Here is a 72089-nt window from a genome sequence, read left to right on the forward strand (position 1 = left end):
GAATATATGCTGTTTGGATTAAGATAGAGACTAGTGTACTGTGTGTGTGTGTGTGTGTGTGTGTGTGTATAGAGTGATTCAATGATGTGCTCTTAAGTTATTATTTTTATTGGTAAAAGTTGATATGGTGCAGAAAAATGTTATTGGAAACATTGATATTTTTTTCTGGAAAGCATGTCTTCATGTGAAGTTCTTTCATTTTGTTTTGTTTTCTGAAAGGATGAAATAAAAATTAATGGGATTTTTTCATCTTTCTGCTAACATACACAGTCATGTGATTTAACTGACCTTGCTTTATTTTCTTTTTTCACAGATGTCATGTAAGTATATACAAAATTTCATTTATGTTTGGTGATTCATAAAGATAAATTATGTTGAATTGATAAAATAGAGATTGTAACTCCTTTGCGGCTGGCTATAATGGAACTTTAGATAAAGAGATTGACAATTAAAGAGACAGAGGTGTTACAGAAAGAAAACTTTAATAGCTTGAGGTTCAGGATATCTGCAGCTACTTTCCTGTGTAAACAATCATGAAGAACATCACAGGCTTTATATAAGATAGGAGCTTACAACTCTTTCTACTTGGACATGTACGAAAATAGACGTTTTCCGGAAACAACTCTGTCAAGATAATATTACAAGTGTTGTGGAAGAGTAACTGTTGTGCCCCGCTTCAGTGATATCCGGTTACAGCGAGACAAACAAAAACACGTTAAACCAGTTAAAACCAGCAATCACAGTGAATAACTGACTCCAATGTGTATGTTAGCAGTATATGACCTTATTTCTTTTGAAAATATACAGTAGATTAAATTACATATTACTTCCCCAAATCTCATAAATAGCAATTTACTTCCGTTAAGTGCTTAAACGTTGAACACGCTTCCCTGGTAACACAAGGGAAGCCACTCCCCTAAAGAAAAAATCACATAAACAGTCACTAGACCACGTGATACCTCAGGGTAGGCTCCCCTTATCGCCACGTGACACGCGGCCGCCATCTTCAATTCTCTTCTCTTCCAACGCCTGAGCTGCTCAGACGTGTTGGTTCACGCTCCGGCCTTTTGTGGCCGTTTCAGCTTTTTTGAAGCTGAGTTGTTCCCTGGTTTTCTCTACGTTCGGGTGAGACCTTTCTATTTCGTATTGTGGCTAGCGTTTTCTGTTGTAGAAATTGTTTGATACAACTTTTTCGGTCAACATGTCTGACAAAGAACATAAGAAACGTGCGTCTGCATCAAAAGAAGCGAGTTCAGATTCTTCTTCTAAGCGGTCAGCTAAGAAAACGAAAGCCAATCCTACTGTTCTTGTTACGGACCCTCTCAATGATACTTCATTTAGTGTTGTTATTGATCCTCCTGAGTCTCTTGTTGATTCTGCCGCTCCTGGACTTAGCGTTAATCCGGCAGACAAAGCTCCGTTAGACAAGGAGCAAATGATGGAGATTTTTCATTCCTTTGCTGGTCAGCTTAAAGACATTTTTGCTGAGGAAAGGAGAGTGTCTAGTCGTGGTACGTCCATTCTTCCTTCTAGGGTTGGTGGTGTGCAATCTTTGGCTAAATTGCGTACACCGTCAGCTACCGTTACGTCGGCCGACGTCTCGGTTGAGTCTCCGTCTTCCGGTCGGTACGAGTGGCCTTGCTCGTTTCCGGAACTGGCTTCAGGTGTCCCTCACCTTCAAGGTATGTCTGGTCAGGCACAGGAAGTCAGCTGTCGTTCCGCGACAGTGGGTGACCAGCGTGTCTTACAAGAGCGTCCAATAGCGGGTACACCTTCCTTTCTTGCGGACGTTTCTTGTGCCACCCCTCTGGGGGTGCGTCGCGAGCGTATATTACATAACGCTTCGTCGATAGCACAGGCATCTTCCGGTCCGCTTGAGGAACCGGAAGAGGACATTGGCCAGATGTCTCGAGAGGCGGTCACTTCCGGTGATCGACCTCGCTCGGTTCCGGTTACCGCTGCCAGTAATACTGAGTGTACTGAACGCGGTTTCTTACCGGAAGGAAGCGCTTTTGCGCAGGACTCTTCGTCTGTTTACGGAAGTGCTAATTCCGAACAGGATGAGGAAGTTTTCCGTTTACCGGCAAGGTTTATCCAGGCTCTTGCTCTTGCAGCAGAGGTGACCTCACGGTATTTTCCGGAAGGGGTGGTCGCAGGTGTAGACGCTTCTGCTCCTCCTAAATCAGCGGTTGACGATTTTTTACCATCGCAACCTGTCGCCTCGGGGTTTCGTTTCTCAGAATCTCCCTTGGTGGCTTATGAAATGGCGAAAGTTTTGGCTACTCACCCACCTCTGGGTAGTAACATTCCTCTTCGACCAGTGCCACTTCTGGTGGCGCATGGACCGGTTCCCCCTTCAGTGGATTCATGGCTGGCCACAGAGCAGCAGGCTTCTGTGTTTCGTCATGCCACACACAGGAAGTTAGTGTTGAAACATTCCAATCGCGGGTTGATTCAAACTTTTGCCCTACCTCGGGCTCCACTTCCGGTGACTCCAGCTGTTGACTTCCTGCGTTTTGAGCATTTCAAGAAGGATAAAGCTTTTCCTTACACTGAATCTTCTCTTCTGGGGTTAGAGGAAACAGGCAGATCTGCACTGGAACTTGCATCCCTCTCGGATACGCTGCTGCGGTCTTTGACGCGGGCGCTTACTTCTTCCCTAGAACCTTTTGAGTTCAGGCAAGATGCAAGCGAACAGGATGTGGCGGCACTTTTGTCGGCTTTGGCTAAAGTTTCGGCGCAACAAATGGCCTCGTCAGCACGGCTCTACGCTCATGCAGTTTTCACTCGAAGGGATAACTTCCTCTCCGAGTCTAGACTGCAGGATCGGAGAACTATTGACTCTTTGCGCACATCTCCTTTCACGGAGGAGGCGCTCTTTGGTCCTTTGGCTCTTGATGCTCTTCACAAAGAGACCCAAGAGGCAAAGGATTTGGAGTTTGCCAGATACAATCAACGCTCCGCTAGTCATACCAAACCATCCAGCTCTGCTACCTACATGGCCCCTGCGGCTAAAGGAAGCTTTAAGCAAAACTCTGGTTCCTCTCGAGGTCGTGGAAGGGGTGCTTCTTCTAGCAACAAGAAGCCTTCCTTTGGCAAGTCTCGGGGGTCTGGGCGAAAGCCCAACCCCCAATGATTCCCCCCCGATCTGATTATCTCTGCAGCCTCCATTCCCGTGATGGTGGGCGGTCCGTCTCGGGCGATCGAATTTTGGATGCAGAACGTATCCAACAATTGGATCGTAGGGATAGTCAGATCGGGGTTCCGGCTTCTCTGGAAAGAGGAAAAGGCTCCTCTTACCAGAGTTCTCCCTCACTTTTCTTTTCCGGCCAACAAGGAATCAGTCATGGTCATAGATGCCGAGATTCTGGCCCTTTTACGGAAGCAAGCGGTGGAGGTAGTATTAGATCATTCCTCCCCCGGCTTTTACAACCGGATTTTCGTGGTACCCAAGGCCTCAGGGGGGTGGCGCCCAGTTCTGGACCTTTCCTCCCTGAACGCCTACCTAAGGGACATACGCTTTACCATGGAAACACCAGCTACGGTCAGGGACGCCCTTCGCCCGGGCGATTGGGTCACCTCCATCGACCTCTCAGACGCGTATTTTCATCTTCTCATACATCCTTGCGACAGGAAGTGGTTGAGGTTTCGGTGGAGAAACAAGGCATACCAGTTTCGGGCCCTGCCCTTTGGCCTATCCCTAGCGCCATGGATCTTCACAATGGTTGTCCGACAGATTTGTGCTATTATCCGGCAGAAGGGGGTACGTCTTCGGGCGTACCTCGACGATTGGCTGATTCTGCATCAGGATCGAGGTCTTTGCCTTTCTCACACTCATGTCGTCCTGCGTCTCGCATTGGATATGGGATTTGCAGTCAATCAGACCAAGTCGGATCTCACTCCCGCTCAGGAGTTTTCTTACCTGGGTATGAGATTCGACACAGTAGCCTGGACCGTTCGGCCCTCTCTCAAGAGAGTGGACAAACTCCAAGACTTAATCAGAAATCTGAACAAGCAGCACAGTGCTCCTATGAGGATTCTGGCGTCCGTGTTAGGACAAATGGAATCAATGTCCAAACTTGTACCGCTGGGACGAGTGTTCAAGCGTCCTTTTCAGTCAGCTCTAGCAGCGGCTTGCGATCCGGCCTCTCAAGGCTGGGAGGTGTCTGTTCCCCTTCGGGACTGGTTTCGTCGCACAACCAATCAATGGTTGCAGACGGAATGGATTTTGCAGGGCGTTCCGATTGTCCTTCCGTCCTACAGTGCAGAGCTTTGCACAGATGCCTCCATGGTGGGATGGGGTGCTCATTTGGAACAGCACACGGCCTCAGGCCTCTGGGATGCTGTCCAAATGAAATCCCACATCAACAGACTCGAACTCGAAGCTGTGGCGCAGGGCCTTCTGGCTTTTCTGTCGCATCTGCAAGACAAACATGTGCGTGTCCTGACGGACAACACCACGGTTGCGGCTTATATCAACAACCAGGGCGGAGTTCGCTCTCCCTCCCTGTCGCTGAGAGCGTGTCAGATTCTGACCTGGTGCCAACAACAGCGGATCGTTCTGTCCGCGAAACATCTTCCGGGACGGTTGAACGTTGTGGCAGACGCTCTCAGCCGGTCTTCCCGTGTGATTCACACGGAGTGGACTATCACGCATCACGCACTCCAGCGGCTTTGGGTCCATTTCGACAAGCCACAGATAGATCTGTTCGCGACACGGTTTTCGAAGAGACTTCCTCTCTTCGTTTCCCCGTGTCCGGATCCAGAGGCAATGGCAGTGAACGCCATGGAACTGGATTGGTCGGGCCTGGTTGCGTACGCGTTTCCTCCACCATCCCTGCTCGGGAAAGTGTTACGAAAAGTGGAGATGGAGCGGCCCTCTCTGGTGTTAGTAGCTCCTTTGTGGACAAGCCAACACTGGTATCCGGACCTACTGCGCCTGTCTCGAGGCTCTCCCGTCCCTCTCAATCTAGTAAAGGGAGAGCTTCTACAACCAAGAACAGGCATTCCTCACGGAAATCCGCAGTCTCTGCGTCTTCACGGGTGGATGTTGTGAGAAATTCTCTTCTGCACGCAGGTGCTTCGGACATCACTGTTTCGTTGATTCAAAAAGCTCACAGAGCTTCCACAAGTTCGGTTTATACCTCACACTGGAAGGCTTGGAATACTTGGTGTCAGTTAAACAACGTCAACCCAGTAGCGCCTAGGTCCATGCAAGTCGCTAATCATTTGGCTTGGTTGTCTTCACAAGGTTGTTCTGCCTCCTCCCTTAAGGTTAGAAGATCAGCTATATCTTCAACATTACGACAATTAGGGCATGTTATCAATCTTGGCGGGCCAATAGCTTCAGTGCTGAAAGGCGCCTCGATTGCAGATATTAAAACCAAACAACCAGTACCGGCTTGGGATCTCTTTCTTGTCCTTGAATTTTTGAGATCGTCAGACTTTGAGCCTTTGCATGTGGCAAGCTTACAAAATCTAACCCGCAAGACATTAATGTTACTGCTGTTAGCTACGGCCAGACGCGGTAGCGAGGTACATTCTTTATCTGGCCTGCAGAAAGACATTTCGTTTCAAGCAGACGGTTCCGTCTCACTTAATTTTCGACCAGATTTTCTGGCAAAAAATCAGAGGCCAGATCAGCAATCACCAGTGATCACAGTTATGCCACTGTCTAATATCTTAGCTCCAAACGATCCAGATCTTATGAACTGTCCGGTTCGTGCGCTAACGACTTACTTATCTCGTACAAGCCCCATTCGGGCTAGTAGTCAGAAGCTGTTATTCATCTCCACGAACACAGCTAGACACAAAGACATTGCCAAAGTCACTTTAGCAAAATGGGCTTCCACTCTCATTAGACAAGCCTATGTGTGGTGGCAGCAGAATGATGGTGGACGGTCTTCTCAGTTCATCCTTCCTCTCTCCTCGGCGAGGACTCATGAGACCCGTGCTTGGGCCTCATCTCTCGCTGTCCTCAAATCCAGGCGTCTATCTGAGGTCTTGGGCGCCGCTTACTGGAGATCAGAAGACGTCTTCCTGAATTACTATTTGAGGGACGTCGCTGCCACTCGTCCTGATGGATGCAACGTCCTACCTGCGGTCGTGGTTGCCGGGCAGGCTCTACCCAGAAATTAGGGTGAGTTATCTGTCTGTTTATATTCATGTTTTATGATCCCACCTCCTTAAGTAGCAATCTGCTATTTATGAGATTTGGGGAAGTAATATGTAATTTAATCAAAAATTTTAGTGTAAATTTTCATTTGATTAATATACTTACCCAAATCTCATATCAAATGCCCTCCCACCTACCCCGCTTTCAGACTTGCTCAGGCTTGTCAAGAAGTGAATTGAAGATGGCGGCCGCGTGTCACGTGGCGATAAGGGGAGCCTACCCTGAGGTATCACGTGGTCTAGTGACTGTTTATGTGATTTTTTCTTTAGGGGAGTGGCTTCCCTTGTGTTACCAGGGAAGCGTGTTCAACGTTTAAGCACTTAACGGAAGTAAATTGCTATTTATGAGATTTGGGTAAGTATATTAATCAAATGAAAATTTACACTAAAATTTTTGATTATGATTTGTTGCGACAATGATCTTGCTTGCCTCGAGTGATAGCCAAGAATATGTTTTTTTGCCTGAGATGTCATGTGAACTTCGCTTGAGGTCTCGGAAGATTGGGAAACCTGCGTGGTCAAGTGATCACTGCAGGCCATCGATCGCCAGTGAATTGTGGTTCCAATGTGCACATTTTAGAAAGAATAATATCGAGCAGAGTAATGGCATATTGCACATACACATCGAAGTTAGTAATTCGCTGTGATTGCTGGTTTTAACTGGTCGACCACATGTTTTTGTTTGGGTCGCTGTAACCGAAAGCGAGGCACAAACTCTTTCATAACGCATGGAAATCCTAACAGCAGAACGTCACGCTCATAAGATAATTGCCTATGTCATTTTTTAGAGTTTTGAGAAAAACACAAAAAACTAATTTGGTTTCTGAACAATCTGCCCATCTCATTTTAGTTATATTAGTTCCAAACTGCCTATCTCGAGCGGTTGACAGCAGTATACCCGCGAGATAAAGAGCTGACAGCAACATTTTCAATCAACACAACTGCATAACCAACCCCGTAAAAGCATATCTTTTGCATACCTTCACATTCTCCAAACAAGTCTTAGTATCAAAACGGAAAAGTGCCTAACTCAGAAACGAGAACGGCAGTTTTGCTCACGTAACCGTGACAATGGTTTCCGATGGTCTGAGAGTTTATACTCTCTAACACATGACAGGTACCCTTTCAGTAGCTTCCCCTGTATAGTCACTGCAGAAATACGTAACACGTAAGTATTTTTGAGTCACTTGAGAAAATGTGACTCTATGTAATCGGTCAGTGTTAGTCTGTCCGGACGGCCGGCCGGACCGGCCGGCCGTCCGTCCGTAGACACCACCTTAACGTTGGACTTTTCTCGGAAACTATCAAAGCGATCCGGCTCATATTTTGTTTAGTCGTGACCTCCAATGACCTCTACACTTTAACGATGGTTTCGTTGACCTTTGACCTTTTTCAAGGTCACAGGTCAGCGTCAAAGGAAAAATTAGACATTTTATATCTTTGACAAAGTTCATCGGATGTGATTGAAACTTTGTAGGATTATTCTTTACATCAAAGTATTTACATCTGTAGCCTTTTACGAACGTTATCAGAAAAACAAGGGAGATAACTAGCCTTTTCTGTTCGGCAACACACAACTTAACGTTGGGCTTTTCTCGGAAACTATAAAAGTGACCGGGCTCAAATTTTATGTGAACGTGACTCCCAGTGACCTCTACACTTTGACGTCTGCTTTGGTGACCTTTGACCTTTTTCAAGGTCACAGGTATGTCTTGAAGGAAAAAAATTGAAATATCATATCTCTGAAACTATTCATCGGATTTGATTCAAACTTTATAGGATTATTCTTTACATCAAATTATTTACATCTGTATTGTGTTGTGAATAGCAATTTCTTCCTGTCCATCTGATGCCTCATATAATATTCAGAACTGCGAAAGTGACTCGATCGAGCGTTTGCTCTTCTTGTTCTTATGAGCGTGACGACAAGATAACAATAAAAATGTACTCACCAGAAAACAGCAAGAAGCACAAATGTGACCCTCCACCACGGAATGAGTCGCTTGTCACCAATGTATGATTTTTGTATTTTTACATTTTCAAAAGGATTTGTTTATGCTCTACCCAGTGGTGAAAACCGTTTTACAAAAGGAGCAAACACTTTTTGAGTTAAAGCCTGTGAATGAGGTGACCCTCAAAACGTCGGTTCTAATTAACAATTTTGACCTTACCCTGACCTTTTTCCTTAGCAACCAGCTCATTGGTCAAGTATGTTTGGTCTAACCAATAGAAACTACACAGTTTGAAAGTCGGAACAAAGACCTTACCATTCATGTGTGTATCGACGGGTCCATTTGAAGTTTTACAGGGCGATTGTTGGGTGAAAGTGCCATGGCTTTTTTCGGAGCACTAATCTAACAAAAAAAGCATGGGGAGGGTGCTTCAAATGCCTTTTATTTCAACTTGTAAAACATTTTTAGCTAAACAATTAGGTGTCAGTATATACACAGACCTGTTTACCAGTACGATTTGGGCGTATTTTGTACGCCAAATTATTATCGGTACGCAAATACGCGACACACGCACAAAATACGCATAAGAAAAAGTCTAGAATACGTTTTCCGGTGTTGGTGTGCTGATTACGGGATGGTAAAACTGATACCGGTTTCGGTCGAAGGGAGATAACCATGACAGCGAGTCTTCAGCTGTGGAAACCTTGTTCAGTTGTTGGCACGTGCGATCGTCTGGACAATTTTGGCAAAATGAAGCGGTAAAATGTGCCAGTTTCGGATGACTGTACCAAGTCTAAACAGCAGAAGCAGCAGATTTTCTTGGAGAAATATAAGAAAGAGCCAGGAATTGTGGAGTCTACTATGGGAAAAAGGCATGCACACTGCAAGTATTGTAAATCAGATTTCTCCGTTGCCCATGCTGGGAAATATGACATCGAACGACACTGCAGTTCCAAAACTCACCTGGACAAGGTTGCTGCAAAGAAATCCGCTGAAAGCTGCCAAGGAATTATGAAGTTCATTCCCGCAAAGCAAATCCTGCCAGAAGAAAAGGCTGTAGTCCGTGCTGAAGCAATGTTTTCTGAGATGATTGTAAAACTGAACTTGCCACTGTCAACCGCAGATGTTATTTCACGAACTTCATCTTTTCATTATCAATCTGTTTGGAAGACACTGGTTATCATGTTTGAATTCAGAAAAGACGATAGTATTTTTTCACGAGTAGTTTTTGGTTTTCAGTATTTAGAATTGTATATGAATTATAATAAAACATTTAATGAAGCCGAACAAATATTTAAGTGATAATGCTTGGATTATTGAAAAGATGTACAAAAAAATTAATGTCGGCATTAATGTTGGACTTGTTTGATAGGATGATGTGCCAATTTTATTGTGTGGATGCGAATAATGGTGCCTGAGTATGTTAAAGTCATCGTCAATTTGAAGTTGGGAAAGTCAACATCCAACCATATGGTTTATAGTGAAATTGGACAATTATTATCCATTGGAAATTCAGGCCAAAAACAGAATGTTGAATTTTTTATTTAAGTTGTTGAAATGTTAAATGTCAATGTAAGTTTTGCAGTACAATTTACTGTTTTCTTGTACCGTCTGTATGTACAGGATATTTATAAATCACCATATTTGAAGTGTATTAATTTTACTCGGAATAACCATTGTTTAAGTGGAATTTGCATAAATCAGTGGAATCTGAATTGGCATCCAGCAACTGGATTAAGTTAAAAACGTCACAATGTTAAAAAGACCAATATGTGCAGATGTGGGTTTCTTATTTAAACTCCTGTGCTGATTTGAATTACAATTAATGGCTTTTTTTAGAGTCCATGCAGTATTTTTGAAAAATACTTTAAGCTGTTGTCTCAAAATTTGGGATCATTTTTGTATTTTAGAACACTAAATCACAAGTAATTGCCTATAAATGTATAACAGAATTAAAGAGTGTGTATGAAATGTAATAATGGCGATATTCAAGGTGATGAATTTCATTATGTGTTTATAATTGCAGTTTCTTCAGTGAACTGAGAGATTTTTTTTTAAATTCCATTTAAGTATCATAAGAATCCAATTGTGATTAAGTGCTATCTTTTGTTTTCCAGAACAAAGTTTAATTTTTTTTTGTTAAGTTTAATTCGTTTCTAAAATGCATTATAAACAAAGTTTGAATTGATGTTGATATTTTAAAATGTGTAAGGCGAGTGAAAATTTTAGAACTTAAATGCTCATGCCTGTACTGCTTTTTTGGTACATGTAGTTCCTTTCTTCACTGGCGTGTGCTTTAAGTCCTGATAACTCTGTGGAGAAAAAAGATACCGGTCAATGGAAAAATGCACCTAATTAAATCTTGTTCTAAATCTTACAATGTTTTTAGTTTTGCTCGGAGAAGTTGTACAAAGAATCTCTCTGTCATGTTTTTGGTGTCATTGTCGCAAACAGGGTGACATACAGGTGTTGTGTATGTGACAAACCAGGTATTCTGCACACACAGACAACATACTAAAGAACCTGAAACATGTTTATGTACTTAAATTTTGTGAGGCTTTAATTTTATTTGATATAAATGTATTTAGTTTTGGGTCGTTATTAACATGTATTTTGTTGATCGAAATTGAAATTGACATGCGGTTAAGCTCTGTCCATTAGAGTTGTTGACTGATGCAGCTAGCTCTCCTGAAGATGTTTTGATGAGATATCTAAATCTCTATGGCTGGAATGTATAAATGGTCGTATCATCTGCGAAAAAATCTCACAGATTTGTGATGCGTAAATTGGTAAGTCATAAAAAGCTAAAAGTATCTCCATTTGCACACACCACTTGTTGTCATTTGCTTAAAGATTAGACTTGATGAGTACTGTTGTTTCTTTTAAAGGCAATACAGTGTGAGTTTTCTCAATAGCAGAGTGTGTGAGAGGGAGGAGATAGAGAGAGAAAGAAAGAAAGAAAGAAAGAAAGAAAGAGAAAGCGAGAGAGAGACAGAAAAGGGGAGAGAGAGAGAGAGAGGAAAGAGAGAGAAGGAGAGAGAGATCGAGAAACAGACAAGAGACAACAATACAGAGAGCGAGAGAGAAGATGGAGGGAGGGAGAGGTCACAAGAGACAGAAAAACAGACAGACTAAGAAAGAGAGAGACTGAAACTTAAACTGAACTGTATTGTTTTAAACCCGGCACTATATTCTGATCCCAAAAGTGGCTTGAAACACACATTTTTTGGGATGATTTTGGAAACAGTATCCATTACCATATTAACAGCATCATAAAAACCCACCATCTGGCAGGCAAGCATGACATAGAAGTAATGAACAAGTTCCCATCAACCTAGCTTGCATCTGCTTCATTCTGACCGGTCTTTACATGAGAAAAGCATCGAATGATCCTTTACAAGGTTTTGCAGTTCATTGTTTCAATGCATCTTCACACGTCACAAGCTTTTGACACTAAGCATTGATAAGCGTTTCCAAGATAGATAGCAATTCCCAAGTCTTCCCAAAAGGCGCAGAGAATTTTAAGGGAGGTAACGTACATGGGCAGTGCAGATGCCAAAAAAAGATTCCCGCCTAAATGTCTTGCATTTACAGTGACGACATGCTGTAGTGATAATAACATTTTGTGAATGTTTTAATTATTGTTGTCCTCGGAAACACGAATCCAAAGCCGCGAAGGTTCAAATCCACATATCAAATAAAGACTGAGCCTGATTGGCTTTTACTTTGACAATCCATGCACGTGCAGCTCAAGCCCATTCTCTACTTCGATTTGTCACATATGATCATTGTTTTTTGTTACCCAGCTGGTTTTGAATGAAAACTCCTGAAAATGATTACAAAAAGTCTTATTGTCTTGTCTTGTGTCTTTTTAGCACCACTACCACCTCCGCTTCCGCCACCGAAAGACCAAAAGAAACCAGAACCCAGGCTGCATCCTCAGCCTAAAGGTACTTCAACCTCAGTCACCAAGCTCCCTGGGGGCCCAGGGATGTTCATCAACCCCAACCAGCTGCTGGGTCAGAAGAAGAACCTTCGCAAGGTCAGCACCAAGGACAAGCCTGGTGAGAAGAACAACTCGGCTCATGAACCCAAGGAGTACGGGGATTGCTCACAAACTGTGTTTGAAGTTAAACGAAAACTGGAGGGAAAAGCTGACGGGAGGCCAGGTAGGAGCTCAAGTATCAGTAAACGGGAGGAGTTTCAGAAAAAAGGGATGGGTAACAAAAAAAAATTAAGGCAGGGAAATAATGTCATTTATGTATGTATTGCAAGGAGTTCGGGGAAAGAGAAGGGATTGGTGTAGGACCAGCCATGGAGAACTGCATGTCCATGATTTTCTGAGGAAGGCAACTGTTTTCCTGAGAGAAAAGAAATTTAACATGAGACAAAATATGCCCTTGAAGAGAACAGTCTTTTTGTGTTCTTATAACACTCTCTGTGTGTCCCAGCTGCTGTCAGAGAGGCTCTCTTAATTGCCTTTTAAACTGTAAAATGTTGTGTCCCCACCAGGGTATTTCCCCTGAATCCCACCAGTTTCAGAGATTTTTTTCTCCAGCCTGTCAAATACTCCCATAATAATGTGTACATGTACCTTCTTAGCATCCTGTCAGGAAAAGGTCAACTCTGTTTGGGGCGGGTCTTTGGGGTCAGCCTTCTATAAAAGGCCAGAGGTGGTAATTGTAGCACGTCATTTTATTCAAAAAGCGTGTTTTGGGTTTTCAGCATTTTTAGGTACTTTGAAAACCAAAGAATCATTGTGCAATGTAATTTTGTCATAGTACCTCTCTTCCTTGCAATAAATTGTTCATTTTCAAAGTGATTTATCACCATTTGACATCATTGGGAAAACTTTTGACGCTGTTTTCTCAGAATTGGTTCTTGAGCACCAGTACGTGCCCTAATTGGGAAATACTAATCTTGTAGACTTACTATTCAATCTTCCTTTTTGTGTGTATTTTCACCAGAAATGGTGTCTCTGTGCAATAACAGAGATACGTTCTATGAATCACAGAGGTTCATTTCGTACCATTTAAATACAGATGTTCATAATGACCTTAATAAAGGTCGTTCATAATGAAGGACGACTTTGCTTTTTTATTTTATTGGTCTAATGTTTTACTACTAATTAATACTCCCATCAAATCAGGCATGATTTAATCCACATTTTCAGGCATCAGTCTCAAACCAGTGCCCAAATCTGGTGGTGTTAACACATTTAGCAGCAAAGGCAACAATAGTACTGTCACCAATGGTAGCAGAACTCAGAACGCGCTGAAGCCCAACCATGCAGTCAGATCTCCACCTGTTTCGGGGCAGCAGAGCACTTCTGACGTGACTTTTCTGCCCAAAGCTAACAAAGACAAGGTTTCAACTCCTCCTCATTTCCATGCCATTGCTTAACCTTTCCTTCTTCTAACCTATGTATACTCTCTGCATTTATTCAGATGCTAGTGAACTTTCTGTATGACATTTGGGTTTGGGAATTGAGTTTCTGTTGAGAGCTGATGCAGTCAAACCTGATCTAGAGACAACATGATTATATATAACACCCACCACAGTCAAACCTGATCTAGAGACAACATGATTATATATAACACCCACCCCAGAGGATAACAGATTTTACTGCACCATGAAGCAACTAATAGCCCGACAGGACCATGTGCTTTTAGCGGAAGATCAGGCTCACCTTACCCCTCATAATAAAGTTTTAATTAAGTCCCTTGACATTGCTTGGAGGCTCAATTTATTTTTGTTTTACTTTGGGTTTCTTTGCCTTTCTTGTATATGTATCCTCTTTGGTCTTTATTTATGAAAAGTCATAAGTACACTCTTACAGCTACTTGTGGTCAGTGGCTTATAATCATCCTGAGCGGATTATGACTTTATTCAGTTATTCTGCTGAAAAACAGAAATGCTGCAGAAAAAGCAACATTTCTGAATAATGTCATCATTCGCAGAAGCATCATTGCAGTTTTTCCGCAGCATAATGTTTACATGTTTTTCTGCGGCATTATTGCGATTAACTTTTTATTTGGAATAATATGTGACCGTTTTTCTGCAGAAAACCAACGATCTTGTAAAGTAGCGTTTGTACCCGTTTCCCCACCCCAACCCCTCCTCCGGGATATGATAGCTTGCTCCACAGTGCACCAATCAGAAGGTGTGTGGTCATTCACTCCAATTCAACTGGCGGAAGCGAGAACAATTTTTGAAGCAAATCGAACACGAAGCCTAGTCCGTCTAGGCAAATGTGATAATATTGCAGACAGGTATAGTGTGTTACCAGCGTAATTTTGCAACCTTGAACTTCGGGCAACGAAGTCATTCGGCGCTCAGTGTTTTCTGGGTAATTTTGGATGAGTCCATCTCTCAACAGAGGAGGAACTCACGTGCCCCAATATTATAATGAGCAAGTACAGCATTCTTTATTTCAATTTTACTGCAGTAAAATGTTTTGCTGCGGAAAAAAAACAATGCTTCGGCGGATGATATTTCAGAAATGCTGCAGAAAAAACTTTTTTTCTTCAGCATTTCTGTTTTTCAGCAGAATAACTGAATAAAGTCATAATCCGCTAAGGATACTTAATTCCTACTGTTTGAGCTGCAAGGCTCGAAGTCTGACACCAGGCGCCAAAATTGGTAACAATTAGGACGCAGCTGCATTGTGTAATGAAAATAGCCGCTAGGGAGAGTAAAGCTAATGTTGAATAGAATGAACTTAAAAGTAGTGAGCATGCAGCAAGTAGCGAGCATGCAGAAACTGTTTTATTATTTGACTCGACCCCATCATGTTTGTGTCTCTTCTAATCTTCTTATAGTTTGCAGAATAGCAATTTGCTTATGAAAGAAAAGGTATATAGCTAGAATTGAAAGGTCAGAAACCGGTAGGAGAATGAATTACCTTTCTGGAAATATACTTGGTTTTAACATAACTGGCCGCATCACAAAGATCTACAGCTATGTGTAGAATAGTCATTAAAGACAGGTTTGACTGTGTCATCTTGGTGACTAATGCTCCTAGGGACAGGAGTTTTTTTGTTTACCTTATTCTCAGTGTTGTTGCCAGCCTAAGAAGACAATAGGTCATTTGGACCTCCCTAAAAAAAAACAATAGGTCCAAATGTCCTGGCTTTAAAAAAACAATAGGTCCAAATGGTACCGCCATACGTCCCTTTGATACATGCAATGCAAAATAACTTACAGTCCGGAGTTAAATCTATCTTTTTACGCAAAAATGACAATAAAGCCATTAAACAATGATAACACTTTATTATCTGATATGTCGCTTCCTAGTTTTAACTGTTCATAAACTTTGCGAGGAGAAAGAGCCTGACATTCCTGGCCTACCCTTTCCAATACAGTGCCCGGTGTGCGAATGTAGGGATCCTGCCTGATCTTCGCATTACCATGCCGTAGTATTATATTGATGAACTTTCCGCTGTTTGCGCCGTTTTCGGTAAATAGGTACACCGGCTGGATCGGGTATTTCCGTAAACGCAGCCTCGAGTGTCAATGACAAACACGGACTCGGCACCGAGTGCATTTTCACTCGTAGCGAACATGAGCATTTCGATCGGGGTTTGTTTTCTGACTTTGCAACTCCCATTCCATTCATTGCAGACCTTGTCCGCCTTGTACGAATATGTATCGGTCAGTTGACCACCAAAACGTAAAAACTATCGGTCCATCGACCGGACAAGGCTCAGGTCCAATGCGTCAAATCAGAAAGGAATGCGTCAGAGACCGAAGACCGAGTCCTGGCAACAACACTGTATTCTGTTTACTCACCCTGGCAATGTATGGCTCTGTACATTGTATCAATAAATATAACAGCACTGTCTGTGAATAGAATACCATAAGGGAGAGCTGTATTATTTGTCCGATGTATTGTGGCATGCTTTTAGATAAGATCAGCACCTGCTTTCGCATCTTAACTTTTATGTGACTGCATGTCTACTGAGATATTGCTTGTATAGCAGATAGTTAATCTATAGCATCTATTTGTAGTCTCGGTGATGACTGGTTTACAGTGTGGATCTTTTAGTTTCAGGCCGACATATTGACTAAATTTTCTTATATACTTCGCTTCACATGACTTGTTTCTACTGTCTTTTGTTCTCAATTGTTTAAAATCAAGCCCTCAATATTTTTGTTATTTCTTTCTTTTGAATCCTGCTGGCTGTACTGCATCGATCTCTTGCAGAGTGCATGTTACAAATGTATTTTGGGGTATATGAATGTAATTGACCTGCAGGCATGTAATTTGCTTGTATTCTAGAACCATGGAATCATTCAGTCAGCCTTGAAGCCGCGATCAGTAAGGATGAAACATTTGACTTGAAATTTCTGTATATCCATATTATTAGACAGTTACGCCTTTGTGAGAAACTGAATTTATATAGTAGCTCAGCCGTGCTAAATTTTCTTTCCGATTTTTGCCAAACCATTTAACTTGTCAATATCTGTCATAAGAGTGTTCTTCTAGGCATTCAACAGTAAACACCCTCATCGATTAAAGCTAAGCAAGTAGGTTTTGTCATCCCAGCCTTAAATAAACATTTAGACAGCTTCAGGCAAAGGATTATATTTGACTTGAAGTGAGATTTCTCAGGGAATCAGAAGAACAAAACCTATATTTCACATTATCCTTTAGGTGAAGTTAAATTCTGCACACACTTTGAAAAGAATTAAGAAAGGAAGCAAGGTAGATGTGCTCTGAGGAATATATTAAGATTTGCAATTCCAGTCTATGCACATTACTTGCAGAGGTAGGATGTTTATTATTTTGCTGAGCGAGATGGAGGGCGGGCTTCATTTTGAGCAGTACTTAAGTTTTTACATTTAGTCAAGTTATGACTAAATGTTTTAACAATTAGAGACGGGGAATCGAGACGATCGAGAGTCATGGTGTGTGTGTGTATAGATTGGTTCCGAGAAAACTACTGGACCGATCTTCCTGAAACTTAACATGAGAGTTCCTGAGTATAATATCCCCTGACGTTTTTTTCCTTTTTTTTGATGTGTCCTTCATGACGTCATATCCGGCTTTTTGTGAAAGTTGAGGCGGCGCACTGTCACGCTCTCATTTATGTTCAGCGAAAATTCAGCTTTCTTTGTCCACTTCGGCAGGATGATTGAGGGCTATTTTTAGCACTACCCAACATCCTTTGCAATACCCAACCCCAGAATACATCCGGGTTAACACAGAATAAAGTCGTCTGCTATTGTAGCAGACGCAAGGTAAAAAGTAACTGTACACATTGTGTCATGTGTCGCATAAATTCCCTTTTCCAACCAATTTTGTTGAAATTTTGGTCAAGCAATCTTTGACGAAGCCCGGACTTTGGTATTGTATTTCAGCTTGACGGCTTAAAAATTGATTAATGAGTTTGCTCATTAAAGTTGTCATTAAAATCAAATTTTTGCAAACAGATTCAAAATTGATTGCATCGTATTCTTCATCAAATTCTGAATCAGAAAATATATACATATGTCATGTTTACTCTTAAAATGTGATCACAATTGACGAAAATAGGTTAATTAATACTACTATTAAAAATTAGGAAATTGATCCAAAAATGATTTCATCTGATCCTTTATCATTTCCTGATTTCAAAAACATATATAAAGGATATAGAGAAAGACGGGCGCTGTGGCGGGGTGGTAAGACGTCGGCCTCTTAATCGGAAGGTCGAGGGTTCGAATCCCGGTCGCTGCCGCCTGGTGGTTTAAGTGTGGAGATTTTTCCGATCTCCCGGGTCAACTTATGTGCAGACCTGCTAGTGGCTTATCCCCCTTCGTGTGTACACGCAAGCACAAGATCAAAACCAAGTGCGCACGGAAAAGATCCTGTAATCCATGTCAGAGTTCGGTGGGTTATAGAAACACGAAAATATCCAGCATGCTTCCTCCGAAAGCGGCGTATGGCTGCCTTAATGGCGGGGTAAAAACGGTCATACACGTAAAAATCCACTCGTGCTGAAAACATGAGTGAACGTGGGAGTCTAAGCCCATGAACGAAGAAGAAGAAGAAGGATATAGAGAATACTACATGGCTTGCTGTGTCGTACCAGCTAGTGCACACACACAATCACAAGCGCGTGCGCTCATACAAATATATATATACACTCGCGCACACACACACACACAAATAAACACGCACTAAATAAAGCACACATATACACACACACACACTCTCTCACACACACACACACACACACACACACACACACACACTCACATACGCACAGGCAAACACACCCACACACTTCATTGCATGGAAATATGAAGGTTGGGGGGGGGGGGAGAGAGAGAGAGTGACAGAGAGAGACAAAGAGGGGGAGGGAGAAACAGAGAGAGAGAGGGGGAGACAGAGAGACAGACGAACATAAAGAATGTGTGTGTGTGTGTGTGTGTGTGTGAGAGAGAGAGAGAGGAGGGAGGGAAAAGAGAGCGAAAGAGAGAGAGGAGGGAGGAGAAAGAGAGAGAGGAGGGAGGAAAATGAGAGCGAAAGAGAGAGAGAGAAAGAGATAGAAAGAGAGCAAAAAAGATACGAGAGAGAGACTTTCAGACGGACACAAAGAGAGACAGACAGATATAGAGAGAGAGGTAAAAAGAAAGAGAAAGACATAGGAAAAGGGATATGGGGGGTGGTGGGGAGAGAAAGAATGAGAGAGACAGAGACGTAGACAGAGAGACAGGCACAGAGGGACAGAGAGAGCTTAATTGTTTTTTTCTTTGTTTTGCTTTTAGAGTTTATTGTCCCCAGCTTTAAAAGCCCTTTAGACAAGGGGATATAATTTACAGAAGAAATAAACATAACCATCTCTGCAAACACACACTCCTCTCTCTCTCTCTCTCTCTCTCTCTCTCTCTCTCTCTCTCTCTCTCTCTCTCTCTCTCTGCCACACACACAAACGTACGCTCGACAGAGAGAGAGACTGCGATAGAGAGAAAGGGAGAGAGAGATCTCCATTAAGCCCTGTTCACCTTGGGGAAACACAAATTAGACTAGCATCTCTCTCTGTTGGTTCTCAATCGATCCCTCTGTCTCACCGATACACATGCACAATACAATAGGGGAAGATTTTTCACGTGTGTATACTCATGTATGACAATTTGTCGTATATGTCTGTCGCTGTGTGAGTGTGTGTGTGTGTGTGACCTTCCACAAAGTTTTGGAGCCTTTCCAGACAACCTAGAATTGAACACGAAACCAACTAACTCCCTTCCAGAACGTTCTGGAGCGTTGGCGAAACACCTAGAATGAACGTACGTGACAAACGCAAACCTAAAAGCGTTTACGGTCATACTGACAATTCAAAAGAAAAGAAAGGAAGAGAAGAAAACAGTCGCGTGAAGCTATATCAAAACTATCACTTGGTCAATCTATCAGCCTTAAACTAAATAATCAACACGGGAAATTCAAAATCAATCATCAACAAGACTAGTAAGGCTTGGCTACCCGAAACCAGAAGATCGAGATGGGTTGCGCTGGTTTCCTCGAAGCATGCAAATGGTAGGACCACTTTTTTGTGTCAATTTGGAGCAAATGCATTTTCTGAGTAAACATGACATATCTATATATTTTTAGATTCAGGAAATGATTACAATTACTATGCATTAATTAAAGGCCCACTCCGCTTCCCGTAAACCATCAGTTTCTGGCCACAGACACTGTCAGGCTTTTACACACAGTACAAACACCCTTTAGTTTAAACACTTATCGCTAGAGAACATCCTAGGTGCCCTCTATAAAGAGCGAGCATTTTTCAAAAATATTATTTTTGCGTCCGTGCCGGCCAGTCGGATTTACTTTAAAACAAATCAGAAGCCTCGTTTTGGCGCTAGAACTATCATTTAAAATCTAAATAATAAATTGACAGCATGTGAAAGAAAAGAATTTTTTTTTTCATCAAGACAAGATCAGTACAATTCAAAGTTTTGAAAGTTTGAAAAAAGGGTGCCTGGAAGCAGGTCATGCAAGGTCGTGTTTGCCCAAGCAGACGAATTGCATAATTATTGGCGTTAATTGGGAAGAGGATGTAATTGTATGTTTATGTACAGATTGGATTGTTTTAAAGCATAGGAAGAAAGAAGGTTGCTTTCCACCAAAAAAAAAATGAACACAATTAAAGGCAAACACTGAAAAAGGGTTGAGGCAGCCGCTGCTTGCAATTTAAGGTCTAAAAAATACAATAAAACAAGTCGCGTAAGGCGAAAATACAACATTTAGTCAAGCTGTCGAACTCACAGAATGAAACTGAATGCAATGCAATTTTTCAGCAAGACCGTATACTCGTAGCATCGTCAGTCCACCGCTCGTGGCAATTAAGGCAGTGAAATTGACAAGAAGAGCGGGGTAGTAGTTGCGCTGAGAAGGATAGCACGCTTTTCTGTACCTCTCTTCGTTTTAACTTTCTGAGCGTGTTTTTAATCCAAACATATCATATCTATATGTTTTAGGAATCAGGAACCGACAAGGAATAAGATGAAAGTGTTTTGAAATTGACTTACTTGACTTATTCCTGATTTCGAAAATTTAATTTTGATCATAATTTTTATATTTTTAATTTTCAGAGCTTGTTTTTAATCCAAATATAACATATTTATATGTTTTTGAAATCAGAAAATGATGAAAAATAAGATGAACGTAAATTTGGATCGTTTTATAAAAAAAATTTTTTTTTACAATTTTCAGATTTTTAATGACCAAAGTCATTAATTAATTTTTAAGCCACCAAGCTGAAATGCAATACCGAAGTTCGGCCTTCGTCGAAGATTGCTTGGCCAAAATTTCAATCAATTTGATTGAAAAATGAGGGTGTGACAGTGCCGCCTCAACTTTTACAAAAAGCCGGATATGACGTCATCAAAAGTATTTATTGAAAAAAACGAAAAAAACGTCCAGGGACATCATTCCCAGGAACTCTCATGTAAAATTTCATAAAGATCGGTCCAGTAGTTTGGTCTGAATCGCTCTACACACACACACGCACAGACAGACACACACACACACATACACCACGACCCTCGTCTCGATTCCCCCTCTATGTTAAAACATTTAGTCAAAACTTGACTAAATGTAATGAATCGATGAAAAAATATGAAATTTCCAGGGAGATTAGAAATTAGCATGACAGTCGGAATACCTTTAACCACTACACTATGGTACTCATGTGAAGGTGAAAAGATTTATTGCGAGTTATTCAGTCGTGATAGTCCGAAAGCTCGCCCGCTTCACCGACTGACTCGAGTGAGTAATTGACCGAATTGTCGGTTCTTGAGCCACTCTGTTTCAAGCATTTCATCCTAATGAAACAAGAATGTCACAGTTCATGTCTATGGTACAATGTAAGCGATCATCTGTAGCCAAGTTACGACAGCTCTTGCTTGATTGACGCATTTAACGTCTTAATTGATATTGTGTCTCAGCTCATTGGGGAATGATCAGCTTCTTTTAAAAACGGAATGTCCTGCTATCGTTGTCTGCATTGGAGGTTTCCGATGGATGGGTAAGGACCCTTAAAATGCTATATCGTCGTGGGTGTTGATGACGACCCCGAAAACCGAAGAAATGCCCTGCCATTTTGCACAGAGAAACTTTGGAAGTAGCGTCGTGTGTACTCTTGGGCCTCGCTGTAGTAAATTTACCTTCAGTTACTTCCTCGTTTGCTTCCAAAGTAAGCCCCTTTTCCGACCCAGTGTGTGATAAAACTTAATGAGATTTTTGATTTCTTGGTTTAGTTTGTTTTGTTGTTGTATATTTTATTGTCCTAGAGATTTGTCTGCAGGTGCAGCGAAAGAGTCGCACTACCCAGTCATTGTTTTTCTGCATGCATTTATCTGTTATTTTCCAAGCCTTGAGACTTTTGCGATGAGCGGGGAATCTTTATCGTGCACATGCATGCATGTGGGAACACGGGAGTATTTGGACACCTGGAAGAGTTTGTACTTTGTTGGCTCTTGGAAACAAATTTCTCGCTGAGATTGGGGCCAAACCCACAGCAATGCAGGTGACAAACTGGTAATCAAACCAGTGTGCTACCTACTGAGCTACATCCCTGCCCCTTTTGCAAGAATTCCTTGCTTTGTTCTTTGGCCCATTCGTTTTTGAATAATGTTCAATATTTAAAGTAAATTCAATAAGACTTGCAAGATCCCTCCCCATCACCTATGGGTCTCTCTTTTCCTTTATAGAGATCCATTTAACGAAAGTGTTTGATGCTAGATGCTGTTAAAACTAAAAATTTAAAGCTTAATTAGAATAACCTAAGTGCTGCAGACTTGACCTTTTCTTGTTTATTTGTTGCTTTTACCTTTTTATGTAAGTGTGCAGCAATTTTATTATGCTGATTTCACAGACTTTCCGGTGAATGCATGCTGCTTGCACTGCTTGATTACTCACCACTTGATTATTGCACATACTACACTGCTGACTAACTTCGTCTCCACCTTGCTCTGACACATCTGAACAGAAACTGTTCAATATGTTACTTGCATACGTTCATATATCATGTGTAACTTGAGAACTTGCCAGCTTAGATGAAAATTTTGAGTAATGCCCGAGCAGAGCAGCTGAGTTGCTTATTTTGTGAGTTATTGTGCGAAATGTTTGCGAAGTGCATCATGTAAGCAACAGTTAGTTTGATGGCTGTGTTTTGTTTTCTTTTGTAACAAATATAGTAATTTGATCAGATAATTTTATAGTAATATAAACTTGGAAGGGTAAGATATTTTGGAAGCTGTTTGGTTGTTACAGGTTTTTACGTCACAAGCAAAACTGATATGTATTCATGAGATGATTTGCTGCTTGTAGATATGTAGCATATTCTTGACTGCTGTCACTGTCATTCATATAAAACATCTCGGATTTAAATTCTTGAGACATAATTGGATCTTTGTGAACAGAAAGAGTTGCCTAGTTACAGTTGCGGTACCACCAAACACCCAGCACAGCTATTACATTCTTACAAATATAAGTGGAGCGATCTCTTGGTACTGCTTTCTAACAGGAGTATCTCTGGCTGAGGTAACAGATCTGTTCTAAGATAGACTAGTAGACGCCAGACTTGCACACTGATTTTTCATGCTTCTGTGGCTTCAGTGGCTCTGTATCTCTATTGAGCTGGTGGCCTTCGTGACGTGTCTGTGCCAAGATGGAGGGGCCAATTAGACCAAGCTGAGCTATACTGCCCTCAAAAGTTGTACGATAATAAATTATTGTTCATCATGGAAGCAGCTGCTCTGTCAACATATTTCCTAATGCTGCTCTTACACTGTGCCGAATATCCTTGCGATTATGAAAATGTTGTATTCGGCACAAGAAAAGACGAATGGACAGAAAAAATATTGAAAATTTGAAGCCTTACGAATCCTTGCGAATGTCTTACAAATGGTTGCTAGTGCGTGCGAATTTCTTCTGATCATTGCTAATGCATACGAATTCATATACATATTTCTTGCGAATTTAGAATGAACATTGCGAGTAGCCTTGCGAGTGCTTGCAAACACTTTATGAATAAAGCGATTACGCAATTTGAATTGTTCGTAAGGAATTCGCAACCATTCGCAAGATGTTTGCAAGGACAAGACCTAACGAATGGTTTGCGAATGCCTTGCGAGCGCTACGAATACATTGCGATTATTACGAATGGCTTGGGAATACTAATACGAGCATGTTGCAAAGAAGTGAAGAATATGCCTTCCTTGCGAATATTAGGAGCATGTTGCTCCGTCGCGATATAACCTTGAACTGTTGAAAACGACGTTAAACACCAAATAAAGAAAGAAAGAAAGAAAGAAAGAAAGCATGTTGCTAATATTCGCAACAATGGACGAATGGTGGCAAATGAATAAGAACATTTACAAATGTCTTGCAACCATGTCCCGATAATTACAAATTATTGGCAAATTCTACTCGCAAGGGCAATTCGGCACAGTGTAAGAGCAACATAAGGGAATGGAAGGAATCAATGTTAATATAAATCCAGACAATAACATTAGTGGACCCTTGCCAATAGCTGGTGTCATTCCTGTTGGTGTTATTTATCAAGTCAAGAAACCATGTTATTAAGTAGTTTTAAAGAATGAACAAATCAGACTTCAAGTTAGTCAATGTCTATTACCGTTGACAAGGCCAAACAATTTAAGGGTCATTAAGTTGTTGTTTTTCTTTCTTTTTTTTTCTGTTGTTTGAAGATTTAAAAAACTTAATTTACACATATCACGTGGCTTTTCCTGGATGTCGGAGAAGAGCACCTTTCTCTGTGAAGTTTGAAAAATCAAGTTTTGCCATTTTTGATTAAAGTTTTGAAGGGTCAACAAAAGTTCTTGGGTAAGGGTTGGTCGTGGAATTTGAAACATCAAATTTTTTCTTGGCCTAATCACTGACCATCTTAACAAAATCAAGGTAAGGCACGATTTTGTGTCTGCTGGCTTTGAAAGGCAGTCTTACAAGGTAAATCTATGGTTGGAACAGAATTAATGGGCTGAACGCGGATTTTTCCACTAAAGTATGTACAGTAAATCCCATCAAATAAACTGTTTGATGTACTATTCATTAATTATTTCTGATCACTTTGTTCATGATTCAGAAAATAAGCAATTCAACTTCACGTATAGCTGCTTGGCATTTCATCTCTTTTACAAATTTCTACTCAGTTTAAGAGCAAAACAAATTACCTATTATACGCAACAATTTCGCATTGACGCATAGATGTACATGTGATACCGGAAATTGCGATGTATACATTGATTATAGCTCCAGGTTTACTGATGATATAAGAATAGCAAATTGGAGCGCCTCCATGTAGATCTTGCAACATCAATGCACAGAGCATCCTGAACTCAGGTCAAAATGAGTTCGGCTCATTCTCTCCCTGACAGGATGCCTTGAGTTTCCTTCGATTTTTTTTACATATTTAGAGCTTTTTGTAATGTATTATTGATATAAGCAGATTCGCGATCGTCGATAATGATTTTTCATGGTGTCGTGTAATTTTTAAATTACAAAGGAATTGATTTGTAAGACAGTTTCAAGGGAGCTATTTTTTCGCGGCTGTATTTACTGTGCAAACAACTCTAAATATGGCAAAAGTGTCACGTGATAATCAACCGTTTGGTTTTGGCGTTCGCTGAAGCAGACGATTTTTTCTGTAGTGATGCAACCATATATTACGGTCTCCTTCCGGCGGCAGTCCCAAAATTTCGACTTGTTTTGACCTTAGAACGATGTCTTTATCATAACTGTGAAGAACAGAATGGAGATCACTGTCGAAGTCGGCCAATCTGCAATCATTTTCGTCTCGCGAACACTGATCTCAAATTTAGATCAGTGCTCGCGAAAAACATATGGGAGATAACTCTGTATTCCTAGTTTTGATAGATTCGCACCCCCCGCGGGTTAGGGGGAAGAATTTACCCGATGCTCCCCAGCATGTCGTAAGAGGCGACTAACGGATTCTGTTTCTCCTTTTACCCTTGTTAAGTGTTTCTTGTATAGAATATAGTCAATGTTTGTAAAGATTTTAGTCAAGCAGTATGTAAGAAATGTTAAGTCCTTTGTACTGGAAACTTGCATTCTCCCAGTAAGGTAATATATTGTACTACGTTGCAAGCCCCTGGAGCAAATTTTTGATTAGTGCTTTTGTGAACAAGAAACAATTAACAAGTGGCTCTATCCCATCTCCCCCCCCTTTCCCCGTCGCGATATAACCTTCGTGGTTGAAAACGACGTTAAACACCAAATAAAGAAAGAAAGAAATGATAGATTCGCGTAGGACTGTCGCATCCGGTCAGGGAGAGAATGAGCCGAACTCATTTTGACCTGAGTTTAGGATGTGCACAGAGAGCGAAATTCTGGACCTGTTTTTTGTTTAAACCAGAATAAGGCTTATTATTTCTAATGATAATATATCATAATATACTCAGGAATTAAAAGATTTAAAAAAAAGAAGATATGAGCGCATTAGATATGTACTTTTAAAAAAAGAACATGTGGTTTTCATGGATGGTTCATCGATCAGCATTGTATTCACAAAAGAACTTCCACATTATAATACTTGTTTTTCTCTTTAGCTATGTTACTAAATAATGATATAACATGTACAAAATAATAATGATGATAATAATAGAAGTAATGAAAGCAAACAGAGGATTTTAAGCAACAAAGGTTTGCAAGCCATGATCTACGAATTCATTTAAAGGATGCTTTTGTACTGACTTAAACACAAAACTGATGTTGTCACTTCAGCATACAAATGTACCACTGCCACCGGTACCTGCACCTCATCAGCAACAGAAACCTGCAGTTTCCAAGTTTGAATTCAAGCCAGAAGTGGTGATGCCTCCTGATCCAGAGGAAATTTATGATGATGCCACTTCAGGGGTAAGTTGCAAAAGACATTTTAAGGGCAGAGATGGCACGGAAATTAAAATTTGGTTCTTTGGCAAGCTTTTCAATTTTTATTTTAAGGTTCTTAAAGTCTGTGTGAGACAAAACTTTAATCTGTTGGTCTTCTAGGAATGGACTTATTGTGGACATGTATCACTGTTGATCTCATGAGTGAATCTGGGTAATAGAGAAATTAATACTTGGCCACCTGTGTGATACCATGATGTTTACACCAATTTTGTTTTGCGAAGGCGAGCTTTTTCAACAACGAGCGATGATCATGTTGGCCAATTAGCCCTGCTTTGTTTTTACATGCACATTTGCTGGCGATATCGGAGAAGGAAACCAATGTCTCTTATTAACGTCATGGAGTTTGGGCATAACTCGTTTTAGACAGCTTTAATTTTCAGGAGAGGACCAAAACTGATTATTTTTATCACGAAATATTGTTTATATTTCATTGTTGTCCGATTAAAACTTTGAAACTGGATTTTTTGCGAAATCTATACTTTATATCAAATTAATATTCGATTTTTTTTCTTTATTTCACATTTAGTCAAGTTTTGATTAAATGATTTTGGTCAAGCAATCTTTGACAAAGTCCCGACTGTGGGATTGCATTTTATGAGTTTGGAACTTCACTTCCTCCGGTAGTTCATTTATATGGCACAGGAAAAGTAATTAACCTAACACTGTACCTTGAGGGATATGGAGTCGACGGTCACCTAGCTCTTCTGATGCCTCTCCCTCCAGTACCACTCTCATTTTCGTTGCGTGAGGAAGTTTTGAAGCCATTTATGGGTTGGGCCCCTCACACCGTAGTGGACAAGATAGACGACCACGTGGACGAGCCACTTACTCTCAAGATGATACACACACCTTCTACCCAAAACAACTCCGCTACAGCGAAGAAGTGTGATGCAGTGGACAGGAAAACACCATCCACAGGACATCCAAAAGCTCCAAGACACCAGTCGCCAAGCTCCCGGGCAGGAACGGCTGAGTGCACAGGGAAAGCACCAAAAAAACAGTATCATATAATGCTTATATAAAATAGCCGGCTACTACCATCCACAACCACACAACAATCATAATATCAATATACGGAAAAGTCATGTCCATATTGTTGCACATTTTTACAACAGACAAATTCACAATTAAGCTTCCCGCAGTGGGGCACTGCGGTTATGAAATTAAAGGCCCCTCCTGTTTTTGGAACCGCAGGAGCTTTCTAGTTTGCTGTTAGGTAGATTTTTGGTTCCTCTTTCCTGTCATGCTCTCTTTTTCTTCATGAATTCTTTTCTTTTTTCTGCCTTCTTGCTCATTCACCTGTATTTTTTCCAAAAATCTCTTCTCTTGCCGCTTGTCTCGCGATTCATGTATAGTTTAATCTGTTAGTGTTCTGATGTAAGTCCAGCAGTAGATAGGTTAAGCCTATTTTAACATACTGGAAACTGGTAATCTTCCAGTAGGTATTAATTTAGTTTTACTAAAGCCTGCTGGGACACAAGTAATGGGTTAGTGCATTTGTAAACAGGAATCGCTTGACAAGTGGCCCCCTTCATCCCCCCCTTCCTCGTCCTGATATGGCTCTGCGTAGTCGGCTGGACGTTAAGCAACAAATAAACAAACAAACAAACAATTAAGCTTGTAACAAAAATGGTGAGCTGTACATTGACAAAAAAACTGACAAGAACCAGGCATGGGAATTGAAAATTGTAAAAAAGGCTGAAAATTGATAACTGAAGACGCAAAGCGTCAAGTCGACGGCACAAAGCGCCTAGCCTTACTAGGGGGGTCCGGGGGCATGCTCCCCTGTAAAATATTTTCTCCAAAGAACCCAGATGGTGCAATCTGGTGTCATCTGAGCTCCAAGTTTGCCATTAAATTCTGTTTTTACAATCAGAGTTTTTAGTACAAAAATGTACCAATTTTTGCTTTTTTGAAGAAAAAAAATATATACATATATTATATGGTTTAAATTTGTTAAAAAATTGATCTGTTGAGACAAACAGGAAAATGTAACTTGTAACACAATCTGTGCAATCTGGTTTACTTTCAAACATAAAAGTTCAAGTAACTGAGGCGGGCGGTAGCAGTGCGTGAACAAAGTACGGAAAGTTTTCGCGGGCTTTTGCGCAAAGGCCAAAGTAACCGGTGCTTTTTGACTCACATGCGAAGCAAAAGTGAGTCTATGTACTCACCCGAGTCGTCCGTCCGTCCGTCCCCCCCGGACGTCCGTCCGGAAAACTTTAACGTTGGATATTTCTTGGACACTATTCAGTCTATCAGTACCAAATTTGGCAAGATGGTGTGTGATGACAAGGCCCCAAAAAACATACATAGCATCTTGACCTTGCTTCAAGGTCAAGGTCGCAGGGGCCATAAATGTTGTCTAAAAAACAGCTATTTTTCCCATTTTCTCTGAAGTTTTTGAGATTCAATACCTCACCTATATATGATATATAGGGCAAAGTAAGCCCCATCTTTTGATACCAGTTTGGTTTACCTTGCTTCAAGGTCAAGGTCACAGGAGCTCTTCAAAGTTGGATTGTATACATATTTGAAGTGACCTTGACCCTGAACTATGGAAGATAACTGTTTCAAACTTAAAAATTATGTGGGGCACATGTTATGCTTTCATCATGAGACACATTTGGTCACATATGATCAAGGTCAAGGTCACTTTGACCCTTATGAAATGTGACCAAAATAAGGTAGTGAACCACTAAAAGTGACCATATCTCATGGTAGAAAGAGCCAATAAGCACCATTGTACTTCCTATGTCTTGAATTAACAGCTTTGTGTTGCATGACCTTGGATGACCTTGACCTTGGGTCAACGTCACATGTATTTTGGTAGGAAAAATGTGTAAAGCACTTCTTAGTGTATGATGTCATTGCTAGGTTTAGTTATTTGACCTTGACCCTGAAGGTCAAGGTCATGTAAAGGTCAAGGTCAAGCATGTGAGTCGTATGGGCGTATGGGCTTTGCCCTTCTTGTTTTGTGTGCCTCCCCCCTTTATTTTTTCGGCGGACACTTTTGCATTTTCGGCGGAACAAAAAAAAAATTTCCGCGGACAATTCCCATGCCTGAAGAACAAGTCAGCACGAACAAGGTAAACAGCATCGACCTACACTTTAACGTTTCAGGCTAAACTTGTAAAAAAACAAACAAAAAACACTTGGTTAAACAACAAACAAACATGTTTTTTTCTCAAATTATGTCGCTACTTTGCGTTAATAGAACACGGAGCAAAAACAGAACGAAACATAGCATACGGCAAATAAAGAACCACCATCAAACAAAATTACAAAGACTTATCCTAGTCTTCTTAACACAAAAACGAAACTCACCCAACGGCTTATGACCCCTGTAACAGCACGTCCTTCTATGTCCAAATACTGGTGTGATCTGCCACGAACAGGTAAAACGAATCAACCTCTACAGCTCCCCCTACGATTTACAAAATCGTGAATAACCTTGGGCGAAAGAAACCCAGGAAAAACAATCTGCCTGTCCCCCACGCTCACAACACCAACGTTCTTCTAACAACAACAAAAAGGGAACCTATCCCTTCACCTGTCGGGTAAGGTCCGTGCGCCTCGCTTTTGCACGCAAAAATACAGTAACAGTGGTTTGTGATTTAAAGCTGAAGAGTATGTACAATATTTACAGCCCTTTCTGTCATGGACTGTTGACAGTCTTGTCTGCCTCACTCACACATGCACTGGCGCACGTTATATGTCAAAGCAGCACCCCCCTGATATGGCCCTTCGTAGTCGGCTGGGCGTTAAACAAACAAACAAAACAAACAAACAAACACACACACACACACACACACACACACACACACACACACACACACAAACACACGTATACCCCCATACATAAATTGTAACTTGTAAATACATGTACTGACATTGCAGTAGACTGGGTAAGGCAGACTGGGATGACGCCGTTGAAACTGCATTCCCTTTAAAGCATCTTAAAGCTGTAGTGAGGAACTACCCTCAAGTCAATCAGCAGAAGCAGGAATTTACAGGCATTTGTCTGTCTGTCTTCTATATCTGTCGTTATGTGAGGACACTATTACTCGCCCATATTTCAGTGAGTGTCACAAAATGATGTTCATTTGACAGGATCTGCTGGAGAGGTACGAGTGGTTTCACGGAATCATTGACCGCCAAAACGGAGAGAGCAGAGTGAAGTCTGTTGGCAAGGTACATGTCTTTGTTATGTCGCTCACAATCATTTTTAAAATGAAGGTGCATTCAATACATCTTTCAGACTTGCTATATTGTTCTTAACCCTTGTTTGTTTGACGTTTCTGTAACGAGTACTTTTTTCCATGGATGAGTTGTTAGCCCTTCGCACAACCCCCAACCTGGAGGGCCAGGGTGTATACTTAGCCTGGCCCCATTCACCTCAGTCCTGTCCGGCGTGGTTACACCTGCCAGGAGCACTATGAATGCTCCGGCCGTCATAGCTCTTTGGATCATCAGGGCACACAAGCTGCTACGCCACGGCAAGGCATATACACCAGTAGCAGTCTTAACCCTTACACTGGTGAATTAACAGAGAGAAAAATAAAGAAAAACGTTCATATAGGTTTTCGCATCTATGGGAGGTAATCGGAACTGACCAAACAGACTGAGCCAGTAGCGCGACATATGTCGTGACAACCAGGTGATAGTATACTAAAGTAGTGCGACATATGTCGCAACAACCAGCCTAAGGGTTTATAACCTTTCCGGCTTGGTGTTTCCTGATTGTACTTTAATGTGTCCCAGACTGAATGTTGTTTTGCAATATAAGTGTTTTTTTCATTCAGTCAATCTTTGACAGAGGAATCGACTCCTAGGTAAGTATAAAATTATGTGTGCCTATGAGTTTGTATGTTCATTCAGTGCAGTTCTCATAAACTACAGAACACATGTTATTAGGAACATTTGATACCAGACTTTAATGACTCACAGCAAGCTATGTGTGTTAGGATGGGACGTATCTGGTGCGTGTGAGCGAGAAGGACCCCACATTTCCCTACACTCTGGTGGTACTTCACAACAGTCATGTGAACAACCTCAGGATCAGAAAGAGACAAAAAGATGGCAAGTTTGCACTGGGAGATGAGAAGTCTGATGAGCTGGTAAGCATTTTACTCTGACTTTATTGATGGTCATACTGATTTATCTTTTTAAATCAATGTGCCATATTATTTTTTTTCATCTTTGACTTAACTTAAGGCCCAACTACTAGCTGGATTTTTGAACAAAATCGTTTATTTTCGTTCAAGATAATGAATAGCCCATATAAATGTAGAAATGGCTAAATTGTATCGTGCAGCTATTATTTTTCTGATATTTGCAATACTTTTCGAAATATTTGCACTCAAACATACATGTTTTGAAGAATCTGCCAAAATCTGTCAATTAAATTTCGTACTTTCGTGGATTACTTGATCTCGCTTGTTTTACGGTGTTACACGACACTTGAGATTGCCACAAGTTCTCAAATGTCGTATAGTTGTGTTCTTTTATTCTACGTCGCCCGTCTTCGCAGCAGCAGAAAACAACTCGTCAAATTGAGTTCGAGGATTTATTCAGCATTCAATACATACAACTGCACAACGTAGCAGAACTCAAATAGAAGCTTTTTTAACATTCAAATCGCGCTGGCATATATAGTAAATACTCAATCTCGAGAATATTCCAGACCGAACACGATACAACTACATTATACGAGCCGTGCATGGACTAAACTAGCGACATTCTCTTATGACGTACATCAAAAGCGCCGACACACTTAATCCGAACGAACGCCACGAACTCACGACTAAAACAGCATGGTAAACAACTTGTTTTGACAGGACTAGAAAGTTCACCTGCATTCTCGTCCAAGCATAAATATTGTGTTTACAAAATATAATATCGGTACTTTCCCACAAAGTACAAATAAGTCAACTACATGCAACACACAAAACCGAACCAAAGCTCAGCAACGGCAGCGTTTCCCAACATTACCCCCAACACCAGAAGAAATTTACCTAATTTCTTTCAATCATTGAAACGCTACCTGTACACATATTATGTATACATAACAGATTGAAATCCAGGTATGTACATTAGTCTGTTGGAGAATGAACACAGTTTTACTCACATACTCGGCTTAGAAAATCTGCTCCAACATTGTCTGAACCTTTGATCGATTCCACTCGCATATCAAAGTTCTGCAAGTACATCACCCACCTCATGATACGATTATTCACAAACTTCGCAGAGTTCAGGTAGGTGAGGGGTTTGTGATCAGTCTGAAGCACGAATTTCACCCCTTGGAGGTAGAGTTCAAATGTCTTGATTCCCCACACGATTGCTAAACACTCTTTCTCCATGGTCGAGTAGTTCTTCTCGGCTCCTGACAGCTTCTTGCTGGCATAGCTGACCGGAAACGGTTTACCTCCATGCTCTTGCATCAGCATGGCGCCGATCCCTTCGTCCGATGCGTCTGTACGCAAGATGAACTCTTTGGCGGTATCAGGAAGGCGTAGCACCGGGTCTCGTGACATCAGGTCGCGCACGGTCTGGTATGCCTTCTCCTGAGCTGGTCCCCAGAGTATTCGGTTGGGGCATCCTTTTCGGGTCATGTCCGACAAAGGCGCCGTTATGGCGGCGAAGTTTGGAATGAACTCTCTGTAGTACCCAGCCAATCCAAGGAAGGATCGCACCTGCTTCTTGGTTTCAGGACGTGGCGCATTGAGGATCTTGGTGACGTTTTCCAACAAAAGCCCCTTTTGACCTTCCTTCAGTGAATAACCTATGAAGTCAACGTTGTCGGTCCCCAAAATGCACTTGCTGGGTCTCACGGTCAGATTGGCTTTTGTCAGGCGGGAAAACAGTTCCCTCAAAGTCTCCAGATGCTCCGCAAAGGTCTCCGTGTGGACTAGCAGATCATCCCAGTAGTACACAACATTCTTCATTCCTTTGAGCATTTTTCGCATTCCCCTCTTAAGGGTAGCACCACTGTTCACCATGCCAAAAGGCATCCGCAGGCACTCATACGTTCCGTCTGGAGTTGCAAAGGCGGTCTTTGGTATGTCCTCTTCGCGCACAGGAATCTGCCAATATCCCTTGCTGAGATCGATCTTCGAGAAGATCTTACTGCCAGTCAACTGTCGGAATAGATCAGTTGCCGTCGGCATTGGTTCAGGGTCAAACACGGTGATCTTATTGACTTTCCTGAAGTCAATGCATACCCTGTTTGTGCCGTCTTTCTTCTTGACAACAACAACGGGAGATGAGTAAGGGGATGATGATTCACGGATGACCCCCATCTTCAACATGTTGTCGATGTCCTTCTTCAAGGATTCCCGAGCCTGAAACGGGATAGGGTATGGTTTTGACCGAACAGGAACGTCAGATGTGAGGTGGACTTCATGTTCGACCAAGGACGTAGAGCCTGGAACATCAGAGAACCTATGGGTGAAGTCGCCCATAAAATCATGCAGCTCCTTCTGCTGGTCTTCTGTCAGGTCAGGTCCTAACTTGACGTCATCCACTCCCTCTTTCTTGTGGAGGTCTCCCAACTCCAGTAGTTCCTCACCGTCGAACTCGTCTAGTTCGGCTGGTTCTTCCACACTTGCTGCGACCTGTACTGCTTCCGGAGGTCTCTCCACATACAGTTTCAGGAGGTTAGCGTGGTAGATCTTGGACTTCTTGCCGACATTCACCTTGTAGTCGTCGATCCCTACCACGGTCTCAACCTCATATGGGCCTTTCCACTGCATCAGTAGTTTGTTGTGATCAGTGGGAAGCAGTATCAGCACTTTGTTACCTGGTGTAAACTTCCTGTTTACGGCTTTGCGGTCGTAGTAGTGCTTTCCGCTATCCTGAGACTTTCTCAAGTTTTCTCTCGCAATCTCGAGAGTCTCCTCCAGTTTCTCTCGCAACTCGAACACGTACTGGTAACTGTTCTTCACTTCAGGTGTGTCCACATCTTTCGTCCACAATTCCTTTAGTATCTGCATCGGGCCTCTCACGGTCCGCCCGTACATCAGCTCGAACGGGGAGAATCCAGTGGACTCTTGTGGCACCTCCCTGTATGCAAACAGCAAGGCATTGATGTAGCGATGCCACTGCCTTGGCTGCTCACTGCATAGTTTCTTCAGCGTGGACTTCAGCGTCGCATTGAATTTTTCGACCAGCCCATTGCACATCGGGTGATAGGGTGTCGTAGTCAAGTGACGAATGCTCAGCAGCCTGTTGACCTCTTCCATGCATTCAGAGACAAACTGTGTCCCCAGGTCTGTGAGGATCTCTTCAGGAACCCCAATTCTGCTGAAAATGTCCACAAGTGCCTCGGCAACAGTCTCGGTGTCAATTTTCTTCAGAGGCACGGCTTCTGGGTACCTGGTTGCATAGTCTACCAGGGTCAGTACCCAACGATGACCCGCTTCACTTGGCGGTTTTATCTCGCCGATGAGGTCAATGGCCACCCTCTTGAAAGGTCGGTCGATCAAAGGCATCTTCTGCAACGGCACTTTCGGGACCCTTCCTCGAGGTATGGTTTTCTGGCAAATATCGCACGATCGGCAGAATCGAGTCACATCTGCATGCAGTCCTGGCCAGTAAAACGCAGCCTGGATTCTGTCCGATGTCTTCTTGACACCCAGGTGACCTCCCATAATAGAGTCGTGGGCCACCTCCATCACCTGGCGCCTAAGTGGTTGAGGCACCAGAACTTGACGTAATGGCTTCCCACCGTTGACTCTCGGGTGCTGGAACACTCGGTACAGGATCTTGGCCTTTACTTCAAAGTGCACAGTGCCTTCGCCCTTAGTCATCTCCTTGACAGGACGACTCCTGTACTTTGTTAAGGTCAAATCAGCTTCCTGTAGCTGAATCAGCTGATCCCTGTCCACGACAGCAGTTGCAGAGCTGTTGGTGACCCTGAGTGGCGTAGTTGTTTTGTCCTTCTTCGCCTGGGCTCTGGTCGTCACAGCGCTTACAACCTGCGGCTGGTCGCGGCGATGCACAGTAGCTATGTCATCTCGTAACAGTTCGCTGATATCTTCATTCGCGAATGGCAGTGGGTCTTCCTCCTCAACAGCAGGCTGAGCTGCGCCCATTCTCCATTCGACATCAGGGTCATCAGGACGTCTCGCACCCCCAATGTTCCCAATTAATAGATCGTACAAGGGCTTCTTCAGGCAGACGGCCTCAACTTCTCCGGTGAAGTATGGAGTATCGATCTGGTCCTTCCCGTCAGTGAATGCTGGAAGTTTCGATGCCCTGTGTAGCATTTGCTGCTGGTTATCTCTTTGGCGTGGTGCCTCGTGCTGATTTTGAACACGCACCATTTCTGTCTGAAGCTCTAAGCGCTTGGTCTCCATTTTTATTTGGAGCTCTAAGCGTTTCAGCTCTATTTGCCTTTCTCTTTCTTCACGCTGCGCTTGTCTTTCTTCACGCTGCGCTTGTCTTTCTTCACGCTCACTCTGCGCTTGTCTTTCTTCACGCTCACGCTGCGCTTGTCTTTCTTCACGCTGCGCCAGGAGTCGTGTCTGGGACTCGACGAACTCCGTCAACTGCTTGCCTTTCAGTCCCAGTTCAACTCCTTTTGCCCAGAACTCAGCCATTCTGGTCTTTTCCGGTGCGTTCGTCTGTATTCTTTCACAGCCACGAACGTAGACGAATGTAGTCTTCTAAAAGAACACAGTCTCTACTGCACCTCCGATGCTTCTCTCGTCGCTGTTCACCTTCGTAGACGCAGGCTGCCACCCTCCTCGTCTAACGTGACGGCGCACTCTGCTCACGATACGTACACGACGTACCCCAGTCGTATTTCGTAGTATTAATGCACTAGCTCCGCGACGAAGTCCGTCTCGTCCAAACGGCAGCTAACCTCTGTAATCCCGATACACTCCGGCGTCGCTCACCGTACCGAGCTGCGGCGATTACCAAACTCTTCCCACAGTCACACCGAATCCACGGTTCCGTAGTCTCAATACTGATCCCTCAGGATACACCCGATTGATGGCTACCTCCTGTGACTGTCTTGACTGTCTTTGTTGCTGGAAAACCCTTGGCGTTAAACGTAGATCCTTGGCTTGGCCCCCAATTGTTACACGACACTTGAGATTGCCACAAGTTCTCAAATGTCGTATAGTTGTGTTCTTTTATTCTATGTCGCCCGTCTTCGCAGCAGCAGAAAACAACTCGTCAAATTGAGTTCGAGGATTTATTCAGCATTCAATACATACAACTGCACAACGTAGCAGAACTCAAATAGAAGCTTTTTTAACATTCAAATCGCGCTGGCATATATAGTAAATACTCAATCTCGAGAATATTCCAGACCGAACACGATACAACTACATTATACGAGCCGTGCATGGACTAAACTAGCGACATTCTCTTATGACGTACATCAAAAGCGCCGACACACTTAATCCGAACGAACGCCACGAACTCACGACTAAAACAGCATGGTAAACAACTTGTTTTGACAGGACTAGAAAGTTCACCTGCATTCTCGTCCAAGCATAAATATTGTGTTTACAAAATATAATATCGGTACTTTCCCACAAAGTACAAATAAGTCAACTACATGCAACACACTAAACCGAACCAAAGCTCAGCAACGGCAGCGTTTCCCAACATACGGTTGTATGGTTATGTTTACAGTAGTTTGCGGTAATAATCACTACCGCCATGTTTCCTCACTTCCTGTTGTGATCGCTGAACCTTTTTTGAGCGTGTTTATAAGTTTTAGTTGTGATTAGCAAGAATCATGCCTTCTGATAAGAAGAATCATGCCTTCTGACAAAAGACACCAAAAAATGTTAAAAAGTTGTCGAAAATCGACGTTTTTCATCGGTTACTCCTTGATATTTTCAAAACTATTCAATGTATCTGCCTGAAATTCTGCATACTTACTCAGCATGCACATATAGCTATAGCATGAAGCAGAAGTTTAGCCCTAGCACTAGTAGAAATATTTTTTTTAAATTGTTACAAGATATTTATATGTAGCTCTATTTCGCGATTGGTAGGCCCGCATGACAAAAAGTTTGTAGAGTACAGCTTTTAAGTTCTGCTTCACGCTGCAGTATGGTCAGTCATTGATGTTCAGATGTAAAATGAAAGACTTACAGTAATAGGTTATGAAAATATCAGGGAGTGACTATATGTGTGTGTTTTGCGCATGGGATTTTTAATATAATACATGATATTACCATTTGTCACTTTTGTGTGCTGTTTAGAGGCAAACTAACACTACCATCTTAAAATTCAGCCATTTCTACATAAACCAAATTTGATTGAGAAATATTGATATATGCCAGAATAACAAAATCATGAAATGTGTACCCGCCGCCAGCTAGTAGTGGGGCCTTAAAGCACAGAACTTTTCTTTGGTCACTGCATATTATTATGCATAAGAACTTTTAACTGTGAAAGAATGTATGTATGGTGACTGTTTTAATTTTAGAACAAAAATGTTTTCTTAATTAGGATTAAGCAAATTGTGTGCTGAGCTTTCTCTGTGACTGACCTGACTTGACAGCAGTCTGTGAAGATCAACAAAATGAATCTAGTAGTGTTTCATCAACTGATGAAACAGCTGATGTGATGTGTTTCATCAACATAGTACCTATTGGTGCTTTTGCGGTCAGTATATTCCCAAGAGCTCCACATACTCACTTATGCACATCACACAGTCACATCCACTTGCTTGACATTCCACAGGCACCAACCACTTCCACGCCTGAGATCCCATGCATGCATGGGCACGGCATCTCACAGACATGACATCCACAAACGCAACATTCCACAATAGTGACCCTCCACCACAAAATGAGTCGCATGTCACCTCGCGCGGTTCTGCGCTAGGCCTACCGTATTTAACGGATTACAAGACGCACCGTTTTATGTCGCACCCCCGACTTTTAACAAAAAAATTGGGACGAGCCACGTATAGGCCGCGTCACTATATTAGCCGCCGTCGAAAAAAATATAATCAGATCGTGTCGATCAATCAAAACAACCAGGCAAACGAAAGTACGGTATTTGGCGAAATCGGCTCCGAGAATAAACAAGTGAAACAAAGAAGAAAAGTGAAAAAGTTTGAAGAAAAATATCACACACACAATTTGTAACCAACACACACATGTAGTCCCGCCCGGAATAAGCTTTTTTGGGATGATTTACGACTTTTGCGCACATTTCGAGCAGACGAAAACACAACATGGCGGCTCTCGCTCCTCCAACTATCGCGAGACACAAAAAAACGAAATTTCGCGCGCGCGAGATCCTGATACATCCGGTGTTTCTCTGTACGCTATCTTGTCACGACGACTTGTTGACAAACGAAGATTCGCGAAAGAAAGAGAAAAGCGCCGAGTCTTGAGTTGAGAGCTAATAAAGTACCGGTAATCGCTAATTGAGCGAAATGAAAATCCGCGGCGACTTCCATTAGGTGAATGCTATTCAAGTTTAGGTAACGTTTTATCCGCATCTTTTCATAAGCCGCAATGCGATTTTTTTTTTTTTTAAAGTCGCGGCTTGTAGTCCGTCAAATACGGTAATATAAGTCCGGGGTGTGTCTGGTAACAGTGTGAGGGTCACCTTAGTCACAGGCTTATAACTCAAACATGTTTTGCTCTTTTCTAAAACGGTTTTCACCACTGGATAGAGCATAAAAACCTCTTTAGGAAAATGTAAAAATATGACAATCATGCAACGGTGACATTGCGACTCATTCCGTGGTGGAGGGTCACAATTGTGACAATTTTGACTATGTTATGAGTTATTTCTAATATCATTATCAAAGCGACCCAGTGAACAGGAAAACGGTCACCGGATTGAACCAATGCTGGTGTGACCTCATTCACGTGACCTCTTGAATATTAGGAGATATATACAAATCAGTACACTTTGCAGTAAATGTCACATTAAAAACATGGAAAAATATATATCAATAAGCAAAAATAGAGACATACATGAAAAGTACTGATACAAAAAATCAACTGTGCACTGCTGCATGCACCATAAAAAAGACTTATTCAATAAGATTGACATGCACACAGTACTTAACATACAAGCTGGAGCACACACACACACACACACAGCTGCTCATACACCGGACAGTAATGCTTGGGACAAAACTAATTGTAGAAGTGATGTTGTTTGAAGAGGTGGGTGACTTGAGGTTGGTCTTGAAGGAAGACATTGACTGTCTCTGGCACTGTAGGGCAGTTAATTCCAGATGTGGGGACCAAAATGAGAGAAACCGCTGAAACCATGTTGCTTTCGTTTGTACCAGATAATTTTGAAGCGATGAGTGTTAGGAGACGAGTCTAAAATGCCAGACGACGAGTACACTTGTAAGAGTTGGGAGAGGTAGAGAGGGGGCAGATTTTGTTACCACTTTGAAGCAGAGACAGCAAATCTTGTATTTTATCCGTTGGACCACAGGCAGCCAGTGCAAACGGAACAGCAGCGGTGTGCAAATAAACCTATGCTACACTAAAATGGCAATAAACTGTCAAGAAGCATGCATGTGTGGGTGCATTTGAGTGCATGAGCTTGTGTGTTTGTGTTTGAGTGAGCATGATAGACTGTTAAATGTATGTGTGTGTGTGTTTGAGAGCGTGCGCTTGGTTTCAAGTGTCCTGTGAGTGTGTGTGCGTTTGTGTGTGTGTGTATGTGTGTAAAGAACTTACTGTGGGTTTTTTCCTATCTCGGCCCCTGTCCGTCTATTTGTCAGTCTGATTTTCCCTCTGTCTCCTGAAGAACGTACATATGTGTGACCATGGAAAAAACGTCTATGCTTCTACTATTACAGATCACACACACACACACACACACTCACTCACTCACTCACTCACTCACTCACTCACTCACTCACTCACTCACTCACTCACTCACTCACCACACAACACAACACCACACTCATGCTCACACACATACACGTAATCTGGATTCGTACACACCGGCCATCTTTGTATTCTCATTTACATGTACTTTCAATTAAAGATACTTATGGATTTAACAGTGGATTTGATGTACACACAGCAGAAGTGTTATGGTAACAAACGTTTTGTGCTGACAAGATGAACTTTTGTGTGTAGGCTTTTACGGACGTGCCAGCCATGATCAGCCACCACAAAAACCATCACGTAGTGCTGCTTGGCAACAGCCAGTCACATGTCAAGTTGCAACAAACGCCACCAAAAGGATGAGAAAACTGTCATCACAAACCTTTGATGAAGTGAAGGAATCTATACAAAATTTGTATTCTTTCAGTTATTGTTGAAAGTTTATGCATAGCTGCGTATTAATTTCCTTGTTTGCTTAATAGTTTGAATTGAAAGTCACGTATCTTATTTTATTTAACTTGTATGTATCAGCTTTGAAAACATTAAAATTGCCATTGTCGACATTCCTTTCAGACGGTTCATATCTCAGGCATACTTTTTGACTTGTTCGGCTGTAGGGCCATTTTTATTTAATTTGCTTTAAACAACGAAAACTTGGATTGGATATGGATTTTATGTCTTACTGCTTTTCATCCTAGAATTTAAAACCCCCATCAGAAATATTTTTCCACATAAATTATATTTGTTGTTTTGCCCTTTTCGTGGTGAAAACAATTAATGTGCACATGAGGTAAGTTTGATAAATGCATGCTGTATTGACAGCACATTAGGTATGAGAGGAAACAGGGTTTTTGTATTGGTTCAAACAATGTTTTATTTCCATTAACATATTCATGGAATTGACATACATTTATAAATACGAAAACAACAAGCCTAGGTTTTATGGTGGTTTTCAAACACATTTTGAATCAGAAATAAGTAAGTAAATGGCAGACAGATCCATCATATGCAAAAACAGTCAGAGATGAACACAAAAATATTATCCAAATTTAGAAGTATAGAAAACAAAAAACTGACAAAATTGGGAATACATGTTTTGTTTTGTGTTATATGAAGTCTTATATCGCGCGCGTATCTCCAGACTCGGACTCAAGGCGCAGGGATCTCTTTATGCCGTGTGAGATGGAATTTTTTACACAATACATCACGCATTCACATCGACCAGCAGATCGCAGCCATTTTGGCGCATATCCTACTTTTCACGGCCTATTATTCCAAGTCACACGGGTATTTTGGTGGACATTTTTTATCTATGCCTATACAATTTTGCCAGGAAAGACCCTTTTGTCAATCATGGGATCTTTAACGTGCACACCCCAATGTAGTGTACACGAAGGGACCTCGGTTTTTCGTCTCATCCGAAAGACTAGCACTTGAACCCACCACCTAGGTTAGGAAAGGGGGGAGAAAATTGCTAACGCCCTGACCCAGGGTCGAACTCGCAACCTCTCGCTTCCGAGCGCAAGTGCGTTACCACTCGGCCACCCAGTCCTTTTGTTTTGTATTCTGTCTAAACATTGTTTTTAGCTTCCTGGTAGTAATACGTGAAGTTCTGCCTTATTTATTTTATCTTCAGGCAGATGTGTGATAAATTTGATTAGAATTGTCTGAATTGGAATTATGTAAAGATATGCAATTCTTTGAATTATTTTTTCTGCATGCATGGTGTTTTTTAGGTGTTTTTTTTTTATTGTTTTTTTTTTTATCTCCTTTGAGTTTTTGAGATTTTCATTAGAGATATGAGACATACATACATAAACATACACATATACAGGTACTGGAAACTTGGTCCAGATTCTCCACACCTGAAACTGTATCACATCACAGACGATCTAACAGCGGGTAGTTATTTTAATGAAAGAAAGCACGTCCAAGCCCATCACCAATGGAAGCAATAAAAGAAGCCACCAATAGATTTTGAAAAGTTCCCCCCAAAAATGTGTGTTTTTGTTGTTCAATGGAAGAACCTGCCAATATTTTTTAGTATGCTTCTGTGGGAAAAAGTCAAATCACAAGTTGAAACATTAAATTATTGTTTATCTTTTGCTCCAAAAAGCCGGTAATGTAGATAACGGTTATGGAACCCCCAAGTCAATTTCTTCTCTTAGTTGCATCTTCGTTAGACTCAGATGCACCTCAGCAGTTAGCAAGCCCTGTACATAGACTAACAACTTTTGAAGGTGGTTTTAGGGATATTTAAGTGTGAAAAGGTCCCAAAAATGTGATCAAATTATATTGCGGAAAGGCGTTATTGCTTTTGTGCCTAATTTCCATGAAATTTACTTTTAGACATGGAGTCGAAGCACAAGACCTTCCTCCTGCACAAAAATTACCGCAGCAACAGCACTATATATAATGGTCATGTCATTTAAAATGATTAGTGCATGCGTGATCAGAGAGCTTTAAAATAAATTCATGTTCTTCAAACGCACGCCGAGACAGTAATGTAGATGATGTTTTTGGCAGTACTGTATTTATTGCTCTCGGAACCAGGCGTAAGTAATTCACATGTATTGATGGCCCGATTTGGTTCGCGGCAGTCCATAACAGAGGTGAGACAACTTAACTTTTTCATCTTTTTGTATAAGCGCTGCAGGACAACGAAAAACTGAAATGATCGCTGCTTATTGACAGTTGAGCAAATTATTATCTAGTACTTCTCATTAGTGTGTTTTGTGTACAGTCAAACACGCTTAAGCCGAACCCCCCGCGGGTTAGGGGGAAGAATTTACCCGATGCTCCCCAGCATGTCGTAAGAGGCGACTAACGGATTCTGTTTCTCCTTTTACCCTTGTTAAGTGTTTCTTGTATAGAATATAGTCAATGTTTGTAAAGATTTTAGTCAAGCAGTATGTAAGAAATGTTAAGTCCTTTGTACTGGAAACTTGCATTCTCCCAGTAAGGTCATATATTGTACTACGTTGCAAGCCCCTGGAGCAATTTTTTGATTAGTGCTTTTGTGAACAAGAAACAATTAACAAGTGGCTCTATCCCATCTCCCCCCCTTTCCCCGTCGGGATATAACCTTCGTGGTTGAAAACGACGTTAAACACCAAATAAAGTAAATAAAGAAAGCTTAAGCCGAACTCGCCCGGGGAATGAAAAATTGTTTCGCTTATCCGAGTTTGTGCATATCCGAGTTCGGATAAGCCAAACCTTTTTCGAGAAATTGCCCTGCAGTTCGGCTTAAGCGAGTTTTTTTCAGGATAAGTTGTAAAATCACTTGGAATGTTTTACTCTCTCTCTCTCTCTCTCTCTCTCTCTCTCTCTCTCTCTCTCTCTCTCTCTCTCTCTCTCTCTCTCTCTTAATCATGAGTTACTTTTAAGAAAATTAGCTGAGTATAGATTGTCACCCCAAACCCTATGCCTCCTCTCATCTTTCTTAGCCGGACGTGAGCAATCCGTCTGCGTGAATTCCACTATGTCAAGTAAAAGACCGGTGTTATATGGAGTCCCCCAGGGTTCTGTCCTTGGGCCACTTCTTTTCTCTCTGTATATTAACGATCTTCCTTTTAGTGTTAATGATGATTGTGAACTATTTGCTGATGATACGACCATACACACTTCTGATAAAAAATTAGACAAAGTTTATTTATCATTGCAGAACAGTGTAGATGATCTCATTAATTGGACGAAATATAACCACATGAGTCTTCACCCCCAAAAGACCAAATACATGTTAATTACAACAAGGCAAAAAAGACAAAACATCAAGAATAATCCTCATTCCTTATTAATTGGCAACGATGCAATAGCGGAAGTAGGAGATCACAAAGTTTTGGGAGTAAATATCGATAATAATTTATCTTGGACCCATCATGTTAGATCGTTGTGTAAAACCGTGTCGAGGAAAATATATTTGTTGAACAGAATAAAGCACTTTCTTGATCCACACTCAAGGTTATTATTTTATAATGCATACATACAAACCATCACGGATTATTGTTCGACCATCTGGGACTCTGCCAGTGCAAACATTTTAAAACCACTGTACAGTCTACACAGACGAGCACTAAAATCAGTTCTATTAAAACAATCCAGTCTTGTTTTCGACGATTATAAAAAACTTAAGATTTTGCCCTTAAAAGAAAGATTTAAATCAAATAAAGGCGTGCTCCTTCACAAAATCCTTTCCGGCCATGCACCGAGTGCTTTCATTACAAAATTTAAAGCCAAACCAAGCCGAAAATTCAACGTCCCCATTCCGCGGATAGATCTCTTTAAATCAAGTTTAGCTTATTCTGGCAGCGTTTTGTGGAATTCTCTCCCGGAATCAGTTCGAGTCCCAACAAGTCTCAATACTTTCAAAAAACACCTCATTACATTTAATGTCAAATTACGAAAAGTCACTGTGATGGAAGACTTCATTCTGATTATTTTCATATTGATCATATCTGTCCATAAAGAATCAGTGTTTCATAACGCAAGAATGTATGTATAGCCTACAACGTGTATATAGTCATGTGAATACTTTTTCTAATTTTTTATTTAACTGTCATGCTTATCTTTTGTAATTGTTTTACGTTTGTATATATATATATGTATTTAAGATTAGAATAGTCCCTCTCTGGGCGAGGGCTGGTTGAAAAGAAGCTCGTTTATATTGCTTATGCCACAACCCTCGTAAAATAAAATTTGATTTGATTTGATTTGATTTGATCTCTCTCTCTCTCTAAGAAACAGTGTGTGTGTGTGTGTGTGTGTTTAATTTCAAGGAACTGTACATGCTGTTTCTCTTGGAAACAAATAAATAATTATGTGATAATACAGTATTACATCATTGCTTGATATTCATAATGCATTTTGAAATGTCTTTAATTTGTTGACATGTTAATTATATAAATTGAATTGTAATTAACTTAACTTCTATTTTTTCTTGTTATTAATCGAATTACCCTCAATGGGCGAGGGCCGGATGAAAAAAAGCATGTATACTTTGCTTATTCTGTTACCCTCGATAAATAAATAAAGTTCAAAGTTCTCTCTCTCTCTCTCTCTCTCTCTCTCTCTCTCTCTCTCTCTCTCTCTCTCTCTCTCTGTGTGGTGTGTGTGTGTGTGTGTGTTTAAATCTTCTTCTTCGTTCATGGGCTTAGACTCCCATGACCATGTTCACTCATGTTTTAGCACGAGTGGATTTTTACGTGTATGACCGTTTTTACCCCGCCATTCGGGCAGCATACGCCGATTTCGGGGGAGGCATGCTGGGTATTTTCGTGTTTCTATAACCCACCGAACTCTGACATGGATTACAGGATCTTTTCCGTGCGCACTTGGTCTTGTGCTTGCGTGTACACACGAAGGGGGTTAAGTCACTAGCAGGTCTGCACATAAGTTGACCTGGGAGATCGGAAAAATCTCCACTCTTAACCCACCAGGCGGCAGCGACCGGGATTCAAACTCACGACCTCCCGATTAGGAGGCCGACGTCTTACCACCTCGCCACTGCGCCCGTCTGTGTGTTTAAATGAATAAGATCAAAACGGTGACAAGTTACAAGTGCTTTCTTCAGTGGGGCTTTATTAATACCTCAAAGCCAACTGTAAAAATAAATGGTGACAACAGTGAAACATCTCAGAAACAAAACAAAAGATTCCACAAGCAACTATGCTTTTGTTAAAAGGATTTCAAGTAAATCATAATAAATTTAATGTTTAATGAAACCCTCTCCATTAAAGAAAGAAAAGAAACAACATTAGACAATTTGTCTCTGTGGTCATAAATCAAGATCAAATCTCCGTAAACATAGATTGTAGGCAAATGTTTTGTTTCGCTGCATGTTTATTGTGGTTTGATCTTCACCACTCGCTCAAAATGAGCACATACATTCCTCAGGTAGATTTGCTCTTCACAAAGATTTCTTCCTTCTACACGTCATCAGTTTCCCCACATACTCAAAAACAGGTGACGTTTTCGTTTCCGTAGGATAATTATAGCCATGACGAAATTTGTTTATCTTCCTGACGTGTTTTTCAAACAAAACAAAAACAACAAAAAGTCTCTCCGACAGTGTTTAGAGTTTGGCTTATCTGTCAAAATCACGTTTGAGATGTCCATGTTTGAGTTAGCTATTTTTTGACAGAGTTTGGCTTATCCGAATTAGAAATAGTCTTACAAAGAGGGGGGTCTGGCGGGGAATTGGTTTTGGTTTCAGATATCCGAGTTTTTTGCTTAAGCGTGTTTTGTTTAGGCGAGTGCGGCTGTATATGGGTGCGTCTCAGAATCTCGTCCTCTGTTTGTGACATTATCACCAAAAGTAAAATCTTCCCAGAAAACTTTGATAATACTATTTACACACTTCTCAGGGTGTACCTTTTCAGTTTAAACAAGAAAAAATATAACATTGCCTTTAGTTTGCCATATATTGAGCATTATTTGGACCATGTGTGCAAAATCACCCGTGTAACATGGAAACAATAAAAGACAACAAAACTGCATTTATAAGGCTGAAAACGACTTTTATTCAGTTATTTGAATTACATATCTTTACCCAACTCACAAATAGCAATTAACTCTAGTTGAGTGCTGGTTACGCTGTACGCGTCCCCTTGGTAACAAGGGAGACCACTCTAAAAAAGAAAGTGATCAATCCCATAAGGCCAGACTATTGCTAGTCTGACTTCCGTATGCGCGCGCATACGCCGCCATATTTGTCATTCCAAAACTCAGCGTCAACAAGACTGGTCGCTGTTCAAGTACGCTCCGGCTGTTTTCAGCCTTGTTGCTTTGTCTACGGACTTTGGCTTCGCCCCTTGGTCTGCCGCCGAGCTTTTTCTTCACCTTTGCTGTTATTTGGTGAGATCTTTCCTGTTTATGTAAACTTTGGCGACATTTTGTCGCGTTTGTGCGAACTTGTACGATTTTTTCTGTTCAGAAAATTTTTGTGAGTTCGTGTTTACCATGGCGGAGAACGCCAAGAATAAACCTAGCTTGAGACAGACTACTGCTGCAGCGTCTCCTTCTGGGGAATCTTCTTCTTCAAGGAAATCTTCTTCTAGGAGGGGAAAGAGTGCCGGACAGTCCGCCATTCCTCTTTCAGAGCCGGTTATTGATAAATGTGCAGATGTGGCTGTTGACAAGCCGTCGACCGCCATTTTGTCTGTGAGAAAAGACAGGGTCACGCGCAGTGACAAAGACGTTTCAGTTAAGAATGTTGATAAGGATGTTGTTGTGTCGGGGGCTCCTGGTGGTTCAGGGGTTATGCCCTCCGACATTGCGTCGCTGTTACTTACACTTAGTCGCAGGTATCATCTTTGGCGGCGGATTTGACGGCAACGAAAGCGGAGATGCGCTCACTTCCGACTGGCGTTATTGATGTTACGTCTTTGGGGAGAATCATGTCTTCGCCTTCACCTTCCGGTTCCGCTTCTACTTCAGGAGCTTCGCAGTTGGCGGCCACTTCCGTTGTTCGAGCAGATGTGCACGCGCCGCAGCATGGCTCTGGCCGTCTCATTTCCTTGCTGCAGGAGCCTGCGCTTTTGAAAGGTACGTCCGGTGATAGTGGCTTGCAAACACAGGAGAGAGTAAACCATGTACATGGCGAAAGTTCCGAAACCATTGCTGACCAAACGCATTGTACGCGGTCAGCGGAGGCTAGGAGCCCTGTGATTTGTAGGGATTCGGCATATACCTCTGTCGCAGTGTCGGGTATGTCGTCTCCTCTTCCCCCCCGGGGGCAGGAAGTCAAGGGTGACTTTGGGATTGACCTTGCCAGTCTTTCCAGCGAGCAACTTCCTGACTGCGATGGCGAGCAGGAAGTCGATATGGACGAGGGTAGTTCCACGGCGGTGGATGAAACCCAGCTTACGTTGCCTACTTAGCTTCCGGCTGCAGTGGCATCGGCAGCAGAGATAGCGTTCAAGTACTTCCCGGAAGGGGTGGTTCGGAGTAAGGAGAGACTTCCGCCACCAGCTTCCGCGTTTGATGATTTCCGGTCTTCCAAGAATTGGAAGGTTCAGTTCCGGTTCCGGGAATCATCATCTGTCGCCTACGTCATGGCGAACGTGTTCAAAGAGAAGAACAATCGGGCGGTGCCTTTGTTGACACAACGGGGTGATGCACCGGACGACGTCATTCCTTGGCTGGCTAAGGAAGGGGAGCGAGCTGTTTCTGTTGTTCAGAAGTTGAAGCTTACTCCTAGACCTATCAGTCTGATTGAGCACTTTGCTTTGCCTACGTTGGTTCTCACTATTTCGCTGAAACTGGCGTCTTTGCGGGAAGACGGTTACAATGCTAGCAAGACTATCCCGTACACCGAAGCTTCCATGTGGTCTTTGGAGGATGCAGGGAGGTCTCTGTTGGAGCTGACTTCAGTTTCTGAAACCTTGCAGCGGTCGCTGTCGAGATCAGTCGCAATTTCCTTTCATCCGTTCGAATTCAGCTTCCGCCCTGGGGGCAGGAAGTTGTTGGGCTGGATGATTCTTGGGTTGACCATGCGAATCTCTCTGGGGGTCACCTTCCTAACGCTGATACCGAGCAGGAAGGAGAGGCTTATGATGGTGCGTCCACGGTGGTGGACGACACACAGCTTAACTTGCCGTTCAAGTTGCCCAGTGCAGTGACGTGGGCTGTGGAAAACGGCATTTAAGTTTTGACAGGAAGGGGTGGCTGAGAGCAATTTATAGCTTCCTCCACCTCTATCTGCGTTTGACGTCTCCCGGAGTTCGGAGGAACGAAAAGTTCACTGCCGTGGCCGGGAATCGTAGTTAGTTGCCCTGTAGAGGGCAAATGTCTTGAAGTTTGACTTCCTCTTCCTCCTGGTGGGCAGGAAGTGTGCAGTAGCTGGTTCTTTGTTTGGCATTCAAGTCAAACAGGGAGTCAGCTTCCGGATTGCACGGGTGTGCATGACGGCTGTTCAGGTTAAGGTGCTTCCGCGTTACTGAAAAGCACTGATTTCAGGTTCCGTTTCAAGTTAACAAGTGCAGTGGCGCTCGCAGCTGAAATGGTTCAAGGTACATCGGGATCATTCGGTGTGTTTTTATGCAACCGGGTGGTTATGAGGTTTACTAATCCACGGCCAGCTTCGCTTCCGCTTTTGCGGCTGTGTCTTCCGGTTACGGGATGGGATAGCCTTCTACAACACTGTGGTGTTGGTAGTCGGCACTTTTTAGCCTGGGGCTTCCGGTTCCGCTTATGCGGTTCCTTTGCTGTTATACAGGCTGTATCTACTTCCTCTTCCAGTCTTCCAGCTGGCATGAGACAGGTGGATGAAGTATCTGGTCATGGAATTCCGGTGTTTGGAAATTTTCTAAAATTTTTCCGATTTTTGGCAAGTTTTGCCTTATCGGGATTGGTGACTGGTTCTCATCATTTCGGTAATCGTTATGATGCTATTGAATAAGAGGAGGAAATGGGGAGGCTCATACTTCAGCTATGTCGCTGTTCGCGGCTTTTTGTACTTTTGAGCCTTCTGAGGAGAATCTTTGAGTGTTAAGATCCTCTGGCGGGGTCTGTGTGTACTTGTGGAAGTTTTCACAAGCGAGTCTTCTTTGTCTCCACTGCCTTTGTGGACAACGCTCGACTTTATACCTGCGGCGGTGTTGCTTTAGCTTGTTTCTTACGCTCAAGTAGCGTTTCACTCGCGGAGCGCTTTCTATAGGCTTCGGTTAACGCCAAGCTTAAGAACTTAGGTTCTCTGTTTTCGTTCTACGGATCCGCCCTCGGGTTTGGCAAACATCCATCTGGATGTTGATAGCAAGAAGAAACTGTCTGTTAGATCAAGATCTCCTAGCTCTGGTAGATTGGGCATCTTTTCTTTAGGATTGGCCCTTTGAACAAAACTTGTTTTTATTCTTTCGCCTGGGCGGTTACGTTCTAAATGGATATCTTTGTGGTGCGACAGGTCGCAAATACAAAGGATGTAACTTTGCCGTTTTTTACCTGAGAGTAAGCCTCTGTTTTTCAAAAGTATTGTTCTTTTGGCGAGACGTTATACTCTTTCTTGTTTGAAAGTTCTCTTTTTGAGTTCGCTTCTATGCACGCGGGTTTTTCTCTAACAAAGAGAATCTCACGGTAAAAGGGAAAGCGCAAGGCAGGCCTTGGCTGTTTTTCGTTTCCAAACGAAAAGCTTCAGGCTGGCTGTTATCTACTTTAGATTTTTGGCTCCTTACCCTCGCTTTCACAGGGTCTCTTTCATAGATCGTTTTGGCGGCCTGTTGGTCGCACAGTACGGGTCTTTGCAATCTTGGTTCCATACCTTTTTAAGGCTGGCAAGAAGGCATCTTTGCTTTCTCACATTCGAATTACACGGATTTCTACTGTAAGGGTATCCTTGAGATACTCAGGGGTTTTCGCCTCAACTCTGAATTTGGTTCAGAGTCTTTATAGGGGTTATGACGTTTTTGTTCACTTGTCAATTAGACTGGCTTGGTACAAAGGACGTATTTCTTACGGAAAGAACTCCTCTTCTCTTCGTTTAATGCAGGTGGCGATCCACCTATTCTGGGTTTCTGTTTTTTCATCCATGTCTTAATTTTAAGAATTTATGTGATTTCTGTCACATCGTTATGGCTGGGTGCAGCGTTGCTTTAACCTTTTTCAAGGCTAGTCTGGCTGATCGACACGGAAAGCGGCCTCTTACTAGTAGCTTCTGTGAGAAGTGGGAGTAAGCGTTCTTTCTGGCTATTTTGAACATAGACAGCTTTTTAAGAAAAACTGATTTATTATTTTTGGGTTTCTTCAAAATGTTCTGGCATTTAAGCTGAAAATGGGGAAAACCAGCTTTTTCAATTCATGAAGCAAGATGGTGGCTCTTTTAGAGTCACGTTTAGCAAATTAAACATTTCGAGTTTCGAAGTTTTTTCTTACTCGCACGGATCTTGTTAGACCATTGAATCAAAGGTCACTTGCCGTATTTTTCATCTCCGTCGTGATTTAACCTAGGCATTTTAGCTGAAATGGGGAAAATCAGCCTCCTATTGCAATTTCATTCCATGAAGCAAGAGTTTGGCTCCTTTAGAGTCACGTTTAGCCAATTTAACTTTGCGAGTTTCGAAGTTTTTTCTGACTTGCACGGATCTTGTTAGATCATTGAATCAAAGGGCATTTGCCTTAGCTTTCATCTCCGTCGTGATTTAACCTAGAACGGTTGTAAATGACGTTAAACAATGTTTTAAGGAGGGAAGAAGGTCCATCTACTCTGGTGGAGGTATGACTTTTTGAAGTCAACCTTACCTAGGTGGACTGCTATTCTGGATTCTTGCTCCTGGGGAGCTTGATGTAGATTTTTGTCCCGTGAGGACGCTAAGAAGGTACCGGTCACGGACCCGGCTTTGGGTTAGAAAGTCAGAAGCTTTTATGCTATCACTTAACACAGCAAGGTGTAAGGATATTGTGAAAGTAACTTTTACCAAGTGAGTCTCCATGTTGATCAGACAGGGGTTTACCTGCTGACAAACACAGTCTGGGGATGTTAGGGCAGTTTTGCCTCTCACTGTAGCTAGAACGTATGAGGCAAGGGCATGGGCCTCCTCTTTGACAGTCCTCCGGTCGGGCCCTTTAGGCCGAAGACTGGAGTAGGCTTACTGGCGGTCTGAGGAGGTTTTTAGTAACTTCTTCCTCAGAGGCGTCTTGAGACAGGACGGCAGTTCCGCGTTACCTGTTATGGTAGCCGCGGGAGAGGTCCTAAGATCTTAATTCCACTATATACCCGCCACCTATAGTAGCAATCTGCTATTTGTGAGTTGGGTAAAGATATGTAATTCAAATCCAAAATTTTATAAATAAATTTTCATTTAATTAATATACTTACCCAACTCACAACGTTTATTCCCTCCCACCTCCCCGCTGTGGTTGGTACTAGGGTCTAAAAAAGAGTGAGTTGGGCTTCGTTTGGAATGACAAATATGGCGGCGTATGCGCGCGCATACGGAAGTCAGACTAGCAATTGTCTGGCCTTATGGGATTGATCACTTTCTTTTTTAGAGTGGTCTTCCTTGTTACCAAGGGGACGCGTACAGCGTAACCAGCACTGAACTAGAGTTAATTGCTATTTGTGAGTTGGGTAAGTATATTAATTAAATGAAAATTTATTTATAAAATTTTGGATTATTGTTGAATCACAAGCCATTATAGAGTTCAATATGAAATGACTACATGCAAACAACAAAATAATGTTTTTTTCAAAGTTCCATGCATTCGTCAAAATTTCAATACAAAAATGAAAATTAATTAATGATATCCTGATCAGAACATGTTGATACATGGCATTCATTCAGTCTTATTGACATTTAACCTTCACAATAGCATATATACAAAGATTTGTTGCTCTAAGACAAAATGTTAGAAAGTTATCCCAAAAGAATGCAAAATGGTCACCGATGTAACATGGAAACATCACTTTTGTAACAAAGAAACGGTTATGCTTTTTCCAACAAACTTTACTAAATGAAGCTAATTTTGCAACCAGATTCTTCTTAGGTAAAATGCCAAACACTAAAACAGGAACAGAAAGAAAAAAAGCTGGACAAAATCAAGCAAACTTTGCCCCAAAAAAGAGAAACATTAATGAAAAGTTCATCACCGACGTAACTCGGAAACGAACAACCAGACATGTATTATAAGGTTTGACATGAAGAATGCAAATGTTCAAAAGTGGTTCATTCAATTAAGAGAATAAACCAAAGGCATTGGTTACATATAGAACAGTTGCCACTTGCAGTTAATTAATTTATTTCAAAAGAAATAATGCCCCCTGGCATTGAAGGTGGGGTCACGAATCATGGTTGCATCAGATGTAGGGACTAAGGAAATATCATCGATCCCTGGAAAGCAATAGTAGTTCCCCTCCGGTTTCCTTCGAAGGAACTTTACCACCAGTTCATCAGGTCGAATCTCTTGCACCTGAAAATGCAAGTACCTGCGATTTCAACCAAAGATTGATGCAATATGTGTACTAGTTTCACTAACATGAATTTGTTTGATGTCTATCAAGATTTTGATGCATCCACATTCACTGGCTAAAAACAAAATAAAGTAATTATTTTGTTCAGACTTACCATTCCATTGAACATACAACTTTTACAATTAAAGAAAACATTGACACTTACCGTTCCTTTAAATCGATTTCGGAAATTTAATTTTGATCATAATTTTTATATTTTTAATTTTCAGAGCTTGTTTTTAATCCAAATATAACATATTTATATGTTTTTGGAATCAGGAAATGATGTCAAATAAGATGAACGTAAATTTGGATCGTTTTATATATGAAAAAAAAATTATTACAATTTTCAGATTTTTAATGGCCAAAGTCATTAATTAATTTTTAAGCCACCAAGCTGAAATGCAATACCGAAGTCCGACCTTCGTCGAAGATTGCTTTACAAAAATTTCAATCAATTTAATTGAAAAATGAGGGTGTGACAGTGCCGCCTCAACTTTTACAAAAAGCCGGATATGACGTCATCAAAAGTATTTGTCGAAAAAAAGAAAAAAACGTCCGGGGATATCATACCCAGGAACTCTCATGTCAAATTTCATAAAGATCGGTCAAGTAGTTTAGTCTGAATCGCTCTACACACACACACGCACAGACAGACACACACACACACATACACCACGACCCTCGTTTCGATTCCCCCTCTATGTTAAAACATTTAGTCAAGTTTTGACTAGGTGAAATCGAAAGAAAAACTATTATTAACAAATGTTTAGCCTAATTTTTCACTTCATAGAATATCATAGCAGCAAAAACTCACCTTTTCTCAAGAACCTTGGGTGTTGATCACTGTCGTAACAAAATCACAGACTTCGGAAACATTCTCGAAATCTTTCTTCGCTGCTGGAAGCTGAACTATTTCTCTCTGTAACTGCGCATGCGTAGTCACCCGCACCTCTAAGTCACTACGTGCAAAATAGTTTTAATCTTTCTTCAAAACTCTGAACATTATTTGCAAAACCGTTCACCATCGTAACTGAATTTTGAAGAAGCATGTCATATTGCGCAACTTTCAACTTAGTTTGCAGATGCAATTTTGAGAAAATAATACTTAAATAACATTTAGCTTAGCGATTTTCTATGCCCTTTCATGTCAAGATCGTGTTGAAGATGAATATGCAAATTCTAAAGTTCAAATTTAGGACTTGTTGCTGTTGCACGCGTGTGGAAACCTATGTTACGACAGTGATGGCAAACTTTCAAGCGATTAATTTCGTTTAAAAAAACAATTCTGTGGACAAAAGAACATTTCAACTGTCAAGTACACTTAAACCAAACACACATAACAAGAATAGCAGTCGTTGGACATTCTAAACGATTCTTGTAGTGAGGTGCAAAACTAGTTGATGGTTCATGTCACAGATCAGACCTCCATTTTTCACGCATCCAATCATTTCTTTCGCAAAACAACCTTCATAATAATCATGCAAAATACTCAGTTTTGTTTGTACTATTTCTTTATTCATTTTACTTCTCAAAAATACCAATATCATGATTTAAAATTCAGTATGTTTCAATTGTGGGCTAATTTGATTATGGCACACACAAAAGGTTCAGTTTCTGAGACGCACCCATATACTCGACACATATGTGCCTGAAAGTGCCTTGGAATTACTATTGATTGGACAATTGAACACTTTATCTCTGGCTAAAACCTTTTTTCACATAAACAACACATTCATTCCAGAGGGCCCCAAAGGGTTTAAAATCGTGATCGTGATTGGCGTTTTTTGACCTTTCTGTGACCGTGATTGCCGAAATTTCCATTTCTGTGATCGTGATGGGACTTTGCCCGTGATCCGTGATGACAAAAAAATCAAGTCTCGTGATCGTGATCGTCATTTGTTTTCGTGATACAAGATACAAGATACAAGATATTTATTCACCAATTTTGCAAAAGGATTTCATCTTGGCACGGCACGGTAAAAATAAAATAAAAACCAACCAGACACATATGCAGACACACATCACCATGCATGCATACATACGTACATTACACTGTCATGCAGACACAACTCACACACACACACACACACACAATTTTTTACATACTCACACATAACCAGCCACATATCTACATCACAAATTCACATCGTCGCCTTGTAAAGGTAAAAACCATATCAGTTTAAAAGGGGTGCCAGTAATATCAATGCAACATTAGTGAATACTAGAACAATACCTAAAAATTATAATCCATTTAAAAGTAAGTAGTACACGTAATTATTATCATTTAGTCAGATCATCACATAAAATTATATAATCATAATCTAGCCAGTTAGACAGTTTAAAACAACAGTATTAACAGACTATCACAGATCTACTCAAGCACCTGAACCTAGAGTCACATTGCACAAAACTACTACCATCACAGAACTACTCAAGCACCTACAAAATAAGGACCATTCCACATTGCACATACTTCCACTATCACAAGTTATGAGAACAGTAATGGAATGCAGTGAAAGGACTAAGTAACAAAAGAACCCCCCCCCCCCCCCCCCCCCCCAATCCTATAACTACCGTATATTACAACGTCTTCTCTACAGGAGTTGTCAGTACAGCATGGGGGATGAAGCTAGAGCGAAAGCGACTAGTTCTGGCTTTCAAAGCTCTGTAGCGCCTACCAGCAAAGAAACTTGTTTGCTACCAGATGGAAGAGGCTCGAAGAAGTGGTTTGCCGGGTGGGAGGGGTCGCGAACAATCTTTCCTGCTTTTCGACCTGAGCGCAACTCAAAAATAGAGGCAACGGAAGGGATGGGCATTATTGCAAAGCATTTTATTTTCAACGTACATTTTTCACAGCTGTATCACTCAATGATCCTCTATTCGTCAAGGTGTTTGTGATCGTGAAAACAAAAATCAAGGTAACTGTGATCGTGAAAGCTAAAATGTCCCTTCCCGTGATCGTGATGATACCCCCCCTTTGGGGCCCTCATTCCACTATTGCCTACCCGACGCCTTTTCATGATAGTTTACTATGTTGAAATTGTAGAGACGAAGAATAATTATAGAAACAGGATCACTCTCCAGAATCCATGTTGGCTAAAGCGATGTGTAAAACTTGGCAAGTTGGTAAAAGCTAGATTTGATGACAATACATGTTCAGGTTGTGGTACACTTTCTGAAAAGAGCCTTCTCTACACTACTCGTCATAAAAAAACTATACAGATGCGTTTGAGGGCAGATCTTCCTCATGAGGCCGTTTATCGTAAAACCAATTAAATTACATATCTTACCCAACTCACATATATAGCAATTAACCCTAGTTCAGTGCTGGTAACGCTGTACGCGTCCCCTTGGTAACAAGGAAGGCGCCTCTAAAAAAAAGAGTGACATGAGACCCGTAAGGGTGTCTAAGCCAGCCCGGAAACGAGACTGCCTTCCGTATGCGCGCGCATACACCGCCATATGCAATTCATTCCAAAGCTCAGCGCCAGTGAGACTGGTCGCATTTGATGTACGCTCCGGCTGTTTCAGCCGTTTTGACTTAGTCTTTTGACTTTGTTGTTCCTCTTGGTATCTTCTTGCATCTGGACTTCTCTACTACTGTTGAGGTGAGGTCGTTCTTGTTTATTCTTGATTTTGGCAGCGTTGTTGGCCGCTTTTTGGACTTGCAAAATTTTTTCAAAATTTTTTCGTGAGTCTTTGTTGTGTCATGGCCGACAATGCCAAGAAGAGGTGCACGCCTAAAAAGGTAGCTGCTGCGCCCACTTCTTCTAAAGAATCTTCTAGGAAGACTAAACAATCCGTTTCTGGTGAAGATACTCTTGCAAAAAAATCTTTTGATGTGTTTGTTGATTTGCCCGCTAAGCCGGTAGACAAGACAGCGGCCATTTTGTCGGCTAAGCCGGTTGACAAGACCGCTCACGTGAATAAACCTGCTAAGGGGGATTCTCCCCCTGTGGTGCCGGGGTTGGCATCCGCTGATGTTGCTGCTTTGTTGTTATCTCTTAGTTCGCAGGTGTCTACTTTAGCGGCCGAGATTACTTCGACGAGAGCGGAGCTTCGTTCTCTTCCCTCGGGTGTGGCTGGCGTCTCTTGGTCTTCGCTTGCCAGCGTTCGCTCGTCTCCTGCCACTACAGTCACGAGAGCGGAGGTGCATGCCTCTCAGGATACGGAGATTGTGCCGTGTCCGCTTTTGGGTTTGCATTCCGGCGTTCCGTCTCGTACACAAGGTATGTCTGCTGAGTTAGTAACCGGGTTCTCCGGCCAAAACTCGGCACGTGGTCAGGAGCGAGTAGCCTCAGGCGCATGGCGGCCGGGCGAAAGTTCTTATCTCTCGGCTGACTCAACCCGCTTTGGCGGCCTTTCAGTGGGGAGTAAGAGCCCTGGTACACGTAAGGAAGTTCCACTGCACTCTGGTCAGTCTGGGGACGGGGGCGAGTGTGTGTGGCTTCCGACCCCGCCCTCTGGGCGGGGGGTAGACAGTAAAGCTGGTTCTCTGCTGGACGATGGTAGTCAGTACGGGGATCAGCTTCCGGATTGCGCAGAGGTGCAAGACGACTGTTTTGATGACGATGCTTCCGGTCAGGCGGAGGGCATTGGATTCAATTTGCCGCTTAAGCTGTCTTCGGCCGTGGCCCTGGCTGCTACTACGGCATCTAAGTATTTTGAGGAAGCAGTCGTGGAGTGTAACTCTCGGTTGGTACCTCCACCTTCTGCTCTGGGAGACTTTCGGAGTGCTAAGGACGCTAGGTGTTCGCTCCGTTTCCGTGAGTCTCCTGCGGTGGCGTTTGAGATGGCTACGGTCTTGGCGACTTCGCGCTATCAGACGCTGTCTCAGTCCTCTATGGTGCCGCTGTTGTCACAGCATGGGGTTGCCCCTGATTCGGCTTTGCCGTACCTGGCCCAGGCAGGGCGGCAGGTTCCTGGTTCTGCTGTTCGGAACTTCAAACTTGCTTCTCGGCCTATCAGCTTGGTTGAGTCTTTTTCCTTGCCTAAGGCCGTGCTTCCGGTGACTCCGGAACTGGCCTCCTTGAGAGAGGATGGGTATAGCAAAGACAGATCGGTCCCCTATTCAGAAGCTTCCCTGTTGTCTTTGGAAGAAACAGGGAGGTCTCTCCTGGAACTAGCCTCGGTTTCAGAATCGCTTCAGCGATCATTGTCACGGTCTATTGCTACCTCTCTGGAGCCTTTTGAATTCCGCTTTGATGCCTCGGCAGAGGATGTGACGACTCTTTTGGCTACTTTGGGCAAAGTCACGCAGGAACAAATGCATTTGTCAGCAAGGCTTTACACACATGCGGTTCTCTCCCGCAGAGCGGCCTTTCTTGCTGGCTCCAAGATCAGGGATAAAGGTACGATAGAGACTCTCAGACTTTCTCCGTTTACGGAAGGGTCTCTTTTGGGTCGGGCGTCGTTTGACGCGCTGGAAAAAGAGACTCATGACGCTCGGGACTTGGCTATTGCTCGTATCGCGCATCAGGGTTTTTCTAAGTCGCAGAGCAAGCCACAGACTCAGGGCAAGACGCAGACTCAGGGCAAGACGCAGACTCCTTCCTTTGGGGGAGGCAAGGCGCAGAGTCAGAGCTCCTCTTCACGAGGCAGGGGGCGTGGTGCCCCTTATCAGAAGAGGGGTTCATTTGGTGGTTCTCGGGGGTCGGGGCGTAAGCCCAACCCCCAATGATGTCTTCCCGAGCTTATGATCCCGTTGGCCCCCACCTTTGTGGTGGCGGGCGGCCCCTCCAGGGCTATCGCTACCTGGACACGTTTGGTGTCCAGCGAGTGGATCGTGGGGATAATTCGTTCGGGATTTCATCTTCTTTGGGCAGAGGGAAAGGCGCCTCTGTCCAGAATTCCGCCGCCTTTTCGGTTCCCGAGAGACCTGGAAGCTTAGGCAGCCGTACAGGGGGAAGTGGCATCCCTTCTGTTGAAAGGGGCTATCGAGGAGGTGCTCGATCAGGGGTCTCCGGGTTTTTACGGGAGACTGTTTGTGGTCCCCAAGGCTTCGGGGACATGGAGACCTGTCCTAGACTTGTCGACTTTGAACAAGTTCCTGCGTGTGGTGAAATTCACCATGGAGACTCCGGCCTCAGTGAGAGAGGCTTTGCGGCCAGGAGACTGGGTCACGTCTGTGGATCTGACCGACGCTTATTTTCATGTGCTCATGCACCCGTCAGACAAGAAATGGCTTCGGTTCCGTTGGGGGGAGAAAATTTTCCAGTTTCGAGCGCTCCCGTTCGGTCTTTCGCTCGCCCCCTGGATTTTTACGATGGTCATTCGTCAACTCTGTGCCCTCGTGAGGCAGGAGGGGGTGCGTCTGAGAGCCTATTTGGACGACTGGCTGATTTTGCATCAGGACCAGGTTCTTTGCAGCAGGCACACTCAGAGAGTGCTCAGTCTGGCATTACAGCTCGGATTCACGGTCAATCGGGTGAAGTCGGAGTTGGATCCGTCACAGGATTTCTCGTATCTGGGGATGCAGTTCAATACTCTGGATTGGTCGGTTCGCCCGTCGCAAAAGAGAGTAGACAAGTTACAGGCATCTATCCGCTCTCTTTACGGAGAGAATCTGTCCACAGCCCGGGAGTTGTACTCTCTGTTGGGTCAGATGGAGTCCATGGCGCCTCTTGTTCCTCTAGGCAGAGTGCCGTTTCAGGCAGCTCTGCAGGCGCTATGGGACCAAACTTCGCAAGACTGGAATGCTCAGATCGAGTTGGGGTCTTGGTTCAGCCGGACCACAAGTGTTTGGCTTCTCCCCTGGGTGTCGCAGGGCGTTCCTATTGTTCCTCCGCCACCTCAGAACAATCTGTTCACGGACGCCTCCCTGTCGGGCTGGGGTGCTCATCTTGCAGATCAGACGGCGTCGGGTGTGTGGAACGTCAGTCAGGCCTCTTGGCACATAAACGTTCTGGAGCTAGAAGCAGTAGCACTGGGCCTTCGGGCGTTTCTTCCTCTTTTGGAAGACAGCCATGTCAAGGTTCACACCGACAACATGACTGTGGCGGCTTACTTAAACCGTCAAGGGGGCACTCGCTCTCAAGTTCTGTCGGACAGCGCGTGTCGCTTGCTGACATGGTGCAGTTTGCACAACATTCTCCTGTCAGCGGTCTATCTGAAAGGCACTCTCAATGTCTTGGCCGATGCTCTCAGCAGAGGGAGCAAGATCTTACACTCGGAGTGGACTGTCTCCCACCAGGCTCTGGAGCGCCTTTGGGTGCAAGTAAGCAAGCCTCCCATCGACATGTTTGCGACGAGATACTCGACTCGTCTCCCTCTTTTCGTGTCCCTGTTTCCCGACCCTCAAGCTTGGGGGGTCAATGCTCTGGAGATGGACTGGACACATCTGCAGGCTTATGCATTCCCACCGTTTTGCCTTCTCGGCAAGGTGATAAGAAAAGCAGAACTGGAAGGGCCGGCGTTGGTATTGGTGGCCCCTCTTTGGCCCAGCCAGCATTGGTATCCAGATCTGGTTCGCATGGCGGTTCGTCCGCCCATTCCTCTCGGGGTTCGAAAGGGCGATCTGTTGCAGCCCAGGTCGGGCATTCCGCACCAGAATCCTCAGGCCTTGCAGCTACACGGATGGATTCTGTCCGAGTCTCTCTGCTCCGTGCGGGTGCCACAGCTTCGACTTTGAAATTGGTTCAGCAGGCACACAGGGATTCGACCAAATCGGTGTATGCTTCGCATTGGTCTTCCTGGTCCAAATGGTGTTCAGAGAACGGCGTCGATCCTCTGGCTCCGAGATCGATGCACGTAGCTAATCATTTATCCTGGTTGGCTGAACGGGGAGGTTCTCCTTCCTCTTTGCGCGTAAGGAGGTCAGCTATTTCCTCTACGCTTAGACAACTTGGCCATAAAATCACTTTAAGTGGCGTGATAGCGAGTGTAATCAAGGGCGCTTCTCTTGATTTAGCTCGGTCAAAGGTACAGCTCCTGGCGTGGGACCTGTTTTTAGTTCTTCGTTTTTTGGCTTCGGATGATTTTGAACCTCTTCATTTAGCCAGTTTGGCTAACCTTACGAAGAAAACTTTATTTCTTGTTTTGCTCGCGACTGCTAGGCGCGGCAGCGAAGTACACGCTCTCTCGGGTATGGCAAAAGATACTGCCTTAGAGAAAGATGGATCTTTTACTTTGAAATTTCGTCCGGATTTTTTAGCTAAAAACCAAAAACCTGGTCAGTCATCTCCTTGTATTCATGTTCCCCCCTTGAGCAGCGTTCTGGCTCCGGGGGATCCTGATGTTTGTAATTGTCCGGTAAGGGCCCTCAGCAGCTACCTGGCTAGGACTCTACCGATTCGCTCAAAAACTCAAAAGTTGTTGTTCATCTCTCTCAACACGGTGAGAGGGAAGGATATTTCGAAGATCACTCTGACTAAATGGGTTTCAAGCACCATTAGGCAGGCTTACATTTGGTGGCAGAGCCAGTCTGGCGATGTCAGAGCCGTGTTGCCTCATACTTCGTCCCGGACACATGAAGCGAGAGCTTGGGCGTCTTCCTTAGCGGTTCTTCGTTCTGGACGCCTCTCTGAAGTTCTTGCGGCTGCATACTGGCGGTCGGAAGACATTTTCATTAACTTTTACCTGAGGGATGTAGCCTCAAGTCGTCAGGACGGCAGTTCAGCTTTGCCGTCTCTGGTGGCTGCAGGGCAGGTTCTACATTCTTAACTTGGTGAGTACCCGCCACCTATAGTAGCAATCTGCTATATGTGAGTTGGGTAAGATATGTAATTTAATCAAAAATTTTAGTAATAAATTTTCATTTGATTAATATACTTACCCAACTCACATCGTTTATTCCCTCCCGCCTCCCCGCTGTGGTGGGTGTTTGGGTCTAAAAAAGGAGTGAGTTGGGCTTCGCTTTAGAATGAATTGCATATGGCGGTGTATGCGCGCGCATACGGAAGGCAGTCTCGTTTCCGGGCTGGCTTAGACACCCTTACGGGTCTCATGTCACTCTTTTTTTAGAGGCGCCTTCCTTGTTACCAAGGGGACGCGTACAGCGTTACCAGCACTGAACTAGGGTTAATTGCTATATGTGAGTTGGGTAAGTATATTAATCAAATGAAAATTTATTACTAAAATTTTTGATTATATGACTGGAAAGGCCGTTTATTCCCCTACCTTGTTCAGAAAACAGATTGAGTTTACATGACGTAGTCAAGCCGGTACTTCCGCTGCACACCGAAAATAGCCGGTGCCCCTTGCTGCGCACCGGGGCCGAGCCACGAGAGGCGAGTTTCTGCACTAAATCTTCTCTGTTTTCTCCAAAATGACATATCATCACGTAACTGGCATTTGTACTTCGACCTAAGGTGTTATAGCATCCCATCATCGATTTTATTCTTTCCCTCGATTCAATTGTGAACTCTTAGCTTCGATTATTTATGCTTTTCCAGTGAATTATGTGCAAATTCTGACTTTCCAAAGTTATTACGGAAAATCAAGCTTATCAAACAAGCTGCAGAGAATTGGAATGTAATTATCCCAGCGAAGCTGGAGGTATCCCACGAACGCATTTTCATACCGATAATACATGATAAAGGATTCTTTGTGCCCGGCTACGGGCTACAGTTGAAGATGGAAGTTCACCAAAAATTGGGACCATACTAACAAAAATACGGTGGGTGCAATAGGCGCCCCCATTTTTTGAGCAAACGCCACCCAAGGCCGCTTTGGACGGGTAGAAATTCTGTAGTTTCCAAGTCTTGGTGTGTGTGGTTGTTCAAGACTATGGATATTTAAAGCTCGCGTAAGAAGATTACGTCACGGTCAAAAGTCTTTGACGTCAATTAATGCATCATGACGTCATGCCTCCCTGTAGTCTTTTTCTCTCGCGGTGTGTGTGTGTGTGTGTTCATTTTGTGCACATGTCTTAGTGTTAGTGTGTGTGTGTGTGTGTGTGCGCGTGCATGAGTCTGTACTCGTGTGTGTGTGTGTGTGTGTGTGTGTGTGTATAAGAAAGACTGAGAGGGAGAAAGAGTGTGAATGTGTGTGTGCATGAGTTTGTGCCGGTGTATGTTTGTGTGTGTATGTGTTTGTTTGTAAAGGTGTGTGTGTCCGTCTGTCTATGTGCGTATTTGTTTGTTTGTTTGTTTAACGCCCAGCCGACCACGAAGGGCCATAATTATCAGGGCGGTGCTGCTTTGAGATATACTGTTCAAAAAAAGAAACGCATAGCTTGTAATATTTGGTTAATTTAGTTATATGGCTACAAGGATATCCACCAAACTGCAGAAAATGTTTATCTGGTCGTCGACCTTTCGTCCATTGCCACAAGTGAGCTCTGCACGTGACGCATGCGTTATCAGTGGCTACAATGTCAAAATTGCTCATTTGGCATGACCACTCGTCATGCTTCAGTGTAATCTCGTGAAACTCGGGGAATATTGAGCTCTCACCATGTCTTCCAAAACCCATAAAAGCGGATTGTTCGCCACAAAGAAATCAGACGACAATTCAGCGACGAAAGATGGCCCGATTGAGCAGAGAAGACCGCCAAATTGCATTAGGTCGTTTACAAGCAGGCCAAAGTCAAAGTGCAATCGCCAGGCACTTCCACGTGTCCCAGAGCACCATCAGTAGACTGTGGGTCAGGTTTCAAGCCACTGGCTCCGTTGCTGACTTGCCACGAGCGGGAAGACCAAGGGCGACAACTGCTGCTCACGACCGCTTCATACGGCTCCGCCACCTCCGGAATCGTTTCCTGTCGGCCTCATCTTCTGTCCAGGCTCTCCCCGGGCCACACCGATTATCGGACCAGACCGTGCGGAACCGCCTGCATGAAGCTGGTTTGAGAGCTCGCAGACCTCACAGAGGAGCTGTCCTCACCCGCCGCCATCGCCAGAACCGAGTGCAGTGGGGCAACCAGCACCTTCGCTGGACCGTCCGGAATCACTGGAGACACGTGTGGTTCAGCGACGAGTCCTACTTCCTGCTCCAGCGACATGATGGTCGGAGGAGGGTCTACCGGAGAGTAAACGAACGTTACGCGCCCAACTGTGTGGATGAGGCACCCGTTCATGGTGGTGGAGGCGTCATGGTGTGGGGGGCGATCAATACCGCTGGAAGGAGCACCCTGGTGCACGTCCAAGGGCGCATAACTGCCCAGCGATACGTGGAGGAAATTCTGCGCCCACACGCCCTTCCTCTTCTGGCTGACCAGGATGCCATATTCCAGCAGGACAACGCTCGCCCGCACACAGCACGACTCACCACCCAGTTCCTCACCGACCACCATGTCCAGGTGCTTCCCTGGCCATCCATGTCGCCAGACATGAACCCGATAGAACACCTCTGGGATGAATTGGACAGACGTGTGCGCAGGCGAGAAGAAGCGCCGGCAAATCACCGCGATCTATTGCAGGCACTTCAGGAGGAGTGGGACACCATCCCACAGCAAGATATCCGGCATCTGATCCAGTCCATGCCCAGAAGGTGCCGGGCAGTTGTTGCTGCTCAAGGCAGTCACACCCCCTACTGACTTGACAGCCTCGGCACCCAATCGTATGACTGATTGATTTGAAGATGCAAATGAACTGTGTGTGCATTCAACTGTGTCCATACCAAATTTCAAACAAATAATCTAAATATTGGATTTTCTGTTAATTTTTTCGAAAAATAAAACAAATTTGGCAAGTAGCAACTATGCGTTTCTTTTTTTTAAACAGTATAAAAACTCTGATTCTAAAAACAGAATTTAATGGCAAACTTGGAGCTCAGATGACACCAGATTGCACCATCTGGGTTCTTTGGAGAAATTTTTTCCGGGGGCACCCGGACCCCCCTAGTAAGGCTAGGCACTTCGCGCCGTCGACTTGACGCTTCGCGTCTTCAGTTATACATTTTCAGCCTTTTTTACAATTTTCAATTCCAATGCCTGGTAAGTTTCTGCTGTTGTTTTTGTCATTGCTTTATGTGTGTGTGTGTGTGTGTGTGTGTGTGTGTGTGTGTGCGAGTGCCTGCCTGCCTGTGTGTGCGTGCGTGCGGGTATAATTGTGCGTCTGTTCCTTCATACGTTTGTTTGCGTGTGCGCGCGTGTGTGTGTGTGTGTGTTCGAGTGTTGAAGTGTAAGTTTCTGCTATTTTTTTTGTCATTGCTTTATCTGTGTGTGTGTGTGTGTGTGTGTGTGTGTGTGTGTGTTTGTGCGAGTGCCTGCCTGCCTGTGCGTGCGTGCGGGTATAATTGTGCGTCTGTTCCTTCATACGTTTGTTTGCGTGTGCGCGCGTGTGTGTGTGTGCGTGTGTGTGTGTTCGATGTTATGTGTGTGTTCGACGGTGTGTGTGTGTTCGACGGTGTGTTTGTGTGTGTGTGTTCGACGGTGTGTGTGTGCGTGCGTGCGTGCGTGTGTGTGTGTGTGCGTGTGTTCGACGGTGTGTGTGTGCACTCCCATCCCCCCTTACCACACACTATTATGAGCTGAGTATTTGTGCCTCGATATTTTATTGATGTTCTTACGTTTTATGTTGTTTATTATGATTCACCACACCCGAGTTTCTCGTAATTGAGATAATACAGTGTTCTATGTCTATGTCTAATACACATGCACACACGCGCGTAGGCTAAACAAATCCAATCTTGACTTTCAACTTTATATAAACATACATCCTGTACACAATTAACGAGGACAAACAAAATGTACAAATACCAAAGTACAACAATTTATCTTTTGTAAAAATTCGGACACACATTTTCCCAATTAATATGAAAGTCACTGAACTTATCTTCTTTTCACTACACCTTATATCTTGATTCTCCAAACACTGATTGATTTCTGCCTTTTCAAATTTACCAGTTACCCAAACGTTCGCTCTAACCAACCTATTTTGTCCAAAACAGTTTTACCGATACACAATCATTAAAAAAAGAAGAGGTTTAACATAACCGACTTCGCTACCACATAAACAAAAAATGTTTTATTTTCCCTAACATTCTGGTCAACAAAATCATTATTATAGACAGTCATTCAATTTCAAGACAATCATCACAGCTTTGAACCGACCCTTTCGTTCAACCAGGCAGAAGCAACAACTATAGTAAAAGCTACAGCGCGATCAACGTTCGCCCATTTACGAACTCGCGATGAGATTTGTTTCCTCTGGTCACCAAGCCTACCGTTTACAAACACATGCGCATTAATTGGGATTCCCCCAATTTCCTCGACCTTGACCTCAGAACTCTCGAAGCCACTACTTAGGCTTTCAATTTAACTCTTGCATACCGAGTAGCTGGCAACTTTGCTTCCGAAGTTCCCACTTTCAATGTTAATTTGCAGGGTCTCTCACTTGACATCATTATACGACGATATTGCCTCTTAAATGTCCTTACCCATCCAAAAGAAACCTCCAACGCATACTACAATTGCAGGACATTCCTGTTTTTAAGGCAGCTCATTGGGAAATGAGCTCAGACAGAATATCGAAGACGTGAAATGCGTCAATCGAGCAACTGTCGTAACTTGGCTACAATGAGACGGTCGGCTACCTTGCACCATAGACACAAACTGTGACATTCTTGTTTAATTTAGGTGAAATGCTTGAAACAGAGTGGCTCAAAAGCGACAGTTCGATCACTTACTAACAAAAACAAACGTGCTCGAGTCATTCGGCGAAGGTGGCGAGCTTTCGAACCATCACGACTGAATAACTCATATTACATCTTTTCATCACGCATTTTTCACACGAGTAGCATGGTGCAGTGGTTACGGATTCGGAAATTCGATCCGGCGCTTCGGGTTCAAGTGCCGCTGGGAGCACAAAATTCGCTGCAACAACCGGTTTTTGTCTCTGTGTTCATTTTTACATTTAGTCAAGTTTTGACTAAATGTTTTAACGTAGAGGGGGGAATCGAGACGAGGGTGTGGTGTATGTGTGTGTGTGTGTGTGTGTGTCTGTCTGTCTGTCTGTCTGTGCGTGTGTGTGTGTAGAGCGATTCAGACTAAACTACTGGACCAATCTTTATGAAATTTTACATGAGAGTTCCTGGGAATGATATCCCCGGACGTTTTTTTAATTTTTTCGATAAATGTCTTTGATGACGTCATATCCGGCTTTTTGTAAAAGTTGAGGCGGCACTGTCACACCCTCATTTTTCATTCAAATTGATTGAAATTTTGGCCAAGCAATCTTCGACGAAGGCCGGACTTCGGTATTGCATTTCAGCTTGGTGGCTTAAAAATTAATTAATGACTTTGGTCATTAAAAATCTGAAAATTTAAAAAAACAATTTGTTTTATAAAACGATCCAAATTTACGTTCATCTTATTCTTTATCATGTTCTGATTCCAAAAACATATAAATATGTTATATTTGGATTAAAAACAAGCTCTTAACATTAAAAATATAAAAATTATGATCAAAATTAAATTTCCGAAATCGATTTAAAAACAATTTTATCTTATTCCTTGTCAGTTCCTGATTCCAAAAACATATAGATATGATATATCTGGATTAAAAACACGCTCAGAAACTTAAAACAAAGAGAAGTACAGTAAAGCGTGCTATGAAGCACAGCGCAACCGCTACCGCGCCAAACAGGCTCGTCACTTTCACTGCCTTTTGCACTAGCGGCGGACTACGTTCAGTTTCATTCTGTGAGTTCCACAGCTTGACTAAATGTAGTAATTTCGCCTTACGCGACTTGTTTTTAATTGCGTAAAGAAACTGTCCTATGCTTTCACAAAAAATCCAATCTTGACTTTAATACAAAAAGCAGGAAAAAAGAACACAAAAAAAGATCAATAAAGAAGGATGCTCCCCGATAAAAAAAAAAAATAAAAAAAAGAGGCAAAAAAGAAAGGGTTGAAGCTGCCTGCATGCAACTGAGATTAAAAAAGAACAAGTCGCGTAAGGCGAAATTACTACATTTAATCAAGCTGTGGAACTCACAGAATGAAACTGAACGCACTGCATTTTTTCACAATGACTGTAGTCCGCCGCTTGTGCAAAACGGAGTGAAACTGACGAGCCTGTTCAGCGCTGTAGTGGTTTCGCTGTGCTGCATAGCACGCTTTTCTGTACCTCTCTTAGTTTTAACTTTCTGAGCGTGTTTTTAATCCAAACATATCATATCTATATGTTTTTGGAATCAGGAACCGACAAGGAATAAGATGAAATTGTTTTTAAATCGATTTTGGAAATTTAATTTTGATCATAATGTTTATATTTTTAATTTTCAGAGCTTGTCTTTAATCCAAATATAACATATTTATATGTTTTTGGAATCAGGAAATGATGTACAATAAGATGAACGTAAATTTGGATCGTTTTATATATAAAAAAAAAATTATTACAATTTTCAGATTTTCAATGACCAAAGTCATTAATTAATTTTTAAGCCACCAAGCTGAAATGCAATACCGAAGTCCCTTCGTCGAAGATTGCTTTACAAAAATGTCAATCAATTTGATTGAAAAATGAGGGTGTGACAGTGCCGCCTCAACTTTTACAAAAAGCCGGATATGACGTCATCAAAAGTATTTATCGAAAAAAAGAAAAAAATGTCCGGGGATATCATTCCCAGGAACTCTCATGTCAAATTTCATAAAGATCGGTCCAGTAGTTTGGTCTGAATCGCTCTACACACACACACACGCACAGACAAGACACACACACATACACCACGACCCTCGTCTCGATTCCCCCTCTATGTTAAAACATTTAGTCAAAACTTGACTAAATGTAAAAAGGAGAAAAAAAGTTCAACATAATCATTTATTTTTCTCCCTAACATTCAGGTCAACAAAGTCATTGTCATAGCTAGGCAGTCATTCGATTCCAAGACAATCATCACAGGTTTGAACCGACCCTTTCGTTTCACCATTCAAAAAACAACAGCAATAACGCTGTTAGTACTACAGCGCGCTCAACGTTCGCCCTTTTGAACTCGCGATGAGACTTGTTTCTTCTGGTCGCCAAGCTTACCGCTAACAAACGCATGTACTAGTTGGGATTCCCCCAATTTTCGCGACCTTGACCGAATACTCTCGAAGTCAGCACTACGGCGTTCATGCATAGGGAACAGTTAGAAAGTTAACTTCGGGAGTTCCCACTTTCAAAAGAGGCCTCTACTTCCAGTGTTTCTGACTTCCAGTTCATGCATACGGGCCCAGCTGTTGTTACACAAAATAACTCAAACCAGTGCCACGCCCATGATTGGAGAGGGGGGTGGGTGGGTGAAGAGTGGATGTGTGTCACCTGCCTGCCTGTGTGAGCGGGCGTTCCTGCGCGGCGTGTGAAATTGTGCGTCTGTTTGTTCCTTAATTTGTTTGCGCGCGCGCTTTGTGTTTAATGTGTGTGTGTGTGTATGTATGTGTGTTTGTGCATGTGTGTGTGTGGATGTGTGTGTGTGTGTGTTAATTTGTGTGTGTGTGTGTGCGTGCACGCGCGTGTGTGTGTGTGTGTGTGTGTGTGTGAAAAGAAAAAGGAGTTTTGTTCTCCCCCCAACACACACACACACACACACACACACACACACACACACACGGACGTTTGCTCCCGCTTGTTCGTTAGTCATATAGGCCTACATTGAAAGATGAATGACCAAATAGAAACATCAGTTAAATGACCACAATTTAAACTTCAGCAAGCTTACTGTCCCTTTATGAGCCATAGGAGAGGGCCCCAAAGGGGGGTATCATCACGATCACGGGAAGGGAAATTTTAGCTTTCACGATCACAGTTACCTTGATTTTTGTTTTCACGATCACGAACACCAGTGGCAAATCACGGTCACGGTAAAAGTTGCAGGTACAGAAAGCACGTGTCAAAGTAAACACAACCACACAGTAATTCGCTCCTCTGGATCTATTGTTTATTCAACACAAAGTGACAACTGTTGCACTTTTTTTTATTATTTTGTAATTCTCTTTCATACACACATAGAAATACATATCATGATTTGTAATCAGTAACAAGAATGTTGTTTTCATTGTTTTTTTCTCTCGCTCTCTCTCTCTCATACAGACACTCACAGGAATATACACTCCAGGGGCGGAGCAGTTAAGCCAGAGGGAGGGGGGGCGTGTTACAACCTGGGGTCCAGGGCAAGGCCCCGTTGGGGGGTCTGGGGTGCTTAGCCCCCCAGACGCTGAAGAGATTTAGCTATTTTATGAACAATTTATGGCTTATCCTTGATTTTAAACATGATCAACTGGTGTCAGCAGCCACTCATTATTTCTTTTAAAGTTAGTATTACTTTTTTTTTTGACAGCCGGGGGGGGGGGGGTGTTTCCGGAACCCCTGTAACCCCCCCCCCCCAATCCGCCCCTGCACTCATACACATTCAACTCCCACACCCTCACTCACACACATGAATATATACTTGCACAATTTCACATTTCCAGAGCTAAATCTTTTAAACCCATTTTCTCAAAAACTATTGGGTGGATTGAAATTAAAGTACATGTATGTGTGATGGTAGAGTCTATAATCCTGACTAAAGGTCAGTCTAGGAATCATGAAGGTGGGTGAAGGAATATACACTCATACACATTCAACTCCCACACCCTCACTCACACACATGAATATATACTTGCACAATTTCACATTTCCAGAGCTAAATCTTTTAAACCCATTTTCTCAAAAACTATTGGGTGGATTGAAATTAAAGTACATGTATGTGTGATGGTAGAGTCTATAATAACAAAATCCCCAACGAACATGACTTTGGTCGACTTTGACATGAGGATCAAATGACTCAAACTGGCACGTCTCCCCGCCATAGTTCCTGAATTTAACCCATTGTTGATAAGTTTACAGGCGCTAAAATAAATCCAAGCTTAATGCAAAGAAGCGACAATTAGAATCTATGCCAAGCGTGTCCACGTTGCTGGGATGAAAAACACATTTCTAGTTTCGGTTTTGGCTACACGCAGACTCGATCAGACTCGAGCCAGTCGAGGTCACACTGAGCGAGTGACAGCCGGACGTGGCAATGTCGACAATGTCAATGATCTCAATCAAACTCAAAGATCTTGAACAAATTTCAAGATCTTTGCCTACATTCAGAACAGTCATAGAGCAACATAGACAGGGGGGGGGGGGGTTACAGGGGTTGCGCACCCCCCACCTCCCCCGTGGCTTAAGCATGTACCTCCCAAACGCTTTTTTGTGTGGGGGAGGGAGGGGGGGGTTGCATCTGGATCATCATGAAATCCGAGGAGAAATCGCACCTCTCACCCCCTTTCGAAAGACATTTTTCTTCAACGATTTTTGTGATGAAAAGTATGAGTCCCTACAATCTCAATTCTTCTTCATTGCCTATACAGCTTGCTGTCAAATTTACCTTTTTCGTTCAAGGAGAGGCTTCCTTTCCCTCCAGAAACATCAAAAAACGTTCAGCTTCAAGGGGGCCCCACCAAGGGGGCTTTGCCCCCTGGACCCCCACCAAGGGGCTTTGCCCCCTGGACCCCCCCCCCCCCCCCTAGTACTTACCGCCCTGATAGATGACATACCTTGACATTTCGTCTTCGGAAAGACGGACCCGTAGCCTGACCTTTCCACCAAGGAAGGCATTCTCGCCGCCTGCTTTGGTCTGGCTTGAATCCACAAAATATAACAGAAGTTCGATGACAGTACCGCTGCACGCCATTTTTGATCTTCGAATTCGAATTTGACTGAATGCACTCAAAACTTTAGCACGAAGCCCTTCCATTGGATGAAGTTTGGCAGACTTTTGCAATTCGCCTTCTGATTGGATCTCTTTTTTTTGTGATTGGTTCTCTTAAAGGGAAGCAATCGCTGTCAAAATCATATTTCTGA

At 42.8% G+C, this 72089-nt stretch overlaps 2 protein-coding genes across 2 annotated transcripts in view; both read left to right on the top strand.

Moving 5' to 3' along the window:
- The window catches only part of LOC138983143 (uncharacterized), a 210632-nt gene extending 210444 nt beyond the window's left edge, over positions 1-188 (top strand). Inside the window, exon 14 of the mRNA XM_070356552.1 lies at positions 174-188. Coding sequence (XP_070212653.1) covers positions 174-188 — 15 coding nt within the window. The remainder of the gene's footprint in view (positions 1-173) is intronic.
- Positions 189-6641: 6453 nt separating this feature from the next.
- LOC138982337 (B-cell linker protein-like) lies at positions 6642-45440 on the top strand. Its single transcript, XM_070355590.1, has 7 exons — positions 6642-6648; positions 12002-12295; positions 13300-13493; positions 26383-26517; positions 30667-30747; positions 31521-31673; positions 40650-45440. The coding sequence occupies exons 1-7, from the start codon at positions 6642-6644 to the stop codon at positions 40758-40760; spliced, it is 975 nt and encodes a 324-aa protein (XP_070211691.1). The 3' UTR covers positions 40761-45440.
- Positions 45441-72089: the final 26649 nt, after the last annotated feature.

This window comes from Littorina saxatilis, linkage group LG12 (assembly GCF_037325665.1).
Source record: "Littorina saxatilis isolate snail1 linkage group LG12, US_GU_Lsax_2.0, whole genome shotgun sequence".
Classification (NCBI taxonomy): Eukaryota; Metazoa; Mollusca; class Gastropoda; order Littorinimorpha; family Littorinidae; genus Littorina; species Littorina saxatilis.

Bases quoted from the DNA above. Each gene is read 5' to 3' on its own strand.
- LOC138982337 (XM_070355590.1), top strand. The intron at 26,518-30,666 runs GTAAGTTGCAAA...TTCATTTGACAG, and splicing joins ATGATGATGCCACTTCAGGG to GATCTGCTGGAGAGGTACGA. The intron at 31,674-40,649 runs GTAAGCATTTTA...TTTTGTGTGTAG, and splicing joins ATGAGAAGTCTGATGAGCTG to GCTTTTACGGACGTGCCAGC.